The following is a 72089-nucleotide window of genomic DNA, read 5'->3' as shown; positions in this document are numbered from 1 at the left end:
GGGGGTACCTAGGTAGCTCATTCAGTTAAGTGTCCAACTCTTGATTTTGGCTCGGGTCATGATCTCATGGTCCATGAGATGGAACCCTGTGTCAGGCTCCACACCAACAGTGTGGAGCTTGCCTGGGATTCTCTCATTCCCTCTCTCTTTACCTCTCCTCCACACACATGCACACACTCTTTCTCTCTCTCTCAAAATAAATAAAATAAACCTTTTTTTTTTTAACAAAAAGAGTAGAATGTCCATAGAAGAACAGATCATTCATTGCTGGGTGTTTTGAATAAAACCTCCTCCTAAATGAGAATTCAAATATGTTAAGTCATGGATCTCCCCTCACCCACCATCCAAACCTTTAAGGTAGTATTTTTAATGTCATATTTATATCCATTTAGACTTTTTAAAAAAATTTTTATGTTTATTTATTTTTGAGAGAGAGGGAGAGACAGAGCGTGAGCAGGGGAGGGGCAGAGAGAGAGGGAGACACAGAATCCGAAGCAGGCTCCAGGCTCTGAGCTGTCAGTACAGAGCCCGACGTGGGACTGGAACTCACAAACCACGAGATCATGACCTGAGCCGAAGTTGGATGCTCAGCCAACTGAGCCACCCAGGCGCCCCTATATCCATTTAGAATTTTTAAAACTACTTCTTATATGTCAAATTCAAAGGCAATGGGTATAAAATGCCAGAAAACTGGGTGGAAAGGTGAAAGAGTCCTAATTTAACCACTCATTGGTGGTGACCTTGAACAAGTCACTTAACATTTATTAATCATCTGTAGAATGAGGGGTCATAACTCCAGGGTTCCTTTCAGCTTTAAAAATATTGTGAACCAACTCTTAGTGCTTTGCAGAATGAAGAATATAAGATACTTGACTTGGATATGCTTAGACTCTCTCTGCTAATCACATATTGGAAAATAATAGTACCAGGATAAAGAATTCCATTGGCACACAAACATTAATTTTGACCTCGAAATAGCAAGACAATGACTGATGAATATCCCTTGATACAGAGAAAGTATTCATTATAAGCCAGGTTTAAACCAAGGAGAATATGTTGTACTTGTGTGACAGGAGACTTGTATGATTGAGATAGAGAATCTTCATTGAAATTTTTTTTAATGTTTATTCATTTTTTGAGAGAGAGAGAGAATGCAAGCCATGGAGGGGCAGAGAGAGAGGGAGACACACAATCCAAAACAGGCTCCAGGTTCTGAGCTGTCAGCACAGAACCCAACGTGGTTCTGGAACTCACGAACTGCAAGATCGTGATCTGAGCCGAAGTTGGACGCTTAACTGACTGAGCCACCCAGGCACCCTGAGAATCTTCTTTTATTGCAATGAATGTACTCCTTGTTATGGGAGGAGTAACATTTTCAAAGCTGATCTTAAACCCAATATGGTCTGGGATGCATTAGACTTCACTGCAAGTTCTCAGAAATTATTTATGATAGTGATCAGTAAGTATTAAAAGAAGAAGGAAGGGAAGGAGCAAGAGCGGGGAAGGAAGAAAGGAAATAAAACAGTGGCTCACTGAGTATACTTTAAATAGAGTACATTGTGAGTATTTGTGCTTTAAAATGTGCTAAAATGAACTGAGTCACAAATATATGACTTTGGAGGTTTTCAAGTCAATTCTAACATGACAACAAATATTATGAGCCTGCTGATCTCTGCCCTGTTTGTTGGTGGTTTAAAAGTCATCCCATGATACATTATATCATGACAAATAATTTGACCTTTGTGTACACTTTGAAGAGAAGAAAATATTTTGGCCAAGTTGCTGAGGGTGAGGATTCTCTAAGGAACCACCTCCCCTAATTCATCCATCAACCATCAATAATATGAGCCAGAGATGTGGAGAATTTTCCACCAGCCCTTTTGATTTGGTCCAGTTCTAACTGGCCACTTGTGGTGACACTGGTGTTCAGAGGGGTGCCACAAGAGGAGCTAAGGGCAGTGCCCTAGCTCCCCTAAATGGACAGTTCTCTCTTCCTCTTCTGGAAGCTTGAAACTCAGTGTTGCTGTGGAGTTCAGACTTTGTCTAACTCTGCTATCCTCAGTGGGGCAGACTTGCCATACTGTCTCTTGCTCTGCTCTGTCCCCCTCAGGGCAGGTGACTGTCAGAAACAACCCCCTGAAATCACTCCCTCTCCAGTTATCACCAGAGGTCTCACGGTCTAGACTTGCTGCATTTCAGTGGTTTTCCTATTTTCCTGTTCTAAGAATCACAGCATGGTGGTGTATAGATAAGTCAGAAGATTCAGGTGCAGCTAGCACATATGGTATAAAAACACGGAGAGTGCAAAATAGCCTGAGACACAAAGCAGCAACAAAAGCTCAAATGTGAAAGAATGAGTGACTATGCCCAGTGCTTGTAGTCTATCATGGCCCTGGCTGTTTATATTGAAGGGAGAGTGAAAGGTTCTCTGAAAGAGCAAGGATTCATTACCTTGATTCCATTACATATAATAAATCTTTGTGAAAGTGACATGCCTCAAAAGAATGAGAGAGAGAGAGCAAACGAAAGCCAATTTCTTAGGCATAGGAACTGTGTACAGAATAGCAAGGAACCCCTCCGCCCCAGCTCTGGACAAGTGAGGGTCCTTTTGCTAACATTCCTCAAGGACACAGACTTGGGGAAGACTAGACCTGTCTTAGAGAGTACCAACCCCCTCTCTCCCTGGTTTTCAGATGATGTAACTGAGACTCTGAGAAATTGATTGACATTCTCAGGGTTACCCAGAGAAAAGTGGGAACAAGATAAGGCTTCAGACCATCAGATAATACTGTGTCCTTGTGAAACAAATAAGAACAAGTTTTTGGAATAGAAAAAACTGGTAATGATGGCTAGGCTAGGCCTTGTTACCCCTATCTAAATCAGGCATTGGATACAGGCTTCCCCCTGGGAGGGGACATACCTGGAGTGAGGCACCTACCAAATAAGATGATTTCTGGAAAAGAAATACTTCTGGTAGCTGAGGAAATGATTGCCTTTGCCCTGAAGAAGGAATGTGGGTAGCATCACAGTGTTCACTACGTCAAGATAGTGGTTACCCTCAGTGGGCAGAATAAGTTAACTCAGTATCTCAATGGTATCATGAAGGACTTGGTTTCTTTCCTTCCTTCTGCTCTGCTACCTCAGTGTGTTAACTTTTCTTCATAGGCTAGCTGCTTTTCATAGGCTAGCTAGCTCTCTATGAAGCTGCTAGCTTCATAGGCTAATGCTCTCAAGCACTATTCATGCTTCTGAAGAAGATGATAGGCCACTGTCTTGTGAACTTTTTAAAAGTGAGAGAAATAGTCTCAGGAGCCCCCATGGTCTTCATCTTATATTTCACTGACCAGGATTGTGTCACATGCCATTCTTAAACCAACCCAAGTGAAAGGGAATGGAACTACCCATCATTGGCTTAGATTAATCAAGATTCTTCCTCTGTGTGAGAGGAGTACATGGGTAGTAGTTTAATCTAGGTTCCACTGAATTTCTTTAGCAAGTTAGAATGGCTATTGGGTAGGCAACCATGGAGTCTATCAAGTAATAAAACTGACGATCTTAGACTCATGGCAGTTGGTTGCAAGATGGAAAAAGAGTAGAAAAGTAGGGGTAGTAGTGCATAGCCATATCTATACTGAGATCAGCCAGCAAGCCAGTCATGAATGGTATATACATCTCTGTGTGCTGGACTTTCCAAACTCCTTGACTGGTTAATGTTAGGGTGATCATACTGTTTCTTGACATTGTGTCTCACCAAAATAGGAGATGCTTGACATTAAAAACATGTTTACAGCAACAGATTATTTCGTCTTCAGCATAACATCTTTTTCTGTACTGCTTATTCAACACAATTTTGTATCAGATTTTGCCAGATCAATCTACATTTTAATGCAGAATAAACATCCAGTCTAGAAATCAAGTCTGTTCAGAGACCAGTGAAACATGTCCACAGTGTACTATTAAGGTGCCATGCTGTCAGATTTGAAAGCATCCTGCTGGCAAAAATAATCTATAAACCACGTTTCCCTATTTCAGTTTATTATATTGGTAAAACTCCATTGGCTATTATTTTCCTCTGTCTGCGTCCAAACACTGATTTACTGATGTGGAACTGGACTAATCAGTGACCTTTCAAGTACATCCTACATCCCACCCTGAAGTAGCAAAGCAATTCAAGGACACACTTATGGTTATTATGTACAGATCTCTTTTTTCTCCCTCAGCTTCTTTCAAAACACATGCTCTTTTATATCAAACATGCTGGTAAGTACACTCTAAATAGGTTTGAAAATAGGTTAAAACATATCACTCTAATGTCACGTAATGCATGTGCAATCGTACAGCCATGCCACTTTGATCATTCTGCACAAATGCCACAGAAATTGACTGTTAAGGATTAACTGAGCTCCCACTACATCTGAGGGACCTCTTCAGACCATAGAATTAAGAAGCTTTCCTTACCAACAGAGTGCAATTCTCAGGAAGAGTCAAAGTGCTTAAAAATAGTATAAACCTTTTGATCATACAGGGTTTTCTGAGAGATACAAATAATGTTTCAAGGGAAAACAGATCAGAAATACAAAAGAAATAAGAATACCAAATTATTAAGGAGGCCATTTTAAATCTCCATAAATTCTGATCTATCCTGTACTAAGTTTTTTAAGAATTGCTTAGCAGAAGTTTTTTTTTTTAATTTTATTCATTTATTTTGAGAGAGAGAGAGAAAGAGAGAGAGAATGACAGAGAGAGAGCATGAGCAGGGGGAGGGGCACAGAGAGAGCAGAAGAGAGAATCCCAAGCAGGCTCCATGCTGTCAGTGTGGAGTTTGATGTGAGGTTTGATTTTACGAACCATGAGCTCATGACCTGAGCCAAGAGTCAGACACTTAACTGCTTAACCAACTGAGCCACTCAGGTGCCCCTGTTTTGTTTTTGCGTGTGTGTGTGTGGGGGCACGTGTGTGAGGCTGTCAAGATTCCATTTTCAGATTGACCAAAAAGCTTCCAATTTTGGAAGCTTTTATGTCATTAGATTAGCATAATGAGCCACTTTAAGATTATGAGATATTTTTGAAGTAGTAGCTGTCCCTGGAAACCATGAACAAATGTACAAATCATCAGTGTAAAGGTGATGTAAAGGAAATGAAACAAATCTCAACTCAGCTTTCTTTGATCTGGCAAGAAAAGAAGAATCTTGGGGACCTTTTTGGCAATTTTAGGGAATGTCCACACATGTTAACAGTGAGGATGTTTTCATGTGGGTTATTCCTAACCTCTCCTTACCCAGCTGTCTTCAGAACCAGGGTCTCTGTGGTCAGCTATTTACCTTGTCTTGTGGACAAGGTTATGGAGAGGAAAATAGATGTCTCATCCACAACCATTTCTCCTTCCAGATCTATGGAATATTTACTAAATATTAATTATGTCCTGTCACTCCCCTATCTCCTCAAGTTAAGAGGAGACCTCAGAATCCTTCTTTGGGATGGGCTCGAAGGGACTGGGGATTGACTCAAAGACTTTGCTTTATGATTGTTATTTTTGTCATCTTTATCATTAGTCATACTGTATAATAATAAGTAAGCTGTTTTGGGTCTCCCTTTTATGTTCTCTTTCCCACCCACTGTTTGTTATAGAGTGGTTGTTGGAAACCCTTTATAAAATTCTCACACTATATTTTTGAATTTGCTGTTGATTTTACTTTAAATCATTAACCTTGCTCAGTTAAAAAAAAATCTCTAATTTAGTTTCCCCCATTGACATCTTTGTCCTGCTCTCAAATATCCATGGCTTCTTATTGAAATGTTTTTACTTTTCTGCAAGGAAATACGTCCAACTCACTGAGCACTGTTCTTCTGGACAAAGCTCCATTTCTCTCCCTTTGGTGTCCTTTTGTGTCCCTTTTTGGCCCTGAGGTTCTCCTTGTCCAAAGACCGAAACCTCTGGTTCAGAGGAAGACACACAGCCTAGGAATAGCATAAAAGACTCCACAGAAGAGTTTAATTTGGGTAAGAAGGACTGGATAGAGTTTTGCTGGGAATTCAGGCAGGTTGACATAAGAGGCATCATGAAAAAGGAAAAGCAATCTGTGGCCCACCTGCTATTTGCCTATAAAATATGCATTATGACCCTTCTATCTTACTGACAAGCTTAATTTGCTTTTGGGATATTATGTGCCCAGCTAAAGTGACATCTTCTACAACTGCCTCTGGGGGTCCTGGAACCTTGATGACATCACTGAGCTGCAACACAAGCTCTTGCTTGGCAACCTCTATACTACTTACTGTGTGAGATAAATAAACCTCTTAATTATTTAAGTCCCTGCAGCACTATTTCTTTTGCTCAGGGTTGAATGCCATCCTAATAGAGCAGGATTTCTGCTGACCTCAGCACTATTGACATTTTGAATTGAATCTTTGTCCTGCAGGGTGCGGGGTAGAGGGTTGTATTGTACACTGTAGGACATTTAGTAGCATCTCTAACCCCTATCCATTCAATGACTAGTCGTGACAACCAAAAATGTTTCCCAACATTGCCAGATGTCCCCAGGCAAGAGAGGGAGCAAAATCACTGTGATTCCTGGAGACAGAACCTCCAAAGGCCTGGATATATGAATCTATGTACCTCAGTGGTTTTGAGTGTATGGTGCTTTTATTCAAATGTATCAGTCTTTGCAGTGCAGCTTCTAGTTTCCTTTTTATAGCATTCCCCTCTTGAATGGTTTTAGCTCTTCTGTGGCATTTACAAGCTAAGCACTGTCTTTCCAATCACTGCATTTTCCCTTGTCAATTACTGTTGCCTCGCTCTTAAATTTCACATAACTGCTCAATTTAACTAAAACAGAAAGATTCTGCTTTTCCCTTCCCCTGAGATACTTTTCTGTTAATTATTTATATTTATTTTGTTAGTAGTCTGGAATTCAATTATTAAACCATGAGGAATTATTTCTATTTTATAAATAATATTTAATATTTATTTGTGAATGTCCAAAATATCAACTACATACATTAAAATTGCATAACATCATCTCCAAGAAGTTAGCTCCACACCTTGTTTAATTTCTTGACATAATTCCTATTCCTAATTCTCTCTTTCTATTGTTAATAACAACAGATACATTTATTTTATGGTGGAAGCAGGAAAGAGAGGATAAGATGAACCTGAGATTACCTGTGTTCTACCTGTGTGGTGGAGAATGCACGTACATGCCTTTGTGGCAGATGGCATCTTTGGGCACATGCTGCCCTGTACCAGGACACCAGCTTGGTGAACTACTCAGTCCCCTCAGCCTGTACCTGGCACATTAAATGTCCAGCACAGATATAATGGCTTAAGGGAACAGGACATGATTGGTAGCAGATGAGGTTCTTGAAGGCCATTCTTGCTTTTGTTAACACTGAGAAAGAGGTTTCAGAACAATGCTTCAACACGTTGCCCAACAAAACAAGTACCTCTGGTTAGGATTAGCTCCTATATGTTGGTTTCCAGAGTTCAGGAAGTTGGGCATCAACTGTATCCCAATTTTATATTTTTAAAATTATAGACACAGCCTCCAGATAAGGGAAGGAGTAGTCTATCACGTCTACATGTCATTACTAGGCTCCCAGTTTTACAAGACAAAACATCTGCAAGTTTAATTCTCCTCAAAATTATCCTTTTCCTCTCCATGGTCTTTGTAATTGAAAACAGAAATCCCTTCTCAGTGCTAAGAGTCCTCCTTGTTAAGTTATACCAAATGGATACACAGGTTTGTTTCTAGTGAAATTAAGGATTTTCTGTCTTTGGGCTCAATTCTGATACCAAAAACCCATGCTAATTATAGTAGTTGATAAAATAATATATACTTTTTTGGAGTGCCATCTGAAAGCATAAAGATAATGCCCTTGGGAAATTGTAGCAATCAAAGCGTAGTCTGTGAGCCTCTGGTTACATGTTTCTTATTAAATAGAAAAACAATAGAAATGTCAAAATAATAATAAATCCAAATAGTTCAAAGTCGCATATCTATAGACTAAGATGAAAAAGCATATTGACAGGATATACTGCTCTTGAAATATAGAAAGAAAAATCTGGCAGGGTTACAGAAGTGATGGTCTATGGTGTCCTTATTTCAGAAACAAGAGGTATGTAGAAAGAAGTCTGCAATAACTCTTTTACTGCAAGGTGGAGAGAGCACTGGGGACGTGGATCTTTTATGCCAAGTAATGGTTCTTTTACAAGGCAAGGTGAGACCTTTTGGGGCCTGGATTCTCTGAAGGAGGGTTAGAAAGTGCTGTTTAAGTTTTTGTTGTTTGTTTCATAAACAAAATTAGAACCGTGCGCTTGATCAACCCAAGTCTGAAACAAATTTAGTTCAGTTTGTGAAGAAGTTTGGGGAGCCAGTTAGAAGTCAGCAGGCATGAGAGCTGGTGTCCCAAGGCAAGGGTGGCCTGTGGCACAGAGTTTCAAGGGTCACCCACCCACAGGCATTGGCCAGCGAGGTTACTTTAGTCAGGTTACTCAACTTCTCCAAACATCAATTTCCTAATTGTTTTAATTTCCTTATTGTTTTAATAAACAATAAGATTGTGAAGGTAATGCACCTGAATTTTGAGAGCCATCCATTCATTCCCACCTATAGCAGTTCAGAACCTTCTTTTGGAATCCACTCTAAAGAGAGATTGACCAACACTCCCATGAGGTTTCCTCATTCACTCAGATGGTTTCTGAGATTCTGAGATTCACTCAAAATCTGGAAACAGATCTGTACAGGAGATTTTCAAGCAGCTGTGGAAGAGGTGGTTTGGGACATCAAGTTGCTTCTCACCTATCCTGTAGGGCCCTGGGATGAGGACAAGGAATGCAAATGTGGCAGGCTCATTGTGTGGTCCCAGCCCTGAAAGCCAGGTCAGGACAGGAAACAATAGTGTTTCTCTAAGACGCTCTAGAGCTAGAGCTATATTCCAGTGGGACACAGATGACATGGCTTCTCTGACAAGGGACATCCAGAGAGTAACCTGGGGCCACTCCAATGCCCAGCCCATTCACTCCTGAGCAATTAGTTTCTATGTGTGGGCAGAGGCTGGAATATAGGCTTGCTTGGTTTAGGATAAGCCCTGGAGAAGGACTCCTAACTCCTCTCTTTCAAGGGAGACAAGGATGCAACACATTCTCCTTCTTTACTCACCTTTCTCCTTCCAGCCCCAAGTCTTGTTTTTTTTTTTTTTTAATTTTTTTTTCAACGTTTTTATTTATTTTTGGGACAGAGAGAGACAGAGCATGAACGGGGGAGGGGCAGAGAGAGAGGGAGGCACAGAATCGGAAACAGGCTCCAGGCTCTGAGCCATCAGCCCAGAGCCTGACGCAGGGCTCGAACTCACGGACCGCGAGATCGTGACCTGGTTGAAGTCGGACGCTTAACCGACTGCGCCACCCAGGCGCCCCCCCAAGTCTTGTTTTAACTGTAACAGCTATATGACTCTTAAAAATACTAATATGAATATTCCTTAAAAAAAAAAAAAACAGTTCTGTATGCTAGGCATTGTGCTAGCGACTTTACAAACCTTTAGCTCCTTTCCTCCTAACAGCTACCCTGTCAGGTCGATGTCATTATTCTCATTTAAGATGTGGAAGCTGAGGCTCAGGCATGTTAGGTGGGAGCTTGTTCCTAAATGACAGGCAGGATTCCATCCCAAGTTCCCACCGCAGGTCTGTTTGGTTCCAAAGCTTGTCCTTTTTCTTTCTTAACTTGACAGTGCATCTAATTATACTTATTTATTGACCTGCTTATTATTTGTCTCTACCATGCAACACAATGATGTCCTTGTGGATACGGGTACATGCACGTACACATAAAAAAATTTAATATGCTAGATTTGACTCTGTGTTATTTAATTTTAACACTAACCTTCACTCATGCTTATTCAGATTGTCATCTTGTTTATATATTTTGAACTTAAAAATCAGGATATATTCATCAACAAAGGAGTTTCCTTCTTTCTTCTCATTTGTGAATGCATGTATCTGAGGAGGCAGCAACGGGGAAGAAAATCTGAAATTGAGGCTGTCTCAGAAAATCTGGGACAAATAAACAGTTGCTGTCAACTGCCAATATAAAAAGTACTAAAAGGACGGTTGTCAGTCATCATGGCTATTTGCTTAAGAACTGTGCAAAACACAATTCCTCTTTTCCTCTTTTTCATTTATCTATTTTTTTCCTAAAGAAAAGTGTGTATGTGTTTTCTTCCTTAGAAATAAAAGTCAGGAGAAAAGGGACAATTAACCATCAAGAAGAATGAGTCAGGGTTGATAAAGACACGGAGAAGCCAAGGACACGGGTGGTCGTTTCTCCCAGAACTCTCATGCAGAGGGCAAGACATCTGCAGACACATCAGGACCCTTGGGGGTGATGAATGGCAGGCACTGGGCTGGGAAAACTGTAGGCACAGAAATCAAATAGTTTCCTTATAAAGCAAAACAAAACAACAAGGAAATTAATGGCTTATTGAAAACAAAGGCACAATCTGGTGACTGCTTTTAGGAACGCCTCTCCCCTCAGCTCAGGGCAAACCAGAAAATCCAATAGGAAATTTTTATCATTTAATGGCAGGAAGGGGCCATTAGCATCCAATATGCCAAGAGGCACACCAAACAGAAATATTCCTCAGATTTGTAATTAACTCTTCAAAGTGCTAAGTCTTCTAAAAAAAAAAAAAAAAAAAAAAAAGCCCCTTACAGTTTAAGGGTGGGAGCAGTGCTTTTTTTTAATGCATAACTTATCAAGATCTACCAGGCACTGAGAAACTCTCCAGCCAATTAACATCCCTGGAAACTGCTTTAGTAAAGGAAGGCGAAATGGGCAGTTTAATTACATAGGCGTATGTGCCCTTATTTCTCTAATTTCTCAATTAACAGGTCTGCAAATAGCTTGAAGGAGAATAATTCAGTAGCCAAACATCCCAGCAGGAGACTCTAAACCTGTTAGTGACAGCTTTTTTTTTCTTTAAAAATAAATGTAAGTTGTGCCTATTGCTTTCCAAGTAGAAAATTATTCCCCTGTACAAATGGGCCTTTGATAGAAAACTACTGGGAATAGAGCAGTATTTAAAGTGATCTCCATGGGAGACTGTTTTTGGACTTACCTGCAATTCAGGGGGAAATATGTGGTCATGGGGGAACACTGATGTGCAGGGACCTATAGAATGACTGGATATGCATGCTTTACTAATGAAGAAGCAGACAAGATCAATCACTGATTTCACAACGCGATATGAGGATTAGAAATACTGAGGCACTAATTCTGGTCTTCTCAAGACATAAAGGCTGCTTCAGTTCTTTGTTTTTGTTTTTTTTTTTTTTTTAAGTTTATTTATTTTTTGAAAGAAAGAGAGAGACAGACAGAGAGAGAAGGAACAGGGGGAGGGGCAGTGAGAAAGGGGGACAGAGGATCCCAAGCAGGCTCTGTGCTGACAGCAGAGAGCCCTATGTGGGGCTCAAACTCATGAACCATGAGATCATGACCTGAACTGAAGTTGGACACTTAACCCACTGAGCCACCCAGGTCCCCCTGCTTCGGTTCTTTGGAGTGCAGAGATAGCCTTCAAGTGGGGACTCTGCTAAAGGAGATTTTCACATTGTTCTATTTTTCTCTGTAACCCTATGTTCAAGATTCTGTGCAATCTTGGAAAAAATAAACCTTATGATTTCATGCTTTTATTTCACTGGCAAATCGGAGATCATTTTTTTGGTGGCAATATGCCATTATCAATCGATTTATCTTTCTGTAATTTTACAATAGCAGTGTCACAGTTGCAAAATAGGTAATCCCATCAGTGAGTATTACAGTTGCCCTTAGGTTAGATCTAATAACCAGTAGGTTTAGTTCAGTAAGTACTTGCAAGATCCTATCACTGTGTGGAGAAGAGGGAACGCTAGTGCACCATTGATGGAATATAAATTGGTGGAGCTACTATGGAAAACAGTATGGCAATTCCTCAAAAAGTTAAAAATAGAACTACTGTATGATGTGGCAGTCCCACCTCTGGGTATGTATCTGAAGGAAATAAAGTCAGTATCTTGAAGAGATCTATGCATCCTCATGTTCACTGTAGCATTATTCATAATATCCAGACATGGAAGTAACCCAAGTGTCCATTGATGGGTGAGTGGATAAAGGCAATGTGAGATAGATATACATAGCCCCTCACAATGGAATGTTATTCAGCCATAAAAAAGGAGGAAATCCTGACATATGGGACAACATGAATGGACCTTGAGGGAATTATATGAAGTGAAGTAGACAGAGAAAGACAAATACTGTGTGTCTCACTTATGTGTATAATCTGGAAAAAGAAAAAGCCAAATTCATTGAAACAGAGAGTAAAATGGATTTGCCAGGGGCTGGGGGACAGGTGGAAATGGGAGAGATGTTGGTCAAAGTGTACAAACTTCCAGTTATGAGATGAATAAATTCTGGAGATCTAATATGTAGCTTGGTGACTATAGTTAACTACTGTATTATACACTTGAACATTGTTAAGACAGTAAATCTTAAATGTTCTTACCTTGTAAGTATATAAGGTGATGGATAGATTAACATTATTGTGTAATTGTTTTATAATATATACATATATCAAATAATCACCCTATACTTATACAATGTTATATGTTATATATCCATTATATCTCAGTTAAGCTGGAAAAAAGAGATCCTATCATGGGATTTATCCCACACTTTAACCTTCCTCCAAATCAATCATTCCCCCTAGCCTGGGTGAACCGTGGTTGAGGTACAGAGCTTCATGTGGGGTTAGTAATAGAGGTCTATCCCTTTCAGCCCCTATTCAGAACACACTCATAGAAATCTGATGGGGTTTACTGTTTCTTCCAGAAAAGGCCCTGAAAAGTAAAATTTCATTAGTCCAGGGCAACTGGGATATCTGTCTTTTCAGCTTTCCCTGTAGACCTGGGTCATGAGGCTGGTGAGTAGAAGCCAAGGGATATAGGCTGAGAGCTAGAAGGAAGCTCAGAGACTTTGGCTACACAACACTTAGTGGAGTGTGTCTGGCTTCTTCCAACTCAGGATTTCCTCCTGTGGCCTAGATTCTAGCTATTCAGATGCGTAAAGCAAGTGGTAAATCACTGTCTAATGCTAGGGGCCTCAGAAGCAAAATCATAGGCCAGCTTAAAAGGGCTGTGGGTTTTTAAGCTCACTTGTTAGTCACTAGTAGTAACTTGGAATATTTACTGCATCTCCAGGCCAAACCATGAAAGCTTATTGAAGCTGTAATATAACTGAAATACAATATGATAAAATAAAGTTTTTGATTTATCTTAAATCCTTGTGCTTGAGAAAAATCTAGTCTACCTAGAAAGGTAGAGAAGGACTTCATAGTTCCTAAAAATGGCCTCCAGAACTCTGTTCCTCCTTATATCCAAGGACACATCAAAACATCCAGTTTCCTTTTCCTTTAGATTTGTATCTTTACTCCCAGCAGATTTATATCATTCATTGTAAGAGCTGAGGGTTTCCCTCCCACTCATAAATGGAACAAAGAAAGGGAGAGGAGAAGGAGGAAGAAAGAAAGAGAATAAGAAAGGAGATGAAAGAGGGGGTATCTTGAGATGGAATTACCTACAGGTAGCAGTAGAAAAAAGAAAAGAAACTTGCACACTGTTGCTGTCTGTAGAGCAGGGCAGGGAGCCAAGTGGTCCCAGTATGGTGGGAGATGGAGATGGCTATGAAAATACCTTCCATCCCACATGCTCTTCTCCAATGTGACCTTGCCACTCTTCCATTGAGAGGAAGAAGTTGAGGCTTCTTCCCCAGGAATTCTGATGGGCTTATGATTCACTTGTCAATAATAGAACATAGGTAAAGTGATGCTACATGACTTTCAAGAGTCGATCATAAAAGGTGATGCAACTTCTGCCTTGCCTACTGGGATGCTCACTTTTGGAGCCCAACTGTGTTGAGGATGTCATGTTGTGAGGAAGCCCAGGCCACAAGGAGAAGCCACAGGTAGGCACCCCTGTCTATGGCCCCCATTCAAGCACTGGACATGTGAATGAAGAAGCCTCCAGATGAGCCCTGCCTTCCTCCATCACCGAGTCACCCCCAGATATTCAGGTCTTCAGCTGAGGCCCCAGACATCATGGAGCAGAATCAAACTGTCTCTGCCATCCCTTTCCTGAACTCTTGACCAAACAGAATTGTGACTGTCATTTTACACCATCAAGTTTGGGGTCATTTGCAGCAAAAATAATTGGAACAAATAGCATTTGCCATTCTTATTTCAAATAATTGCCTCTCCTGCTATTTCTAACACTGTTTTCAAACCTAGGCTTATAATACCCTTGCATAAGAGGAGCAACTGAAAGTGTGCTCAAGCAAAACCTTCTGGCCCTTGGGAGAGTTGACTCATTATCATCTAATGGCAAAGCCCTCTGGATACCTAAACTTCTCAACTCCTTGATGAAATAATGTCTTATCTATGCAAAGCAGGTATTTATGGGTACGATGAAAGACCTGCACAATTCACAAATGAGAAGGAACACAAGTCAAAGCTGGAGTTGGCAAAGATTTTGAACCACTCCAGCCCACCAGCCTTTCAACCCATTCTCAGTTCCAAGTGCATTGACAGTCTGCTTGAATCCACCAATAAGCCCTCACTCCTCCACCAAGAGAGCCTATTTTACCTTTGGACATTTCCGACTGATAAAATAGTAGTGTTCCCTTCCCTGAACCCAGGCTGTTTCCTTATGGTTTTCACACTTTGGACTTTTTAATTTACTTTATAAGCCCAAGTCTCATCTCTTTTTTTCTCAAAAATTTAGCAGAGAATGAATAGAGACTGTTAGAATCAAATTGTTTTGTGTAGTCAGCATTTAAATGTTGTATACACAGACCCCTTCACTCTCCCCAACAATTTTAACCATTATAAAATGTGCAATTCACTGGCATTTAGTACATTCACAATGTACAACCATCACCTCTATCAGGTTTCAACATGTGGACTTTTAAACTTACTCTGTCTCTACTGCCTTCTTCATTAAGCTTCTTATCTTTTAGAGTTCCTCTGGATAAGAAGCATAATGAAGAGCACATGTTGAGCTCCCACTTCAGGATCCTCATCCTTCCAGTTGAGAAGGAAACAGAATCGTTGGAAGGATCTGTATCAGGTGACTGGGTTTAGGTCTTCCACTCAGAGTCCTTTCTTTTCTCCATTTGAAGGGTCAAAGTGGGCATGATTACTTTCTTTATGAAGACTGTGTATGGGTGTTTTGCATTTGTACTAATTTTAGTATCTGAGTATTTGAAGCAGCAAAAAAGAGTAGTGAAGAAGGCAGGCATAGATTGGCCCATGGAATATCTACAGGTGTCTGAGGTTTGATACAAATTTCCAGTCACCAGCCGCCTGTTACTCCATACGCCTCCTAGGAAATCTATCTGGAGGCCAAAAGAGAGCTCTGGTGGTCCCAAGAAATGATTTGGAACCAGTGAAAATTAAATCTGCCTTTAACACACTCTGAAATATTAGAGGAAGAAAAGAACTTGAAGATAGTTTAGTCCAACCTACTCATTTTACAAATGAAGAAACTGAGACCCAGAGAGGCAAATTTAATTATTCATAATCCTACAACTAGTTAGTGACAGAGCAAGAACAGGAGGTCTTGTCAGTCCACAGGTCATGGGGCTTTGGAAGCAGACAGATCTAGAGTTAATCCTCGTTTTATCACTTATCAGTATAATAGTCCTACAAGCCAGTAACTAAATTCTGGCTGTTTAACCAAAATAAATGAAAAAGACCTGTACAAAAAATGTTTATGGCAACATTATTCAAAGTATCCCCCGAAGATAACTATCTAAATAGCTATTAACAGAACAGTGGATAGACAAAAATTGTGGTGTGTTCAAACAACAGAATACTACACAGAAGTAACTGGTGATACACACAGAAATATGAATGAATCTCAAAGACATGAATGTGAACAAAAGAAGCAAGCTACAAAAGAGTACATACTTACTGTGTCATTCTACTTATATGTTCAAGAATAGTCATTTTCTGGGGCTCCTGGGTGGCTCAGTCGGTTAAGCATCTGACTCTTGATTTCAGCTCATCTCATGATCTCACTATGAGTTTGAGCCCTGGTCATGCTCTTACAGGTCATGAGTTCAAGTCCCACTTCGGGCTCTGTGCTGACAGAGCAGAGCCTGCTTGGGATTCTCTCTCTCTCTCTCTCTCTCTCTCTCTCTCTCTCTCTCTCCTTTTCTTTCTTTCCCTCCCCCACTCATCTGCATGCACTCTCTTTCTCTCAAAATGAATAAATAAACTTAAAAAAAAAAGAATAGTTAACATGTGTTCTTGATTACTGTAGGAATACACAAACAGTGATTGCCTATAAGGGGGCGGGGATTGACTGGAAGTGGGGCACAGGGAATCTTCTGGGCTGAGGCAGTGGTTATATGTGTGTACACATTTATCAAAAATGAACTGACTTTGCACATAAGCTAATGCCTCCCATTCTATGTCAATTTTACTTCAATTTGAAAAGTATATTTACTTTTTAAAAACATACAAATGCAATAGAGGTTTTCTTTTAATTATGAGAAAATACTATGATCAGTTCTATGCCAATAAATATGAAAACTTAAGATAAAATGGTGAATTTTCTAAAAAATTCAAAATAACCAAAATGTTCTTAAGAAAAAAATGGACACCTGAATTAACCAAATACCATGGACAAAACCTAATCAGTCCAAATCTCCCCTTGCTCCTCCCCAAATAATCGAAGTAAATATAGAAATGAGTTTGACCAAACCACAAAAGTAACTGTACAAAGCAGTTGACCCTTGAACAACATGGGGGTTAGGGGAACCAGCCTCCCTTGCAATTGAAAATAACTTTCAGCCCCCCTCAAATTTAACAATGAATAGCCTACTCTTGCCAAAAAGCCTTACTGATAACAGTTGGTTGACACATATTTTGTTGTGTTATATGTATTCTATACTTTATTTTTACAATAAAGTAAGCTGGAGAAAATGTTATTAAGAAAATCATAAGGAAGAGAAAATATATTTGCAGTACTGTACTGTATTTATAAATGTAAAAAAAAAAAGTCATGTATAAGTGCCCCTGTACCTTTCAAACCTGTGTTGTTCGAGGGTCACCTGTAAATCAGGGAATTTAAGAAGAAGAAATCATTACCTAACCAATTTCATAAGGCTAATAAAACTATGACAAGGACATGACAAGGAAAGAAAATTACAGATCTAACATAACTTAAAAGAATATATGAAAAATTTATAGGTAAAATAGTAGTTAAGTTCAGAAAGGTATTCTAAAAATTATCAACATGCTGCACAGAGGGCAAAATGATGACCTTTTCAATAAATGAAGCTGGACTAATTTGATAGCATGTAAAAAAAAAACTTGATTTTTCACATTGTACTCAAAAGTCATTTTCAGATGAAGTCAGCATAGTGGTTACATTTCAGGAGTGTGATTTCTGGAAAAGGTCATGAGAAATACTCCTGGAATGCTAAATTGTTTTCTATCTTTATTCCTCTTCTGGTTATTTAGGGACATTTGCTTTGTAAATATGCATCAATGTATGGTGCATTGCTATTAAAATTATTAAAATCTGGGGATTGCACATATGCTTTGTTATACTTTGAACTTTCCTTTATGCTTGAAAATCGTTATAAAAATAGTTCTTGTGGGTCCATATGTGCTAGGCAATATAAGGAAAACTAGGGTGATGACTGACATAGATGGGTTGGGTAATGGGCACATCTGTCCTCTGCAGCCTCTGGAGAGAAAAATCACTTATTTGATTGATATTTTTAAACTCAACATCTGGTCATGTCATCCCTCATTTGTAGGCTTTCCATTGCTTACAGAAGAAAATTCAAAACTCCCCAGCAATATACATGAAGGCATTTGTTTTCTAGTAGTCTAAAGTCCCAGATGTGTCTGCCTCCTTCAGTGTCTGTCTCCTTCAGTGTCACACTCCCCCACCCTAATCCACGCCTCTCCACTGAATGGGCCAGTCATGTGGAAATGCTCCAAGGGGTTTTCTTTCCTCTGTATCTTTGTTGTCCTCTGTATCTAATAATCCCCTCACCTTCACCTCAGTGCATTAGGCCACTACAAGGCTTTTAAAGACTCATTCAGATGTCTCTCTTTCTCTGAGGTCTTTCTTTTTTTATAAATTTTTTTTTCAACGTTTATTTATTTTTGGGACAGAGAGAGACAGAGCATGAATGGGGCAGGGGCAGAGAGAGAGAGGGAGACACAGAATCGGAAACAGGCTCCAGGCTCCGAGCCATCAGCCCAGAGCCCGATGCGGGGCTCGAACTCACGGACCGCGAGATCGTGACCTGGCTAAAGTCGGACGCTTAACCGACTGCGCCACCCAGGCGCCCCTCTGTGAGGTCTTTCTTGATACACTCCAACAGAGCAGAGCTTTCATTTCTTTATATTACCCCTTTGCTTTATAGTTGCAATGGTTTATGTGTTTTTTTTTTAAATTAGTTTTATATGTAATCCATAAGCAACACATTTAATCCTTTTTCAAAAGGAAACCATTTCCAATAAGGTTAAAGTCTTCTTTGACCAACACTCCTAATCCACATTCTGTCCCCCTCCCATGTGCCCAGGGGGTTGAGTGTGTTCCTGGGGACTTGCCTCCAAGACTATATGTCTTAGAGATCTGTGTTGTTACATGTAGAAATAGAGCCTTCCTGTTAACTGCTGCAACAAATTCCATTGTATGTATACACCATATTTTCCTTAGGAATAATTCTATTGATGGACATTTGGGTTGTTTCCAACTTTTTCCAGCCCAACAACACTACAGTAAACATTTTGTGCCTATATTTTTCATTCATGTGAGTGGGAAAAAAAAACTCTCTGAATGATGCCATAAGAGAAGTAGGCATTAAGCGTATAATAATCAGATGATTTTGAGGAGGAGATATGGTGAGACTGCAGCTTTTAAGGGGTCACACCCATGCCACAGTATCTAACAAACTAATAATGACAGCACCTGACCTTGGCAAGGACAGCGTGTAAAGCAACCTGCTGTGGCCGGCGAGGCAGGTCTTAATGTTCCTGGTTGTGTGCTGGTACCTGGAACGTCACCTCCGTTCTTTGTGGCTCTAAGGCTGGTCATGAATTCCAAGAACAAATGGACATGAGCGGATGTTTTCTCAAATGTTCTGTGATTATTTTACCCTTCCCAGTTACTTTGTAAACATTTAAAAAATATATTACCCTGATGGAAGCAGCCTATTTCTGATGTAGGAGCTGCGTCCAGGTCTGGGAGATGGCACACAGGGAGAGGGTACAACGTGCTCAATGAGCACAGCCAGGTACACATTTGGCTTTTGTCAAATAAGGGAGTCAGGGTAATAGAAAGGCTCACGTGCCCCTGGTCTGAGAGTTTTGGGGTCCAACTGTTAAACCCTCTTTTATGAAGTTGGCATTATTGACATTTTGGCCAGATAATTCTTTGTTGTGGGGTGCTGTCCTGTGTATTGTAGGATGTTTAGCAGCAACCCTGGCCTCCTCAGTGGATTCCAATAACATTCCCCCAGTTATGACAACCAAAAATGTGTCCAGACACTACTTGATGTCTCCTGGAGACAAAATTGCCCCCAGTTGAGAACTACTACCTTAACTCTACATTCCTGATTCCTTCAAAACATTCCTTTAAAATCCTTTGAAAGGGGCTCAGTTGGTTGAACATCTGACTTCAGCTCAGGTCATGATCTCAAAGTTCATGAGTTCAAGCCCCACATCGAGATCTGTGCTGACAGCTCAGAGCCTAGAGCCTGCTTCAGATTCTGTCTCCCTCTCATTCTGTGCCTCCCCCACTTGCACTCTCTCTCTCTCTCTCTCAAAAATAAATAAACATTAAAAAAAATAATAATAAATAAAATCCTTTGAAAATCTAACATTCGTATTTTCATATTGACCAGCATCTGTTTAAAAGGTTTGTTTTACAACAAGCTTCTTAGCCATATGTTGGATGGTACAGGCTTTTCCATGTACCAACAACAGGCAATGTTTGGGAGAGAAGTACGTGCCTGGCTCTGTACTAAGTGCTTTGCACTTGTGTTATTTAATCCACAAAACAGCCCATTGAGTAGGTACTATTCTTATCTTCAGTTTTCATTTGAGATATTAAAGCATGGGGAAGTTAAGCGACTTGCCTCAGGCTACACAAAGCTTGTAAGTAGTGGAGTCTAGATGTAAATACCCAAGTTTTGACTCCAGGACCCATTCCAAACCATCACAGGGCACTGTCTTTTCTGCCGTTGGAGAGATTGTGAGATTTTGTAGCTATCTAGGATTGAGTGACATCTTAACTTCTATGTTAGAGGCAATTTAAACAGAGAGATAACCTTTCCATTCATTCAGAAAAATTCATCGAATGTCTACTTTGAACCAGGCACTTTGCTAGGTGCTGGGTTGTGAAGATTAGCAGAATGTGGCTTTTTGTTTCAGTGACCAATGGGAGAGACAGATAAAAACAAATAATACTAATGCCAGGTGATTACTGCCTCAATGAAGGTAGATCCAGAGTAGGAAAGCTGAGATACATACAGAGAGATGATTAACTTTATGACGATTTTAAGCACTAACTTTTAAGAATTTGTCCAGGTTCATATGGTGAATTTCAGGGCTAAAATGTAGGTTCCTGGCTTCCCAATCAAAGGCTCCAACTGTTAAACCAGATCTTCCTGCTTCTCATGACCAGTCCCTACAATTAACTCCATCCCAGCTTCACACCAGATTATTTCCTATGTTGAGGAGGCTGCTCCGGTATTATCCAACCATAGTATAATCAAGTTAGGAGCTATCACCATTGCAAAGTCCCCTCCAGGGAGGAGAAAAACAAAGGCTGCAGGAAATCTGTGGCCTTGAGACTGGAGGCAGCTGGGTGCCCTGGAGGAAGGGCCAGCAGGTAAGAGTAACAGCTGTGAGGGACGAAGCAGGTTGTGGGTCTGTGGCAAGACAAGGGGTGAGATTAGGGGCCAAACGCCTTGGCCTCCCTCCTTTCCTACTTATTGTCCTCCTGGCTCCTCCTATTTGGTGAACCCAATCAACAATCAGAAAGCGAGGGAGCCCAGGTGGCCCCCTATGTAGGTCCTCTTTCAGCTCACAGAGCAAGGCTGCTCAGGGAGAATGGTTGGGAGGTGCTGAGAAAGAGGGCGGCCACAGGAGCAGGTAGGGAGGCGTGGGCATTGGCATTGGCAGAAAAGTTGCCAGAGATGTCTCTAGGTTCAGCTGAAAGTGAAGTATGGTTCAAGGTGGGAGTCCAGTGGTCACTGGTGCTGAAGGGCCTGAGCACTGAAGAGAGCAAGAGACACAGTGAGCAAGAGGAAATCAGAAAAATGGGGTTTTTCTAAAGGCAAGCCAGGAGGTAATGCTCAGGAACGCTTTCCCTGGAAATCCTGCAGCTCTGAGCTGTGCCTTTTAGGTGACTGATAAATTGGCTCCATTTGTGATTCAAAGTCAAGGACTCTATCAAGTGGCCTGGGACAAAGCTGCCTGGCTGTGACTAGGCCTCAATCCTTGACATGGTGCCTCTTTATTTTTTTATTGGGATTGAAATGGTGTTTATTGGACTTGCTCTCTTTAGGTGTGTCTCTCTGTAGTATTTTTATTTCGTATATTAAGTGCTGTCCCTTGTTGGAAGTTGGTATTTGGAAACTTAGAAGCCAAGAATTGACGGCTATTTTTTCTGCTTCTGTGATCACATCCTAACCTGAGGGAGTGTGGATATCTGATGATTGAATGGATGAAGGTCAAGAAGTAGAAGAAAATACTGTAGTTCCATGTGAATTTTAGTGTCTTAAAAAAAAAAAAATCTCCATCAAAATGACATTGGGAATGTTGATAGGGATTGCTTTGGATAGGTTTGACATCTTAACAATATCAACTCTTTAGATCCATGACCACTGGATGTCTTTCCTTTTCTTTGTGTCTGTTCTCTTTCACCAATGTTTTGTACTATTCAGTGTGTCTTTCTCGCCTTAAGTTTAAAATAAAAAAGGAAAAAGAAAATACTGTGAACAAAAAACATATATAAGTTAATATATCAAGCTACGTTTTTATTCCAAGGCTGTATTATTAGAGAGGTCGCAAGGAACTATGCTGGGAAAGCATCTTGTCCTAAGGCATTGTCTGATTTTTATCCAGCCCCCTCCCACAATGCAGCCAAAGTACACTTCTTCCTCCCCCTGTCTGCATGCTGAGCTTTTGTTTACAGTATCTACTGTGCTTAAGGGTTTCCCTGCCCCATCTCTCCTGTCTGTCAAGTTGTTACCCATCCCTCGAAGCCCAGCTCAAGGGCCCCTGTATAGGACACCTTCCTCAATCACTGCAGTCAATATATTCTACCTCTATGGTCTCACTCTGTCCTTTAGCTTCATGTGATGGTTAGTTGTGTACATGTCTTTTCTCCCCCATAAGGTGTAAACTCCCTGAGACTGGGTCCCATCCTGTGACTTGTCTTATCTCTGATGAGGCTTTGACTCATGAAAGTACCCATTTGAGTCCTGAGGTAGCAAGCAACAGAAACAGATTCTGGTTAGCTTAAGTAAAAAGTGGAATAATACTGGGTATCAAAGAATTAGCAGAACACATGAGCTACCAAAGCTCCAGAAGGGCAGTGCCAGGGCTCTGCATAGCAGCAGAGGTCACAGGCCTCCTTCTCCAGAGCCCCACTGGGAGCATGACTCCATTCCTGTGGCCCCAGGTTGTGTGACTTTCAGCTCACAGCTTAACATTCCTGGGAAGAAAAACTTTATTTTTCACTTTTGTAGGCCCGGTGCCCTCCTGGATCATCTGTCATGCTGGCCACATGCACAGAGTCACTCAATATAGAGGACGTGGGGACCACCTTGGTGTATCCAGGGCTACAGCCAAGGGGAGATGGGTTGGAATTTCCAGACTTAAGCAGCTATTCCTGTAGGCACTGGCTGATTTATAATAGGTAATAGAAATGAATGATAAAACCAGGTACTTTCAGGGGTGCCTGGGTGGCTCAGTCAGTTAAATGTTTGCCTCTTGATTTCGGCTCAGGCCATGATCTTGCAGTTCGTGAGTTCAAGCCCCATGTGGGACTCTGAGCTGACAGTGAGAAAGACCCTTGACTGTGATCTAACCTAATTCTCATTGTAGAGAGATAGAGAGCCTCCCAGCTCTGTGCCCACCTGCTGCCCCAGACCTTAGGCTGTCCACTGATGTCAGTATTGCCTGTCTGGAATGGGACCTTATTTCTTTGTGCATCTCCTTCCACTCTGCCAGCTCTGGATATGGAGGTAGAAACAAGTGTGACTTCGTTGGAGTATATCAACTGGGATCAACTTGCTTGGCTCTTGTGAAGGGCGTGAAACTTCACCGGATCAAATTCTGTTTGGGAAAGTGGGTGCTGGCCCGCAGTAATTCTACCCAAGGGCTATGTCATCTCCAGCTCCTCCATCCCTCCCATCCCTGAAGCCTCCTGTTCTTCTTCCCTGGCTCCCCAGCTGCCTCCCCCACCTACAGCTGTGACCACCCAGCCCCTGGCCTCCACCCCAGGACCTCCCCTTCTCACTCCAATATAAAAGCTGCCATGAGAAGTTTGTGTTCCCTGACTCTAGCAGAACTCTCTTTAAGAAAACTTAACCTTTCTAACTCCAAAAACTTCATGTGCTTTGTAACAGTAATTATTTATCATTTCTTATGGACAGTTTTCTATACATTCATCCGGTCTGGGGATTGTGCTTTCTCCCCTTTTATGGCTTGATCAGAACTTTAAGACTTTCCTCCCAGCTCACTCTCCTTCTCTCATACAAATGGTGCCTGAAAGGAAATATATACGGTATTCTTTTTTTTTTTTTTTCAACGTTTTTTATTTATTTTTGGGACAGAGAGAGACAGAGCATGAACGGGGGAGGGGCAGAGAGAGAGGGAGACACAGAATCGGAAACAGGCTCCAGGCTCCGAGCCATCAGCCCAGAGCCTGACGCGGGGCTCGAACTCACAGACCGCGAGATCGTGACCTGGCTGAAGTCGGACGCTTAACCGACTGCGCCACCCAGGCGCCCCTATACGGTATTCTTAAATGATGTTGTCACCTCTCACTCCAAGGAAGAAAAATTGTGCTGAAAAAGCATTCACTGTTTATTCTGGGGAACAACTGGGGGCATTTGATAGCTGGCATTTTATTGGCCCCATTGGGAAGCTAATCATTTAATTTGATTTATTGAGTAGTTTTGTTGGTTATGCTTTGTTGTGTTTGGCCCATAAGCTGAGAAGAGAGAAATGACAGCAGTTTCTTGGGTCGAACCACCTCTTAAGGCAGGTTTCTTAACCTCAGCACTGTTCACACTTTGGGGTGGATCATTCTTTGTTATGGGGCATCCTGTGTGTTGTGTGATATTCAGCAGCATCCCTGGCCTTGTCTCCCTGGATGCCAGTAGCACCCCTCCTCACTGTGACAACTCAAAATGTCCCCAGACATTACCAAATATCCCCTGGGGGCTAACATCACTCCTAATTGAAAACCACTGCCTTGGGGACATCTAATATGGATCATTCTGATGCCACATCATTGAACAACCTTCTATTTCATCTCAACATTTCCCAGTAGGGCTAGCCCTTAATTGAGGGATTGCCAATTATTTGTTATGACATGGCTACTTTAGCTGCATCTAAATCCTAAAAATTAATACACGGGTGATCTAGCTTATAGATCTATCTATTGTTAGTGTCACTGAGGTGAGTTCCTCTTCCAGAGACTAATACACCATGAGGTAAAAAAGTTTTTAAAGTTTCAAAATCTGTAAAACTGATCATCAAAACCTGCACTAAGAAATTTCGGCTGACCAACCTGAAACAGCAGTACAGAATAACTTGCTCTTATACCCTGAGGAAGCAGAGGGGCTTAGGGAAAGAGACAGGAATGATTCCATATGTCTAAGTTAAAGAATACGGACATTCTGTCCTGACATAGCATGGATTTCTGTAAAATAATGAGCTCATATGAGATTGTTAAATAGGGGGAGGACGACACTGTGACATGGAAGCAGTGTTAATTATTATGTGATTTTTTTCCTTGCACATGGAGTCAGAGGGGATCACACTATCAGTAAGAAGGAAAGAGCCCTGTGTTTGGCTGTAGGACTAGAAAAGCCCTTTCAGCTCTACAATCTCATGTTATAATAGAAACAGCCAGGGTCACAGGAAAAGAAATTATGCATGTATATATAAGAGGATTACACACATGTATGGGCCTTTACAAATTAACCAGTTTACAAATAATATCATTAAAACTGTTTCTATTTAATTAAAATCAGTGATATCCCTCGAAAAAACTCCTTGTTTTTGAGCCTATAAAGAGATGAATATCCTCCCTTTCTTATATTAAATTTTGTTTCTTCAAGTTGTTTTTTTTCCCTCTGAACATCAACAGATCCCATGAATCATTGTTCTAAATGCTGGATAAGTCTTAAATAGGTCAACTGTTGAGAGCAGGCCTCTTAATTTACAAGCTGATGGAGCATGTTCTGGTGTGTCCCATGTGACCACGTAGAGTGAGTATGACCTTGCTTCATGAGGTACAGTTTGAAAGACACGTGGAGTGACCTTATTGGGCAATTAGAACAGGTACTCAAGGGACAAGGGAACTGCCAATGATAGTTTCCAGTTCTGGAGTACCGACTACATGCCAGACACAGTGCTTCTGTAAATTAGGGTTCATTATCCCCATTTTATAGGAAACAGAAGCTCAAAAGGAGTAAGTAAGTTTCCCAAAGAATCCACACAGCATTTTCCAAGCTCTTAAAACTATATGCTGCCATTGGATGGTGGAAGATGTGCACACATGCATATGGGTATATACAAATGATCTGAATAGGTATAGAAGGCTGAAAAAAAACCATTGAAGCAGGAAATGCCATGGCAGATGAACAGGCACAATGATGTCCCCACATGAGGGTCCTGGTAAGCGTAAGTACTGGTGACTACAGGCTTTTCTACTTTTTCTGTCATTTAGGATATACGTAAAATTCAAGATTGCTCTGGCTCTTAGCCATTCATGCTTGGATGACAAGGAAGAGATGAACCATGCTGCTGTCTAAGCAATTGGTACAGGAAGCAAGCATCAACGAGGAAATCAGAGCTTCTCTGGGAAAGGTAATTTCATGTCTCTTCTCACTGCATGTATATTATGATGTGGACAGCTCCTGGTATCATAAGCATCTCAGTTTTACTAAGCATCATGTTTTTCTAAAATTATGATCCAGGTGGTGGCAATCTGTGGCCAAGATGTTGCCTGGAGTTGAGCGCAGGCACAATAGAGAAGTTTCAGACAGGTCAGTGGGTGCACATGTATTTCAGATGAAGGCATTGTCATCTGTGTCAGTATTTAAATAAATTCCTCCTGGTGCCTGAAACACTGCCTGGAGAGTGAACTCTTGATTAGCTGACATTCTGCTAACCAGAATTCTCTACAAACTGTCACTTCTGCACATCTGTTCCCCAAATGTGATTGATGGTTATGATGAAGATGCTGTAGGATTTCAGGGGGGATTTATAAATCACCTAAGGAAGTCTAAATGAGGTTTACAAACATGTTAGGGCTTAATTTACTTTTCTATGGGTTAAAATTCTTGAAAAATTGGTATTCTAGGGACAAAACATACATGGCAATTCTCTCTAAGGTGCTCAGTGGCAGAATGGACCTCTCTAGTTGGTAGGTTTATTTTAATTTGCTCAAATGTTCAGAAACAAGTCCCAAAGCTCTACTATTATAATTACAACCATGAAGATTAAATCATAAAATTGTAATAGTGAAGGAAAAATCTGGTGATTCTGGTAGGAAAAACAGGGGATTCCCTGTTGTCCATCTTTACTAAGAAGGAGATAAAAACAAAATACAATTGAGGGCCTGGAAGTACAAAGCCTGAATCATTGTGACAAAATATGGAATTTAAGGGTCTGATATATGGGCCGGGCATCACACATCCATCTGAGTAATGTGCATTATTAAATTGATTTCTATATGGATTAGAAAAGAGAAACTTGACCTTGATTACAAAGATAGATTAGCAGCATGGATGATGCCTTCCTAGCAAATGGAAATACTGAATATTAAATCATACCAGGGTGGTTGAGAGAGACAGATAAAGTATCCTTGTATCATTGACAAAGAAGAGTAAAGAGCAACAGTCTTCAGATCCACAGAGAAGCCACATTTTTCTCTTGTGTCATTTGAATTGGGGACATAGACTGAGACTTCAGAGGCTCCAGCCAGGAGCCTCCAGTTCCATATGTACTGAGCTTAGAAGTTGCCACTTCATCCAAACAATAAGTGAAAAGCTGAACAGACTGAAATATCAAGAATGCTTCTTGGATCCATAAGAGGAGAAGGATACAGGGCAAACCCCTGCCCTGAGACTGAAGAGACAGCTGAATACAGGGCATCAGAACACAGAATCCCAGGGAGAAATCATCACAGAAGCTGGCCCGGGAAGGAAAACCTGATCTGTAACTGATTAATTGCTGGAGACTCAGTGTGGACAACTGGGAGAGTGAAAGACTCCTGACTCACTCATAGGGGTCCCTACAATATTCTGAGATTTACCTCCAGGAGCAAGCTGGTAAGCCAAATTCCTACAACAAATATAGGAGGAAAAAAGTCCCCTCAACAACTTCTGGCAGAGGAAGGGGAAAGACACTCTTGGTGAAATGTACCAGAGCACTCTTTCTTAACAAGCCTGCCCACAGGGAAATTTAGTTAACCAGAGTGTAACCTGCTGGGGTATAGTAAGAGACTAGGTGACCCCGGGGAAGGGAAACACCCAACTCCAGCCCTTGCCAGCCCTCCTGTTGCACCTAGGGGAGGAACAAAAACCTGAGAAACACTTAATGAAGTTCACAGTTCAGAGGCATAGGCTCACTAAAAGACCCCAAGCTAATCATAGAACAATGGAACACTTCCCTCCCCACACCTCACCACCACATTACCAAAGTCTTATTACAGAAGCTCCTTTTGCCTGGTACATCATGTCTGGCTCTCAAGAAAAAAATCACAAGGCATACCAAAAGCTAAAAACACAACTTGAAGAGACAGGACAAGCATCAGAACTGGACATGGTAGGAATGTTAGAATGATCAGACCAGGAATTTAAACATGATATGGTTAATATGCTAAGGGGTAAAGTAGACAACATGCAAGGGCAAATGGGCAATATAAGCAGAGAGACAGAAATCCTAAGAAAGAACCATGAAAAAATGCTGGAGATCAAAAACTGTAACAGGAATAAAGAATGCCTTTATTGTGCTTATTAATAAACTGGTCACAACGGAGGAAAGAATCTCTGAGCTAGGGGATATATCAGTGAAGACTCCAGCCAAAATATTTCTCTTGTGAAGGCCTTGGTTTGCTCTTCTTAAGAATAGTTAACAATATATTATCCTCTAACAGAAGAGTTTGGAGGAATAATTAATAATAAACTACGCAAAAGCTAAGCACTAATCATGAAAAAGGTTTATCATGGTAAGCATTTGCTTTAAGCATGTACTTCTGGCAAATCACCAGAAAAGTTCCACACTTTTATCTTGTTTAAATAATGAAGGTTATGTGTGCTCTGATATGAAATAGAGACAATTTTTTTTTGAAAGAAGATTCCTGGAAAAATTGTATTTAAAACGATTAGCTGGTTCTGAATAGGGATACTCCATCATGTTTCTCCCACTGAACGCAGCTGTAAAGCCTGGAAAGAACGCAATAAGGAGGACTCTGAAGAAGTAAGTACTTAGAGGAGAATTTACACCATTAAATTCCTATACAGTTGACTCTTGAACAACATAGGTTTGAACTGTGAAGTCCACTTATACCTGGATTTTTCCTCAATAAATACAATACAGTAATGTAAATGTATTTTCTCTTATGACATTCTTAATAATATTTTCTTTTCTCTAGCTGTATATAATACACATGATGTACAAAATATGGGTTAACCAACTGATGGTGTTATCAGTAAGGCTTCCAGTCAACAGTAGAGTATTAGTTGTTAAGCTTTTGGAGAGTCAAAAGTTATATGCAAATTTTCAACTGCACAGGGGTCAGCACCTCTTATCCCATGTTGTTCAAGGGTCAGCTGTATTAGAAAAGGAAAAAGATCTTAAATCAATAAACTTTCTTTTTAGGAAACTAGAAAACAAGAGCATAATTAAACCTAAGCAAGTAGAAGAAAGGAAATAATCAAGTGCAGAAATTAAGGAAATTGAAAACAGAAAAACAAAATCAGTGGAACAAAAGCTTGTTTTTTTGAAAGAGCAATGAAACTGATATGCCTCACCTGAAACTAATGTAACATCGTGTGTCAACTATACTTCAGTGAAAATTAAATTAAATTAAATTAAATTAAATTAAATTAAATTAAATTAAATTAAAATTTAAAAATCAGATAAGCCTGAAGCAAGACTGAACAACAACAACAAAAAGGAACAATTTCAACTTGATAAGGGTATTCTTCAAACACCTACAGCTAATAGCACACTCATTGGTGAAAGATTGAATACTTGCCCCTAAGATTAGAACAAGATAAGGATATCCATTTGCACCATCCAAATGTCCTTCAACTAATGAATGAATAAACAAACCATGGTAGCTTCAGACAATGAAATACCATGCAGCAATAAAAAGGAACAAACTATTGATACACACAACAACTTGGATGAATCTCAAAGACATTATACTTAGTAAAAGAAAGCTAGTCTTGGAAATTTACTACTGTAGTATCCCATTTATTTGATATTCTCAAAAAGACAAAAGTGCTGCAAGACAGATCAGAGGTTGCCAGTTAGGTTATAGGGGGATAGTTGGGTTATAGGTGGGGGAAGGTGTAACTACCAAAGTGTAGCATTTGTTGATTTATTGAGGTGATGGAACTATTCTGTATGGTCATGATGGTGATGGTGATTGATGGCGGTTACCTGAATCTATACATGTGTTAAAATTGGTAGAAATGTACACCCAAAAAAAGTAAAAAAAATAATCCCTGAGAAATCACTTAGGCCACTTTAATTTTTTTATCAAGTAGGATTAATATGTAAACTATCTCAACTAAAATATATTGCTGAAGAAGATTCCACAGTCTCTCTTGGTGACAGTCCTAGAACCAGCCAGCATACCTTTTCCCATCACCTTTTAATTTCCTTCCTGCCATCTGTCTTTCAGTGTGTTCACCTTTAAACCTGCTCCCAGAAAATGTTGTCATGTCAAACATTGGATGTGAGTCAGTGAGTTACCTTGAGCTGAGCTGTTTGAATTTTGTCTTTATTCTAAATATTAAATAAAATTTTATTTCTCCTGTAAGGGAATTTCAGGCACCTATGAGCAGGAAGGAGTTGTTTGGGGGTCATTCTTCAAACTGAAATCACTTATTTAGGAAGCTGTTTGCCCATGGATAATATTGGCCCTATTGATGGCTGTTTGAGAACCTTCTGTTGTTCTCAGCATTGGCTTCAAACTAAGACTCTTATACCTCATGTCACAAAATGGCAGCCACTTGGAGATCAAGGCTCAATGCTTCCTTATTCATGTTAAGCAGGAGAGAGAGCATTAACCCATCCTTTCATCATGGAATATGCTTATTCTTTTCAGGAGCCCCTCAACAGATGGTCACCTCTAAACAAATAACAGTTGCCTAGAGAAATAGTGGGCTGAATGGCTTGGAATAATCAACAGATGGGAAATGTCCCCACAGTGTCTTCATCAGTAGATAGATTTTGGAGCCTCCCAGAATCAACCTAATCCTGGCTCTCTCCTAGGTTTTTAAAAGATGATTATTTTCTGTTTAAAATATGTTTTTAGAAGTTATATACAAAGCATTTGGTAGCTAGGAGTCACTCAGTTAATGATAACGTAATAACACTCCTGAGACCAGCTCAGTAAGCTGCCAAGAACAGAATGCATCACAGTGATGAAAACAAATGTGAAGGGGAAGCAATGCTGTGCCATGCACAGTGGAACTTAAATGGGAAAAGTAAGGTACTTGTAATTCATTATTCCCTAAGGTGAGACTTAAGGCAAATATTTTTAGCCCAATTAGTCTCTGAAATTTTTTAGCAATCCCTACCATACAAAACATCTTGGATAAATTGCTGGGTTTTTTTGTCCTGTCATATGTATAGAATAAATACATAAGTAGAGGGATCTTGAAAGTATAGTGAGTCACAGAAATCTGCATAAATAAGGAGACTAGAATTTTATTTCTTGAACCTTAAGGTAATAATAACCTTCCAAAACAGTGGTTCCTAACCTTGGCTCTCCATTAGAATAATCTTGGGGAGCTTTTAAAAGCCCTGAGTGCCAGGCCACATCCCAGACCAATAATGTCAGAATCTCGGAATGGAGCCAGGTGGTTACAATGTACAGCCAAGATGGAAGGCTAGCGCTCTCCAGGTACATGCGTGGTGCTTTGTGCCTATCATTAAAGAGCTTCCATTGAAGTGATGGAGGTGATATATTCTCTCACCTACTGAAGACTTAAAACCATATCCTACTGGGAATCTCAGAGAAAATATAGCCACTTACAGTTTTTAGGTAATCTTGAGAGAACTGAATTAATATATTTCTGCTTTGGCTGAATAACTTAATATTTTCTGTCCAGTAGGAGTTCTATTACTTTCTCTATGACTCTTCACTGTTTGCCACCTGTGAATTTTACATCCCTACAGTTGAATAAAAGAGAAAGCCCTATGATTCAAATAAATATTTGTAAAACAAAGAAACAGTCACTCTGGCAAATTCAAGGATAAAGTGTGTGGAAAGTAATTAGTCATCAATATTTCATTTCAAATGGAGAGCCTCCCTTCCTCCCTCACTATTTTCCTAGAGGGAATGTGTATCTTAAATATGCCAAGAAAATTCAGGTCTGCCTGTGTTATTGTGAATTTAAAAAAGAGCATTAGCCTGCCATTGCTAACTTTCTCACTTTCACCTCTTCCCTGGAAGCTCATTTTGAGATTTATCAAATTCATGTCTTTTTAAGTAATCTCTGTTGTGCGTTTTAATCAATGGATCCTTAAACAGTTTTGCTAAATTATGAGACTAGTTTAATTGTATTGGAATTATCTCTTCTAATTCTACACATAAAGCAGAGGAGGACTAGACAGGTTAACTTTTTTCTACCAAGTTCTTACAACAGTCTGATGAATAAAGTTATTACAGCAAAAATTGCATTTCTATAGAGTTGTTGAAACCATTCCAAAATGTTTTATCTAAGGAAAAGAAGGATATTATCAGTTTACCTTGAGGAAATAATGTGTGATACAAGAAAAAACTTAAGAAGCAGAAAAGAATCATCAATGGACACTAAAGATGAAAATTTGATGAAAAACTGGGTATTTATATATTCTCAAAGTGCCTTCTCATAAATTATTTATTCATTTCAAGGAAAATGCAGCAATGTTACAAGGGGAAAACCTGGCAGACAACACCTAAACTAAGTAATCAAAGATAACAACACCAGTAAGAGAACAAATACAAATCATGTGCCTCCTGATTTGATGCTCTGGGAAGAACATGACATCGCTTGTGTGGCATTCCTACCCAAAATGCATAACTGGAATCCAGTCATGAGGAAACATCAGGCAAACTCAAATTAAGGGACATTGTACAAAATAACTGACCAGTACTTACCAAACTGTTAAGTTCACGAAAGATTAAAGGAGTCTAAAGATATATGGACTGGATTTTTCTTTTTGCTATAAAGGGCATTAGTGGGAAGAATAGTAAATTTGTTTACATATTGAAGATTAGCGAATAGTATAGTATCAATGATAATTTCTTGGCTTTGGTAATTTGTACTGTGGTTATATAAAAGAATGTCCTTATTTTTAGAAAAATACAAATTGGAGTATTTAAAAGTAAAAGGAAAGCATGCCTAATAACTTAGTTTCAAATGTTCATTAAAACATATATCTATATATAATATGCATACATACATATATATGTATACACACACACATATACAGAGAGACAAGGGTAAATAAATTTTAGTAACTATCAAATTTGGAGAATCTGGGTAAAGGGTATTGAGGCATTCTTTGTAAATTGTTTTCCAATTTTTATGACTGCAATTATTTCAAAACAAAAAGTTAAAAAACAGCAGGGGCAGAAATCTCTGTGCTTAAGGGTAGAAAGATAGGAAGGCAATGAGGGCAAACCATATAATCCTTAGCCATCTGGGGAGCATAGGAAGGTCATGTTAAATTGGGAAGGATTGGTAACAGGAAAGCTCAGCCAGTGCACAATGGAAGCTCATGTGTGTAAATATCTTTTGATTTAGGAATCAAGGCTCTAAGATTTTGTGCAACTCCCTGGGTGTTTTGGAAATTTGAACTAGAGTAGCTACAGCCATTTTATTCCATACCTCCAAATTTTAGTTAAAAGAAAACATTTGGATTTTTTTTCTAATACATTCTGTTTAGATTGTATCCATTAAAAAAGGATTTTGAAACTGTGAATTATATAAGTTTCTTGGACCTTTAGAAATAATGTCACTTGCTGTTGTTATTATTTGCAAACATCCATATAAATGAGTATAAGATTCAATCACTAAAAATGTTTTACCAGCCAGTCATGATCCATAGAAATATACTCATAATAAAATGAATGAAATTACTGCTCTCTTATAAATATCCAGAATATATTTTTATCCACTTCTAGAGGTTAGTAGTTATTTCTGTGCCTGAATTATTTTCTAGATGCTTAGGTAAGTTCATGCCATAGAACTGACCCTAAAATCTGTTGGGAGACATTATCTTAAGTGTGCATTTCTTTCAATTGCTTTAGTCAGAGCCTGTAGAGACCAGTTTCTGGATAAAATAGGTCTCTATCCAGTAGGAAAGTGACTCAGCTGTTGATAAATTGCCCATTGATTGCAGCACCTGCATGTTCCCTTGACTCTTTACATATCTGTGTTACCCTATCACATCTTTCTCATCTATTCACAGCTGGCAACATCATGCCAAACTTTGTATGTAAGAGTCAGATTCATGACTGAGAATATTTAGTTTAATAAATATTTATTGCCTTCTATGTGCTTGGCACTGTACAGGTTTATATGAAGTGTGTTTATATTAAAAATCATTTAAAATGAAAAATAAATATTTATACCTGGAATGTGAGTTTTATGTGCCAGCTTCAGTAGACAGAAGGAGAAAATATTTGCCAAGTCTGACATAGTGGTTTCCATACATTGAATGGAAGGCAGGAGCAGGGTTTACATTAAGCAGAGAAGGGAAATAGAGTGCATGGTCCAATGCTATCATCAATCCCAACTGGTGTTCGGTGGGGGCAGGGGTGAATAAAGAGAAGGGAGAAAAGTGCTTCCTATAGATAGTAAAGAGAGAGATTTTTTTTTTGACAGAAGACAAAACTTATTTGACTAAGGATATTCTCAAAGAGTTAAAGTAAAGGAAACAAGTAGCGTATCCAATCCCACCATCACCAACAGAAGAAAGCTGATAGGTTATAGAGAATACTTGGGCCCTTAGCTGAAACTTGAAACTTTAAATATTTGTGCTTGGAGAAAAGATTTGATGCTCACCATCCCCCACTCACACCCCTGGTATCTCAATTATTGCGGGTGTTTAAGCAGGGACTAGTGACAAATGGGTGCCCCAAACATCAGACCTTAAAGCCAAGTCATGAGATTGAACATGAGGAGAGTCACCTCCTCTCAGTTCTGTTGAAATCCCTGCAAGATAAATGAGAAATGCATTCAGAGAAAGAGGGGAATTAATAGGCTTTCTGTTCCTATAACATTAGGCGGACAGGCAGTGTACTTTCTGGGTAATGCTTCATGTCTTAAAAACAACAAACAAAAAACTGCCCAGGGCTATTGTGCCATCAGAAAATTATACTTAAACTATGTAATATGTGATTACTGAAAGCTCTCATGGCCACGAGCAGAGCTATGGTTTGTTTATAGCATCTTTAGTAGTAATATATTTTTTTAATGTTTGTCACAATTTACTCTCATATGGCAATGCATTTTTGATAAAGGTAAACATACTGTTTTGTCCACCAGAAGGCTTTATCAGTGGAGTTAGAATTGCTTAGCAGAACTCTAAAATTACTCATACATAGAACTATTGCATTAGCCTAGCCAGAATGCAAACCCACTCACCCGGAAAACGGAAATTACTTTGGGCAGAAAGTCCTTCTGCTGTGGTAAGGATGAACCTTTTTCTCATTTCAGTTTTCTTTTCCATTTAGCTTTAGTGCCCGTATCTTTGAAATGCTCTGTTAATTTATTTTTAAATCACCAAAATATAATGACTTTAAATACTTTATCCAGAGTTGTTTTGTCCCCAGTGCCATAAAATTTCCATATGTAGGTACATTTTGTGGTGAAAGGCTAAATGTGAACTTTAGTTATGGGGCAGTCTATGATGCTGCAAGGTGAACTTTCTCTCCTCATTGTTTAAGGAGTCAAGTGCTTCTCTCTTTGTAACAGTGGGTGAAGAAGTACCACTGGCTTGATCCAAGCCACCGCAAGAGTTCTTACTGGAAGATCTGGGACTCAGTATGGCAGAGAGGATATTTTAGGATGGAGGTTCTGATGACATAACCTCCTGGGAGAAACCCAGGCCCTTGTTAAGAAATGGAAACTCTCTCCCTAAAATGGCTATCCTTTTAGCCATTTATTATTGCCTATATTATTTGCCTATATTATTTTGCCTATTGATTGCCTATAAATTAAAAAAAACTGTTTAAATCAAATTCCATTTTTTAGTTTGGTTATTGTTTATTTTTCCTCAAAGTTAGTGTTTTGGTAAATGGAAAAGAAATATGTATTTGCTACCTACTAAAACAAATCAGAGATGGTTTGGATACATTCCCGCTCTTCTGAGTTAGTGTAATAAAATTCTTCCTTCATGATCAAACAAAAACACAAGCATGGGGCGATTTTGTTTCCCTCCAGATTTAGACTATGCTATATATATACATACATATATATATATGTATGTATATATATCACACAGCAGCATGTTTCTTTTGTATATCAGTATTTCATGTGCATTTTCTGACTATAGCTGGAGCTCAGTTTTTAAAACAAGAGCCGCCCAATATTCTCTACTTTACATTATGTACCCATTTCTCCTTAGTCTCTTCTTGGGTGGATATTCAGGTTGCACTATTCTGCCAGCAGGGTTGCAGTAAACATCCTTGTGCATAAATGCCTACATTCTCCTTCTTCTATTTCTTTCTGTTAGATTCCCCAAAATGGGATTGTTGAGTCAATAAGTATGAATACTTTAAATGTCAGTATAAATACCTTAGAATTTTTCCCCAAAATGTAAAAATTCAACTTAAACCAGCAAGCTGTGAGAGTGTTTGACTTCCCACATCTTTGAAATCATTGCCTTATATAATTCTTTTAAATTTTATCCAGATCTGGGGCAGGAAAGATACCAGGTGAGCTTGGGACATCTTTGTATGCCAAAACACAGGATGCTTTCAGAGACTGATGGTGTTCTGTCAAAGAGTCACATAATCTGGTTTGAAGGCTCTCCAACCAACAGAATTGGGACAATTTAAGCATCCAAAAGAATAACTGATTGAAATAACTGTAACTGATCGAAAAACACCATATTGAAACACCCCATATATGAAATATGTTTTATTCTTCAATTTCCTTCATCAAAAGACCACAAGGAACACCTGTACCTGAATAAGTTGAATTTATTTTTCTTCCTCTTGCAAGGGAGAATATATACCATGGGGAAGGAGTCTTGGGGGAGCACTAAAGGAGGCATTTCCATAAAAGGGTGTTAGAAGGAACTTATTCTCAGATTTGGCCTTTAGTTGGATAATTTGTGGGTGAGTCTAAGGAAGCAGAAATTTGTTCTAGATTGGGTGTTGTCAGAAAGTGGAGGTAATACTGTGACTGAGTACCTTAATAAGTGTTATGTATAGGAAAAGCAGAATGGAGCAAAGCAGCAGAAGTCACTTATATTAGCTAAGAGAAGAGAGTGGTATTCTGTGGATTGCAATATGACTTTGTCTGAAGAGGATGTTATGCAAGATTCTTTATGTCCAACAGGTGAACACCATGGCTTAGCTGTAATCATTAGATCAATCGGTCAGCTACAGCTGAGGACCAGTTGTGAGAGTCAGATTATTCTTGGATATTAGGAGTTGCTTATTTTCTAGGTAGGTAGGTAGGTAGGTAGGTAGGAAGGAAGGAAGAAAGGCAGGAAGGCAGGCAGGCAGGAAGGAAGATACACAAAAGAGAATGCCAATTTGCTTTTTTTTTTAATTAGAAAAGAGGAAGTTATATATGGCAGTAGTTCCTAGCCCTGCTTCTTCCTCAGAAAATTGGTTATGAAGCAGAAGGAATTAAAGAATTACTTATCCTGCTTTTCTGTATTAGAATAACCCAGTAGTTCTTTGATGATGAGGGATAGCTCTTCTTAGAGAATAATGCTAACTTTAGATGTTGAATAAATGATAAAAGTAGAAAATTGCTATCTTTCAACCCATAATGAAAAATTCATTCGAGCTAAGATTGTCAGTGGATGCTAATGCAATTAGGAGAAAGATGAATGGAGGACTGGATATTTACATGTCACTGGAATATCATTTCACAAATTACCTACTGGTCATAACTAGGGAAATAGAACATTACAACATAGGAACAAGTTATCGCTGTCCTGATCCAGTGAACACTGGATCGTAGAACAGAAACAGTGGACAACAGATTTTATCTGCCCACTGATGTAGTGCAACAGGCCAGTGTATAGCATCATCTGTGAAAACCTCTTGTCGGAAATGCTTAGCCTAAATCTAATTGAGCCTTTAGATCTGACTTCAGTTTATAGGAAATACAGGGAAAAACATAAGGAAAACCACAAGGAAGTAACCCAGGAGATTGGATGTTATATAATTCAACTGGCCCAGTGTCTCACAAATCACAACCATTGAAATAAAGTTGGGGGTGGGGATTCCATTCCAGATTCAAAGAGATTCCAGAGACAAAACAACCAAATGCAATTAGTGATCCTTGACTGAATTACACTTTGGACAAACCAGCTGTAAAGAATATTTTTGGGTCAAATGGGTAAATTCGAATATAGGCTGGATGATAGATAGCATGAAAGAATTCCTGTTAATTCTGTTTGTTGAAATGGTATTGCGGTTATTTAATAAAATGTGCTTTTGCTAGAAGGGACATAACTAAAGCATTTAGGAAGGAACAGTGTGATATCCTCCTGTATTCTCTTGGGAGCGTCGAGAGGCCCAAACATGTATGGAGGAGTGAGGAAGTAAAACATGTTGGGTAAAGTTGTAGTTAGTAGTATTTTTAACATATTGGTAGAGAAATAAAAGTTGAATCCTGACAGCTAAAAAGAAAAAGTATCCACTAGAAGAAAGGAAAAAAAAAGTAGAACTTCCAAATGAATCTGGGAAAGAAGAATAAAGAAAAATAACCCTTGGATGAAAAAGCAAGTTAAAACTAAAATTATATATTATCTAGAAAGAAGTGAAATGTAAATAACTCATAGAAAAGGCTATCAGCACAAATAAGTTTCTCATCAAAAGAAAATTTAGAGCTGCAATTTTTTTAAATAAAAAACTAAGAGGAAATTAAATTTTTCAACCATCAGAAGTTGTAAAAAGAACAACCAGATAAAATGCAAGAAGCTAAGATTGGTAAATAATAAGGATAAAAGCAGAAATAAGCAAAATGGAAAACAGGAAAAAACAGTAGAAAGGAAAAATAAAACCAAAAGTTGGTTCTTTGGGTAAAACAATAAAATCACCTTTGTCAAGTATGAGTAAGGATTTTTAAAAAGCTAAAATATACTATGTGAGAAATGGGAAAAAAGATTTAATCATGGATCCTGAAGAGATTGTAGATATTAAGAAAAATAGTATGTGTAAATGTAAGATAATAAATTTTAAAATCTGGGAGAAATTAATAATTTCTCAGTTTAAAACAATACACTAAAATTGATTGAAGAAGCAATATAAAATGTGGACAGACCAACAAAGATGGGAACAATAATTAAAGACCCTTTATTTAAAAGAAACAGACTAAGATGATTTTACAGCTGAGTTCTATCTAATCTTAAAAGGACAGATCATCTCAATATTTATTTAAACCATTCCAGACCACAGGGACTCTAGCATTATCTTAATATAAAAATCTTAAAAAGACAGAACATAAATAGGAAACCATAGAATTATTTTGCCTATGAACAGATATGTAGAATTTCAAAATAAAATATTAGCATATCAAAGAATAATAGTCATGATAAAATAGAATTTATTCTGGAATATAGGGATAGTACTAAATGAAATCAATCAATATAATTCATTACATTAGCAAATTAAAGAACCCAAACTGCATGATTAATAGATACTAAAAAGACCTTGATTAATTTCAGGACCAATCATAGCTTTTTAAAAACAATATAAAAAAGAATAAAATAAAACTACAGTCCTTAAAATTGATAAAGACCATTTACCAGAAACAGGCAGCACACATTAAATGAGGCAATCTCAAATTAAGAGTAGGAGAATACCTTTAGTAGCACTGCTATTATTAAATATTGTTTTTCAAGTTTTAACTAATTCAATAAAGCGAGAAGGAAATTATCAATAAACATACAGGAAAATCAAAAATTATATTTTCATCATCAATATGATTCACTAAGAAAACTATCAGAATGCCAAAACCTATTAAAATTAATAAAGTAAGTTAGAAACAAGGTAATAAATCAGACAATTTTTAAAAAATCCATAGCAGTCATCTGCCCTAGAAATGATAAATTAGAAATGAAAATGTGAAGATGAGGAAGAGATCCTGTGGCTTTCCTTTCCTCCGGCCGCCCTCCTTCCCTTTCTTCTTTCCTGTTTTACTAAGGTTTGTAAACTTGGAAATATCAGTGACTGTCCCCTCTCTCTTGTATCTTTTACAGAAGAGCATAGGTATTTTATGGTATAGACAGAAAGTCAAATTCTCTGGGTTTAAACCCAGGCTCTGTTTTTTACCAGCTCTGTGAATCTGGAGGATGATACTTTAAATACTCACCCAGATTTTCTTCTCTGCATGTAAGTGTGTGTGTGTGTGTGTGTGTGTGTGTGTGTGTGTGTGTGTGTGTGTTGTATTCATCTCACCCTTGCTGCCCTTCGGGGTTGGATATCCAGAGATGCTGAGATTTATTTGTTCAGCAGAGTTCATGGAGCACTTACCTGTGTGCAGCTGCTGATTTAGGTATCAGAAATACATCAATAAACAAGACAGATTAGGCCCCTGCTCTTTTCAAGCTGATATTCTAGTAGAGGAAAAATAGACAGTAAATGGATAGACAGATGATAGATAAAAAGAGGATAGATAGACATATGGTAGATTAGGTAGAAAGATGGCATATAGAGTAACTAGATACACAAGAAAAATATCAGATAGTGGTGTTATACAAGAATTAAAATATCGTGATGGTGTTCTAGTTATCTATTGCTATATAACGTACTCTCCCCAAACTTAGTAGCTGAATAAAACAACTGTTTTATCTTGCAATTTTGAGGTGAGGAGTTTGGGGAGGGCTCAGCTGGGAGAATCTTCTGCTCCTCATGGCGTTATCTGGATGGTATTCAGCTGATGGCTGGTGTTGTGTGGATGTCTGGTGCCTAGGTGGGGTGGCTTGAAGGCTGGGATTATTGCCTAGAGTGCCTATACACCGGCTGCCCAGCATGGCAGGGTTCGGGGGAGCCAGATTTCCTGCAAGGCAGCTCGGGGCTCCAAGCAGGAATGTTCCAAGAGGCCCAGGCAGACACTGCCAGGAGCCTGGCCTCAGGAGTGCCACAGTGTCACTTCTGCTGCAGTTGACTACTCAAGTATGTCATGAAGTCCAGCCCAGATTCAAGGGGGAGGAAATTAGACTCTTCCTTTCAAAGTAAACAGTGACTGAAAAAAAACAAAACAAAACAAAAACAAACTAACAAAAACCCCATAAAGTAAATAGTGACTTGGGTGAGCAGGAAGGCTGACTGAGGAGGTCACATAGAAGCTGAGAGCTGAATCATATGAAGGATGGGCCTTGAAGACACAAGGAGAAAAGGGAAGGGGTGTTGTGAGCTGCAGTTAGCAAAGCCATGGGGGCCAAATTAGGTAAGATTTTGTAAACTCGACTGAGAAATTTGGATTTTATTCTAAGTACTCCTTACTTCAGGAATTACTTACAAAGGTTTTAGCAGAGGCCAATGGAATCTAGATTCTCTACAGAATTGCCTGTTGGGGAAGAACAGGAGCAAGGGTAGGGAGGCTGAGAGACATTTTGCAATAGTCCAATGAGGAAGTGATGGTGTGTGGACCCAGGTGGTTGTGGGGAAGGTGGTGAGAACTGGACAGATCCAGGATATGGTTTGGAGGCAGAGTCTGCTATACTTCTTAATGGATTAGATGTTTGGATTGTAGGAAAATCAAAAAATCAATGATAATCCCTACACCAAAATACGTTTCAAGAAATCTAAAAGCAGAAACCTCTCAGAGGTTCGTCCTCGATTTTTTCCCTTCTTTACGTTCCATATACTCCATCCAGTCCACCACCAGGTCCTGTTCATTCTACCATCAAACATGTCCCAAATCCTACCGCTTCTCATCACCTTCACAGCCAGCCCAAGCTGCCAGCATCTCTCACCCAGATTATTGTAACAACTTCCTGGGTGGTCTCCCGCTTGTACCCTTAACTGCGTAGTCAGCTCTCATCAAGTGCTCAGAATGATATTTTTTAAAATGTAAATCAGGGGCACCTGGGTGGCTCAGTCAGTTAAGCTTTGAACCCTTGGTTTTAGCTCAGGTCATTATCTCATGGTTTTGTGAGTTTGAGCCCTGCATCAGGCTCTGCACTGGTAGCTCAGAACTTGCTTGAGATTCTCTTTCTCTCTCCCCATCTTTCTGATCCTTCCCCACTCTCACTGTCTCTGTCTCTCTCAAAATAAATAAACTAAAAAATAATAATAATAAAGTAAAAAAAATAAAAATGTAAATCATATCATGTCCTTCCCTTTCTCAAAATGTTTCAATCTCTACCTCATTTAGAAAATAGTATAAAGCCCTTGCCATGGTCTGCAAGCCTTCACCATGCAGCCCCTGCTGTCCCTCAGCCTCACTCCTAGTCTCCTCTCCTTACCCTGGTCCTGCTGTTCTGATCATGGGGAGAATGCAGCTGCCTCCGGTCCTTTGTGCTTCCTGCCTTCTCTGCCTGCAGGGCTTTTCTCATTCGCTGGCTTCATTCAAGTCTCTGTTCACCTGTCTCAAACTCAGGGACACCTATTCTGACCTAAGACCCCCACCCCTCACTGTCTAGCACCATAACCCTCTTTCATATGTCTTCATTGCACAAATTGCCCACCTGCAATTCCATTTCATTTGTTTGTTGTGTCTCTACTTATTTATTTGTTGTATGTTTATTTACTGTATATCAGCACATAAATTTCATGAGGGAAGCAGCCTTGTCTGTCATGTTCTTTACATATACCCAGAACTGTGCCTGGTACAAAGAAGACATTTAAGTAATATTTGTGGAAATGAACAAATGAATAAATGTTAGCTGTTATTATTATTATTTTTAATGTTTTTATTCATTTTTGAGAGGGTGGGACACAGAATCAGCAGCAGGCCCCATGCTCTGAGCTGTCAGCACAAAGCCTGACATGGGGCTCAAACCCACGAACCGTGAGATCATGACCTGAGCTAAAGTCAGCGCTTAACCAACTTAGCAACTCAGGCGCCCCAGCCGTTATTATTATTAATAATATGTAGTTGTGACTAGTATGAATTGGTTGCCATATCCTCTTGATTTTTTCCTTCAAAATGACTCTTTTCATACTCCTTTTCATACTCACTGTCACCGCCTGGATCCAGGCTCCTCTCCCTTCGCACCTGATGACCACTGCAGCCTTCTTCCTGGGCTCCATAACTCCAGGCATGCTCCTTTTCCTTCTCCAGGCCTCTGTCATAGCACTACCCGGTCAGTCTTTCTAAAACATTGCTTGATCATTTCACATCTCCTTTCCAACAGCGTGAAGTCTAATCACTATAGACTTAAAGTCATTTCCCTCATAGCTGATCTCTTGGTTTTCTTCTCCAGCTTAATTTCCCATTACTTCCTTGTGTGAACCCTTGCCCCCAGCCAAGTTGCTATACTTGCTCAAAACTGGTACTTTTCCATGCCTGTGAGTTGACCCACACCACTTGTCCCATCTCCAAACCTTCTTCACTATTCCAAGTTGAGCTCAAATCTCATATCCCTGTGGCTGCCTCAGAAGCAAGAACTCCCTCTACTCCTGAGTAGTCTGAAATTTATTTTCCTTACACCTCATTTGGACCTTGTATTGGCTCAGTCATAATTTATAGCAATGATACATTTTGTATACTCAGTCCTGTTTTCTCAAATATATAGTCAGGAGGTCCAATCACTCACTTTAGCTTAAGGCTCACAATTGGATTCCTGCCCTGTCCCTTATTATGTGCACTTGGACAGATTCTATAATCTTTCTGAGTTTGTTTCCTTTTCAGTAAAATGGGGATAATAACATTTATCTCGTAGTGCTGTCATTAGAATTGTATGTGTTCAAGTACGATGATTAATACACAGTGGACATCAATTAATTGTCATTATTCCTTTTTGTTTTGCCCACAGTGCCACTTCATAATGTGATTGATGGATTTGCAAATAGGTGGAGAAATATTTCAACAGTCATTATACTACCAGCTAGCCATATCATGCATATTTCATAAAGACTACTGCTTTGAAATAAATGTTTATTCTCAGTGCCTCTGTCTGTTTTGCTTTAGGCATTACTGTTTTCGCTTGATCAATGACACCAGAGTCCATCTGGGCAGCACTAAAATTTCCCTACTTTTTCCTACCCCCATGGGAGCACTGATCACAATGTCTTTCCTGCAGTGAAGGTGTTCATCATGCACAAGGATGGGAATGATGACAGAAATGATCACTTTTGCAACAAGATTTCTGGAAGGTGAGTGATTCACGAAATGTAGTTCTAGAAATAAGCTTATCTGAGCAGCAGAACCATTTACTGGGATTGACTCAGGCACACAAACTCTGAAGTCTTCTCCAGTCTTAGGTTCTGGGAACATCATTCCCACAATATTGACTAGGCTCTTTCCTGGCCTTTTTGGTGATGTTATAATCTGTGTTTTTTATTCTGTCCAATTTTCCCTCTTTGATCTCAGCAGTCAGAGCCGTTTTTAGGGGTCTAATTCAGTCCTTTCCATGCTGGGAAGTCTGTACTGAGAGGAAGATAAGGATACAGAAAACTCTGCATAGTTGTCACCGGGGCTCACAGCTAGGAGTCAGTCTCTGCACGGGGGCTATGTGGCTCATGCTTACAGGTCACTGGGCAGGAGATGTACTGCCAGTGTCTTGTCTTTTGACTGCGACATATATCATGAAGGACAGAGCACCATCACAGAACTGGCGGGGCAATATTGTTTTCTTTTGTTTTCCTCCTACACAACAGGGACAAGATGGAAAGTTTAAAATTTGCAGCCGAGGTGATGCAGTCAAGTGGATCAGTCGGGATCTCGGCAGCAGGCAGCATACTCACATGGGGAATTGAGGAGAGCTCAGTAGAGGAACTGCTTATATAGGTGCAGGCAGGGTTAAGTGAAGCAAGGGCTTGTACTCCGAGGTCAGCAACAGCAAGGGCTCTTACCCATTAGGCCAAAGGGTAAGAGAAAGGAGTTATTACCAGAATCCAGAGAAATTTACCTGTAGATCTAAGAGAAAGCTACCTAATAGATGCCATGTCTTCACTAAAGGTGTCTACAGCTGATGGTGACTGGGCAGGGAGCAAGTTGGAAGAAATAAAGACCCTTGCTTCTTCTTCTCCCTATTATCTCCTGATTATTTCCCGATTATCTCCCAATGACTGAAACATCTTCTGTCAGAATCAAGGGTTGGGGGCACCTGTTGATGCTATTTATAATGTTCAGGCACCCTGGGTGCAAGCAGGGTTTCTAGAAAATGGTAAAGCTGGGTCTGGAGGGGCAGAGGAGAAACGTTTAGCATATGGGGTTTGCTGGTTTAGATATTAGTGGGTCTGATAGATCAGAAGGGCAGAGGCCTGTCAAGAATCCATGTGAATGAGTTAATTCATCGTTTGAGGCTCAAAGAAAAGAGGATTGTGAACTGGAATGAGAAGAAACGGGGGGGGGGTGGGGGGGAGGATTGAACAGGATAGTGTCTGGCATGTGGTTTCCTGGAGCCTTGTTTGTGGACTCAGGTCTGAGAACTTTTTTAAGGTTCAGACCTTTCACAAGGGATATATCCCATTCTTCATCTAGTTCTTCCCCAATGTTACCTTCCCCCTTCATTAATCCCTAACCTCCTAATTGACTGTTTGAGTCAAGGAAGCCCCAACTTCTGGAGCTGGGTATAGAGTGAGGAGGAGAATATGCTCCCTCCTTCACTGAAGTAAGGTAGAGAATTTCAAGGAATGTGGCACTTCCCTATCCAAATGGGGATTTGGGATTTAGGAACTTTAGGAGATAATCTTTGGTCTCAAAGAAGGTACCCAGAGTGTTGAGGAGGTGGTGATGGACCGTCTTCCCCCCTCCCCACCCAGAGGTTTCTGAGGCATAAATTTGAACAAGAGTGAAAGAGGAAGAATATGAGAAGATTGTGGATGAACTCACAAAAGACACTTTCAGGAATTCCTTTAAAAACAGAGATATGGGGGAAAGTGAGAGACATGGCATTAGGTGGCAAGTACAAAGGAAATGTAGTTGTAAGTATTAACATGACCCCTTTGATATCCACATGCTAATGAGGTCTGGAGTAGTATGGTTAGATTAAAATACTTTTTGCATACTGGTTTACGTTTAGTTCTATTGTACTCTAGTTAGCGAGGTAATCTCTCTCAATTTTAAAGTGTGTTTTTCCTCCATCTATATTCAATATGTGTTCTACAAATTGTATCCCCAGGACAGGGGTCCTTAAACTTATTTTTGTGCAGTGAACTGCTTTGTGACATGAAATCCTTTCTTATAAAAATGTTTTTACATGTGTAACAAAAAACACAGGATTACAAAGAAAAGTTTAATATCAAAATACAGTTGTCAAATATTTGTGATATAATCAAATATATACTTCTTTATTAATGCATGAATGACCTTTACTAAAATCTAGTGGTGGGTCTAATAATCAGCACACTTTCAAAGTTTCATGAGTGTAGTGCTATTTTGAGGTTTCTGCCTCAACCTCAATGTGATGTGAAACTTATTATAATTTCTATTGATGTCCAAGTCAGAGGAACTGCTAACATGGCTGTGGCCATTGCCACTTTCCTAAATGAAGGAAAAACTAAACTTTAGTTAGAGTAGTGACAACAAAGACATTTTTTCATTCAAGTTCATAGACATCCTGAATTCCATCTACGAGCACCTTATCAAGAACTCTTGCTAGGATCTCCTTTGTTCTCTGTCTCTTCAGACTGTCAGACAAAAAAAAGGCAGCACGAGACTAAAATTTTCAGATGTATAGTTTCAGAGGAGTCTGGTCTATCCCACTTTTGACTTCTCCCCCCATGCCATGGAAAATTCCAGATAAACATAATGGGCCAGAGAGGAAAGGGTGGAGCCACCTATTTTGAGGAAGTGAGAACGTTCTAGGAGATTCCAAGAGTCTCAGCACTCAGCTCTAGGCTGTCCCCAAAGCCATGGCTGCAGAGGACTCTCCTCTCCCACCCACAGGGTCAGCCTGTTACCCTCTGAACCCATTGTGTTTGGAGACATAGTCTCTGATCAGTCCTGCACTAATGTGTCTTGCATGCCCACCTTCTCTTATGGACTACCCACTAGAAGAGAGGGCTTGAACTTCTTACAGGATAGTCATGGTCTAAAGGGACCCTCTGACTAAAGCCCACCCTCTGACTAAGTTGTGCTAAACAGAATTTATGTGACCAACCACTTTATATCTGTGATGTAGGTAAACTAGATACAAAGTAAAAAATGCCTAGTCTAATGAAGTTGAAAGAAGAAACCAGTGACAATCATTGTGGAAAATATCTGAAAATTAACCATAAGCCCCATGCCCCCAGATGAGTGCCAAGTTATTTAGAGGAGTTATAGTAATTGTGTTCATTTGAATACAGGGATACTTCTATCTTCAGTGATATTTCACAGATTTAAGTAGGGGCTATACTTACAGGTGCAGGCCTGGGAAAGTCTTCTTATGTCAAGAGTGGAGGCTCTGCCTCTAAGGCAGCCTTTTGGAACATGCTGGGCCAAGAGGCAATGAAAAGCTGGTAGATAATACCATTTCAGTGGCTTGACGTCTGGGTTATTCTTGTGATCCCAGAGAAGCCACAACTATCTGAAGAGGGGCTTGCAGTTCCAATAAGAAAGACTGGACTAGTCCATACCTTTAAAGCACAAGTCACATAGGGGCAATGAGAAACATAGTTCACGACACAAGTCCTACCTTCTTATTAAACACCCCTCAGTTTTCCTTGACCAAGTGCCGGGAGGTCCTATCAGATTACCAGGAGATAGAGGAGATTAGGATGATGGGCAGCATGGTGAGTTCTCCTGTCTTGGCCAGGCATCTGCAATTCCTGATGGTAATATGGGAGAGAGCTGGTTTAAAGCAGACATTTGCAATCCTATGCAAGGGGGAAGAATGGAAGGTTGAAGCCCAATTCCTCCATTTTATAGATGGGAGACTAGGACTCAGAGAGCTGAAGTGATGAGACATTTTAGGATAAATAACACAAGATGAAAATGCAGGCTTTCTGACATCTGGTCATTGTGCTCATTCTGTTATTTAGGAAAGATTCTAAGCAAAACACAAAGTCTGTTTACACCTTGGTCTTCATTGTGCCATTGCAACAGCAGAAGGGGAAGTGGTAGCTCTTGTCTCTCAGTGATCAATGACAAAAAAACAAAAAACAAACAAACAAAAAAATCTGGAATGAGTAAGACCAGATTCCAGAAAGCACAAGCCTACTAGGTACACAGTGTAAACTGGCTCACTTGAGACCCTCCCTTCCCTGCCTCCCTACCAGAGAAGCTAGAAAGCTAAAAGTTACCTTGCTAGAGTCCCTTGCAGCTAGTTGAGGCCATGTGAGACCTGGTGAGTAAGACATAAATTCAGGTTAGTTGGTTATGCTTCTTCTGTTTCTTCTTTCTTCCTGACCAGAATTTGAGCTTGATGCTGAAGGTATATCAATCATCCTCAGGATGATGGAGCAGGAAGAGAAAGACCTCTTCCCTTGGTGGCATTTTAAGGTGCTATATGAGCCCTGATTTGCTTAAACCAAGACTTCATTTCACATGGAGTAAATAAGTTTCTCCTTTGGGTAAGTCCTCATTCATCAGGTTTTATGGTACTTGTGCAAAACCTAATCCTAACATATCTCAATTTATGAATCAAGAATGTCCATAGCATATGGCAAATGTATGCTAAAATAAATTTCAGTAGGGTAGTTCACCTGCTAATTGAGTTCATTGAGAAAGCTGATATGGGTTACCAAGAGGCCCAGTTGAAGAGAGTAAGAAAACTATCTAGATCTGAAAAGCTGAGTTTGTATGGAGTGGTTTTGAAGGCTCAGAATGTGACCTGTGGTTGTGTCTGAGATAACTCTCCAACATTAACTGATCAAGGCACTATGATTAAGGGATGTCATTACTATATTTGGGGCCATCTATCCTAGTTTATCTCCTAAAAATAAAATAAAATGGCCATCAAAGGGTATGGGAAAGGAAGTACCAGGGTAAAAACATGCCTGCAAACCACACTGCTCTAGGAATGTTGTCACAGTGGGGCCTGAAGGTAGCCTGTGGCCTGTTGGAAGGAAAGAAGATAAAACACAGAAGATAAAACACCTTTAGCAAAGGTGCTAAAATATATTTATAAAGCGTAAGTCTTTATACTTCCCAATTATGCAAAACCTTCCATAATTCCATAAGGGGAATTCCATAAGGGGAAAAGTTGTATTTCAACATTTGAACTTTAAAGTTATTTGAAGATAAAACCAATTTTCCTTGAACTAACACTGAAACAATTAGACCCATTGGTATTTTGAAAAACACTTCTGGTGAGCTCATCAGAGTTTGGAAGCTCTGTGAAAACAGCTTCCATAACTTATATCAGCTTAATAGAAACAACAGAATTCTCTAGACTTATTTGGGGTCCATTCATTAACCTGCTTTGCCTTGTGGCTCAGTTTTCACTTGCCTTGGGTTCCAGTCCTATGGAGCAAACCACAAAGAGCCCAGTACTTTGGCTGCAAACATGGGTTTTCAATTTGGAAAGACAGTCTCTTTCATTCTGTCCCGAGGCCAGATGGAGAGGCCACAAATTTAAGCAAACATATTCCTCTGCCCCAGGTACCTCTGATCTACTCTTTACAGTAGCAATCCCTGTACATCTTCTGTAAAAGCACACCCCTCTTTGAGGAAACATACCCTCTCACACATTATTAATTGATACAGTTCTTGGGAAGACAATTTGATAAGAGCTGCCAACATTCCAAATGCATGCTTGCTTTGACCAAGAAATTCCATTTCCAGGACTTCAACAGTTAAATCTATACATATGAACAAAGACAGATGTCCAAAGTTACTTATTGCTATAGTTTTTATAATAGGAGGAAATGGGGGAGTGGGGGTGGAGAGTTCATTAACGAATGATAAAGTAAAAAAATTACTGTCTTTGAAAGGATGTCAATGTGTTTGTATGCAACCTGAGTTAGGGTGGAAATCTAACAACCATGGGGGAGCTGGTCCATAAATCAAAGCCATCCTGGCTCTTATTGACATAACTGAGCTGCAGAATTAACTTTCTGTAGAGGTGCCTTATCTTTGGCCTTCTTATTTTGTAAGATTATAAATCTTCTTCGTGTTTTTAGAAAACTGAAACTGAATTCTCTATTACTTTAAGTATGTATTACTAATACATTCTCTATTACTTTTGAACCATCCCAAGAGAGTATCCTTTGAGAAAGAAGGTTCGGAGAAATGCTCTGAGATGACATTCCTGTTGGTAAGTTGAGGGAGTCCTATGGCTCTATGTACCTTCACACTATGAGACCCCAGCTTCCATTCCAATAGTTTATATCTCTGAGAATGTTGCCCTAAATTTCCCACAGGACCATTCTCCATTATTTTAAATGGACCCATGGAAGGAGCTGGATGAGGGGAAACACTTCATGGAGGCCTGCATTTTCCATCTCTGAGACTCAGGAGACCCAATATGTAGTTGCAAGATTTCTAACTTAGCACTGTTTCTCCCATGGTCCTGCAGGTGGTCAGAGTTCTTATTTCAGGTCTTGAAACTGTTCCGGTTGCTTCATGCAGAAAAGAATTCATTAACGGATAAACTCTTTGGGATTAAGTGATAAAACAGTACACCCTATGTTGAGTTTCCAGAAATAACTCCCCCTCAAAACCTCACCACAGAAACAGCCCATCAAGAATGCTGCTACCTTTGCCTCAGTTAGGAAGCTCCAGAATCTAGAATATTCCATCAGAGCCATCTGCTCCAGACCACACTGCTTCCACCTCTGTTTGGGTTATAAGCAGGATATTCACAGCCTACTTCTCTCCCCACATAACTTAGTTCTTTCATAACTATTTAAAACTTTTTTTATGTTTAATAATATACTTGGAGAATATAGGATATCTCAGTGTTACAACTCAATTTTGAGGCAAGCTCTCAAGTAACTGGATTGGAGCTAAATAACATCTGCATCTTAGGAGCAAGGGAGGCTAGGAAATGGCCACATTTAAGCCTCTGGAGTCCGGGGAGGCTGGAAGTGCAATGGATCTCTAGGCACATCCAATCCACAATATCCACATCCTCTAAAATGGAAACAATCCATCCTCACACCACAAAGGGAATGTTCTTCAAACCCAACCCTATCCATACTGAAGATAAGACCTCTCAATAAGCCTAGAAGATAGTCACTGCTGTTGCCTGGGGAGCAGGTCTCTCTACATAGCATTTTAACTGTGTACATGATAGGAAGTCAATGTCTTCCTAGAAAATCTGCTTTCAATGTGGTGAAATGTGCTTGTCATTCCCATGATCACATTTAAGGTTCTTTTGTCAGTGAAGTAAGCATTCTGCTTTGTATGGGTTCTTGTGACTAGAAGCATGGGACTGGAGCTAATAATCATTATAAATTACAAAAACAAAAGTGTGACTGGTCAGAAAAACACAAGGCCAGTCTCAACTCAGCACTATGGTACTGTTTTGGAATTGTCAGTATGTGCCTGCACATGCAAAATGGAGGTGAGGATTACAGCTATTATCAGAATACTTTCAAATTAAAACAAAATGATATTCTCCTGCAATTATCTGGATGTTTCAGATAAATTCTGGGGTAATTTTGGTCAAAAAAAATCTTCATAATTGACACAGTTATCTCATACGTGTACTTCTAGACATTGCTAAAAATGTACTGCAATCAAAGTAGTGCTATAGGTGAACCCTGTTTCCAGCTTCACAGAGAAGCTGGGAAAGAACATACGAGATCAAGAAATTTCTCTGCTATCCAATGTAACAAAATGCACATAAAAATAAGTTAGAATAGCTAAAAAGAAAGAGAGAGAAAGAAAAGAAAGAAAAGAAAGAAAAGAAAGAAAGAAAAGAAAGAAAGAAAGAAAGAAAGAAAGAAAGAAAGTCAGAAAACAACCAAACTAAGGTTCACAGTCTCCTAATGTAAGTTTAAAAATACCATCTACAGAGAGAACATTCCAGAAATTGGTCGTAGTTTATACTTGACTCCTTCACAAGCAGTACAATGAACAGAAATATGAAGACATAAAGTTCTGAAAAAGTGGATGGTCCCAATTTGGAGGGAAGTAGGGAGACGGTGTGAGGGATGGGATTTGGAAAGGAAGCCAAGAAAAGTGTCAGGAGGGTCTTTAAACAGTCGTTTCTCTCTACCACTAGAGAACAATAGCTGTTCATACAATAGAGCTGGGACAAACTGCTAAGAACTGGCATTTTCTGTTTATTTGTTTTACTAGCTGGGAGAAACACAGAGTATAAACAGGGAAGGAACAAATGTGATGAACTCCTACTTTGCCTGTTTTCTCATGCCTTTCCACGTATATTCCAGAGAGAAGCAGGAGACAGACAGGTAGGGAGGGCAGGGAGGAAATTATTGCCTAAAGCAGCTTGTCTTTAAGAGAAGAGGAGGGTTTGGGTTCACTTGGAATCTGTTGAACAATCTGAACCAGGTATAATACTATTCAGGCTATTTCTTTCATCATAGCTAAGTTTTGGTCATTTATGGTTTTTGAGAAATTATTCCATTTAATCTAAGTTGTTGAATTTATATTTGAGAGTTGTTTATAACATTCCTTATTATCCTTTTATTTAAGTTGCTTATTATCCTTTTAATGTCTGTGAGGCTTGTAATGATTTCCCCTCCTTCAATCTTGATAACAGTAAATTGATTCTTTCCTCTTTTCTTCTTTCTTTCTCTCTCTCTCCTTCCTTCCTCCCTCCCTCCCTCCCTCCCTCCCTCCCTCCCTCCCTCCCTCCCTCCCTCCCTTCCTTCCTTCCTTCCTTCCTTCCTTCCTTCCTTCCTTCCTTCCTTCCTTCCTTCCTCTTTCTCTTACACTCTTTGCTCTCCCTTTAAAATATATCTGGAATCCAACCATTTCTCACCTCTTTCCTGCCACCACCTTAGTCCTAGTGACCATGATGTCTCTACTGGATTAATCTGCTAGCCTCCGGACAGGCCTCTGTACCTCCACTCATGCTGCTCATCAGGTTCTCAACAGAGTAGTGAGAGTGACTCTATTAAAAATATAGGTCAGATCATATCACTTCTCTGCTTCAAACCTGCAATGGCTCTCTAGTTCACTTATATAAGCACAAAAATATGTACACAGTCCTGGATGATCTCTCTTCTTCCACTCCTCTCTGACCTCACCTACTATCCTCTTCCTCTCCCACTTTGCTCCAGCCACAATGGCTTCCTTGCTCATCTTGGAAAATGCCAGGCACATACCCACCCTAGAGGCTTTACATCAGGTTTTCTTCTGCCTCTGATGCTCTGCTCAGTTTTGTTTTGTTTTGCTTGGCTTATTCCCTCATTTTCTTCAAGTCTTTGCTCAGTGTCACCTTTTCAATGAGACCTGATCTGACCACCTGTGGTATAGTAAATACATTTGGTCTTTGTTCCCAGTTCCTGGTCTAGAGTTCCTAAAACTCTTGTAATTTTTTGAGTGATAAGGGTGCTAGGAGTATCTTTTGTTCTAATATTTGGTGGTTAACCTGGTTCCTGACAAGAGCTTCTAAGAGCCTTGGTCTGTCTAAAGTGAGAAGAGTGTCTGTTTGCTGACAGGATGGCTGGTGGCTGGGCGGGGGGGTGGGGGGGGGGGGGGTGGGGGGGGGGGGGGGGGGGGGGGGGGGGGGGGGGGGTGGCACTCTAGATAGTTTCGGGATGAGGGCTGGTCACCAGAAAGTCAAGGCATGATTGGAACTTGAAACTTTCAGCCCCACTCCTCCATCCTGGAAGGAGAGGAGAGGGGCTTGAGATAAGTTAATAATCTTTTAAGGTCTAAATGGAAAGATTTCCAAGATATAGTATTAAGTAAGATTAAGGTGCTGAACAGTATGTATGTTTCTTCGGCTTACAAAAAAGGAAAAATAGAACATATATTCAGTTTTGCTTTTATTTTCATAAAAAAGTCAGAAAAGATGCATAAGAAATTAATAAAAATGGTTGCCCGGGTGAGAGGCAGGAAGTAGCATAAATGTTGACACGAAAGGGATATGAGGAAACTTTTGGTGGTTATGTATATGTTGCCTACCTTGAATGTGGTGATGACCTCACAGAGTATAAGAATATAACCAATGGAATATTTTAAACATTTGTAGATTAGCATATCTCACTTGTATCTCAGTAAAGCTGCTAAGGATGCATATACATATAACTAAATAAATAAACTTGATTTTGAAACACAGGAGAGAAATGGTTCAGCAACTAGAAGGAGATGCTGGGGTGAGCAACTGTTCTTTTGATTTTTAGGAGTTTTGGCTTTGCTTTATGTCTTTCATATAACAAACGCAAGCAAATTTATAAGCTGTAAGTGTATCTATACATGTAGAAGCATAGAAAACTATAGAAGCTAATGTAGCTAACACCCGAGAGAAGAGATGTAATATTCATAGCCCAAGGCCAGTGGGATAAGGATGTAAGAATATATCTCCAAATGCTGAACCCTGAGAATAAGCTTAGTTTTGGATACCAGTGACATTATTGTAAGCTAAATTAATCAAATGAACACAGTCTTCTCCCCTCAAGAATGGTGCATCTTCTTAGAAGGGATTTCTTCCAAATTCATTGACTCCTTCAAAGTTTTGACTGATGTGTTATCTGTGATACACTCTAAAAATAAGATTATCTATGGAAAAGTGGACTGAGCTTTTTCCTCTGATCAAGAAAGAGCTGTAAATGAGAAGGTGCTTTGTTCTAACTTTACCAGACATTAAGAACCCTGAAGCCACTCTGAGAGCCCTGATATTTGTGTCCGTGTCATACGTTTGTGCAATATGGAAAGAGAAGCATTCACCTAAGTGAAAGGGAGGTGGTGTTCAAAATTTGTAACACACACACCACACTCACACACACCACAGGGCAGGGAGAGCTCAGAGCTTGCCACACATTAATTGATATTTAACTCAGTGTGGTGGAAACAGAACAAAAACAAAGTGTCAATTTAACAGAATCACTCGTCATTTTAACATTAAAACAGCCTGTAACTTAACACTTTAATTTCCTAAACATTTTATTCAGAAAGAGTCTGATTTCTAGGAGCATTCATTTAGGGAACTTTTAGGACATAAAATCCTGATTCTGTAAGAATGGTTTCTGCGTCTTTCATATTCATATTCAACAGGTTTAATGTGATGTGCAAATTAATGGTGATCTCTCTCTCTCTTCTTTTCTTAACCTGTTTGATTTCAATCAGAACCTACATTCTTAATCAACGTTAACGTGCGTATTTGTAACTATCCAAGGGCTAACAAAGAAGAAATTCCTGTTCGTTTAATTAGCCAGTAGCTTTGGATCAGAATTTTTCGTTCCATGGCGCTTTAATGGGTCTCCAGATGGTCAAAACGCCTCTCGTTCCCAGCAAAGTGAGCAAGTGGGTTTACCGTGTCCCGTTTCTGAGGTCTTTTCGGACGCCACACTCTTTGGGTCCCGATGGAGCAGGGCTCCTAGCGGTTGGGCGAGTACTTGGAGCGGGCTGATCCCCTCGAAACACAAGCTGGGGAAAGGGGCCGAAGCCACGGAAGCCCATTCTCAGACCCTGGAAGCAGGAGGGGGCCTTTTGGGAGCCACTAAACTCAGGATTTGGAGCAGGCGCCCCGGACCTGCTTTCCGCGCAGGAAGATCTGCGCCCCAAGTTGTCTCCACTCGAAAGCGCACAGACATTGCGCCCCGCGGGTCCCGGAGATGCTCCATCAAATAGAGGATTCATGTACCCCCTACCCTGGCGGGTTGGGGTTCCAGTGGCAGGCGACAAAGACGATCTGAGCTGCTTCCATCTCTGGCAAGGTTAGACGGGGTCTGAGGGAAAGCCGGGTTTGGGCGCGGCCGGAGGGCAGGGGCTCGGACGTCGGCTTGGTCCCGCGCCCACGCTCGCACCTCTCCAGGCCCCCCTCCCCGGGCAGGGTCTGGGGTCGGAGAGTTGGGGTGTGGGTGGCTACAGGAGCCGCCGCTGGCGCGACTGCGGCGCCAGCCCCCTCCCCCCGTCCCCCGCCACTCGGGGGCGGGAAGTGGCGGGGTGGGAGTCACCCGAACGTGATTGCCTGAGGCCCCTCCTGCCGCGGCGAGGGAGCTCCATAAAAGCCCTGTTTCGACCCGCTCTCCACACCAGGTCCGCTGGCTCTCACCCCTTGGAGAGGTGCACCCGACTGCCAGGCCCTCGCCGCCCAGCCACACCCGCCCGCCCACCAGCCACCGTGAGTGCCACGACCCACTCGGCTTGGGGCGGGAGCTGGGGGACCGCGCCGGCTCACCCTCGGAGGAGCTCTGGGGCCACCGGAGGGTCGTGCCCGGCTCCCCAATCCCTGCGCGCCTCTCTCGGTCCTCTCCTGCCCCGACGCGCGGTGACCTCTCTTGGAGGCTAAATTCCACTTGCTCCTTCTGGTCCTTTCCGACTGCCCACCCGCCCTGCTCCCGCCCCCCTCCCCTCCCCCTCCCCGGCGGCGCGGTCCTTTTGGGTTATCTTTTGGAGGGTGTGAAGGGGAACGCGACCCCCAACCCCATTTCCTCGGAGGTCGACGCCGGGAAGGAGGTTTCCCGGAGTTTGGAAGCTCCCTGCCACTTTCCCGGATCCTTGGGATCCGATCTGAGACTGCCCTGCCCGGGGAGTTCTCTCCCCTCTCTCCCAAACTGTCACCCCGAAGGAATCTTCAGCCATAACCTCCGATGTCCTTCAGCAAAGACAGACCAAAAGTATTAGAGAAGAAACTTTTCTCCTCCGGCTGGGGTTTGGGGGTAGGAAAGTGACAATTATTCACCCCACGGGAAGGAACTTCTACTTGTGTTTGTAAACTATCTAAACTGGCTCAGGCGAGCTCTAGTCCCACGCCTCGCACCTCTCCTTGCGTGACTCTTCCGCGCAGCGACTTGGACCGAACTTGCGCGGACTTTTTGCGTGGAGCAGAAGGGTGGGGCAGGGCAGATGGTGCCTTTAGTAAGCGGCGCGGTGCTCACCACCCTCCACTTCCCTCTCGAGTGGTAGCGGGGTGTGGGTGGCGAGGGACATACAGGAGGGAGGTTCGAGGTATGTATCCTTTCAAACCCCACTATTCTCCGCTTTCCCTTCTGTGCCGGCAGATGCTGGGTAGCAAGCGACTGGGGCTATCCGGAATGACCCTCGCCCTGTCCCTGCTTGTGTGCCTGGGCGCGCTGGCCGAGGCGTACCCCTCCAAGCCAGACAACCCAGGAGAGGACGCGCCGGCAGAGGACATGGCCAGATACTATTCAGCGCTGCGACACTACATCAACCTCATCACCAGGCAGAGGTGGGTAGGCTCCTCGGGACCCACTCAAGGAGCGCCCTGCCTGCAGGAGCTGAGATCCTGGGGACCTCAGAGGACAGGGACCAGTTTTTTTTCTTGCATGTAACCCAGGGCAGCACAGTTTCAGGCACATACTCAGTTCCCTGCATAATTACATAGGGCACTGAACACTTTCCCTCTGCAACTGTAGTTACAACATCGTGACCCCCCCCCCCCCCCCCCCCCCCCCCCGTCCCCAGATTTAGGTTCCCTAAGCTGTGTGGCTGGCCATCTTCTCCCACTCACTCCCTGCTGTTTTTGGTTCTTAGAGCAGTTGGGGGACTGTTTGGAAACCTGGATGGGAAAGGACCCCCTAAAACAGGTCAGAAATGCTCTAGGGAAGTGCTGTAGGGAGAAGGGTGAGCTGAATGTGTAGGAACTAAAACCACCACACCAACCAGGAAACAGCTGGGTTGCCAAAGATATTGCCAGATTTTCCAAGCTGCCCAGAGCAAATTGCATGACAGTATTTAGGAAAAGACAAATAGAGCTATTTTCTTGTCTTCTGTACAGTGGGTTTTGTTTTTTTTTCAGTCTCAGCTCTTAACTTAAAAATCCTGGTGCCAATAAATAGAGATTTAGCATGAAAACAGTTGATCTAAAATGCAGAGACTTTCCCCATTTTATAGCAGGTGAGTTTTGAGAAAGAAGTGCCTACTTAGTGCTTTGTTAAGAAGAAAACTAGTCACTCTAGGATAAACCCTGGCATTACATGGAATTTGGAAAATTGTAAACTTTATTCTGAACCCTCGGAAAGCTAAAATTAAATGCCATGCTTTCACTCTCAGCATCAAATATTAGGGGAAAAAAATCACATCCAAACTATAATACAGGATTTAAAATTTGTTACCTGAATTGGTTCATCTTAATTCTAAATCATTCAATATCTTATTTCAATTCCAAGATCAAATGAACTTGATAGGCTAAAAAGGGTGAACCCTTTAAAAACACTAATGTTAACATATTTAAATTATGGTTTGTAAAGTGTTATTTTGTTTTTGTTTTTACCATACTTTTTACTGTTTACAAGTCAGAGAGTCCTTGAGAAGGATTCAAAATGGGGCAAACTTGTATTTTTTTTAAAGAATTTTTTTCCTGTTTCATCAAACAGGGATATGACATCCTAAAAAGCTTTTGAAAGTCCCAGTTTACATAGAATCAGAAATACATAAAATGTTGGAATTAAATAGTACTGGTTTGTGAACCTTGAGGTCTGTTCATTTTAATTAGCAAAAAGCACTAATGTTTTATATTCTAGTAGACTTCTCAGAAAGTTAATTGCTTCAAATTCTTGCTTATGCTTTCATATAGACTAGAGAAAAGAATTGTTCAAATAAAAAAGATAGTAATTGTCGTTTATCTAGGAAAACCTTTGTTGGTTATTTAGTTTGTCACTTATAACATAGAACTTATTTCTTCAAAGATGATTGCTGTAAAGAAAGCTTTTAACATCGTATAAAGCTTTAGCATTTCAAAATGTTTCCCTAGGCATTATTTCATCCAGTCTTTACCTCAAAGCCTTGCAGTGAGTATAATTATCTACATTTTATAGGTCATGAATCTAAGAACATTTATGAAAGCTTTTCTTTTTAGGGGTGGTGAAATTCAAGCATTCCTACTGATTTTCCTTCAATATTGTCACTACCATCAGCATCGAGTGTGATCTCTAACCTCTTTGGTGAAACAAAAATAAAGGGAAAGGGGCTTGAGTTTTTTGGGAAGAGATTCAGGTTAGGTGGGAATGAGTTGATCCTGAACCAGAGTTTCTTGTCTCATCTTCATATAAATTCCCTCTTAGAAACCATCAGAAGCTTATCATCTGCACCCATCATCTCCATTCCCACCCCACAAACCCGATCATCTGCACAATTTTGTATTTTTGAAAATTACAGCGTCATTTGTGAACAGGTGTTTTCATTTGGCACAAATGGTAGTCTGATATCATTCTCTTTCCTCCCGTTTTCTACTCGGTCCATGTTTTTAAGCTATACGCTCCTGGTTCATTGCCTGAAAGCTGTGTCATTTATTCTAGAGCATGGATCGTCCACATTTGGCTTTTCCAGTCCCCTACATCAGTGGTTCCCAGCTGGGGCTGACTTTATGTTCTAACCATCCTACCATGCCTAGGACAGCCCCCTACAACAAAGAATTTTCTAGCCCAAAATGTTAATAGTACCAAAGTTGAGAAACCCAGCCCTAGATTAGTCTTTCTCCATCCAGGTCAGACACTGGAATCACTTAGGGAGCTTTTTAAATATGCTAGTACTGGGCTGCAGCCTTGACTAGTTAAATCAGAACCTCAGGGGTGCGTGGGACCTGAGCATTACAGTGGTTTTACAAGCTTCCCAGGTGATATCAATGTAAAGCCAGATTTGAGAATTTTTTTTTTCCCCAGAGACTCTATCTTTGACAGGTGAAACATTGTAGAGCAGCAGGAGAATCCCGAATTAAGCAGAGAAGGAAGAATAGTGAACAATGCTGTCCTGGGTGCCACTTTATGACTGTGAATCCTGCTCTTTTAGATTTAGCTTCTTTACTAGTAAATTGTAGAAAACATTCGTCAGTTCCTCTATTCACTGGAGCATGAGGAAGATAAATGAGTTAAGGTTGCTCAAGAGTTTTAAGGTTAATAAAATCAACGGATGAACAGAATAAGTAGGTATATAAGCAACAATCTACAGTTTGACATCACAACTCTAGAAAATCTTGAGGAAATCTTATAAATGATGGGGGGGGGCAATTTGTTTGTTTTTGCTTCCTTTAAGCCCCAGCAAAAGGAACAATAATAGGCAATCTTTCCAAAAGATTTGGATTTAATTGCACTTGATAGGCAGGGTATACTTTGTTTTGCTGTTTTGCTTATTAGCTAATCAATCCATCCAGGCTAGTTTTTCATTCGTGAACAACGTGGTTTCTGGTATACAAGGTCTTTTCTGAGAAAGGGAAAAAGATACAGCTTGGTAGGCCCTTCAGCAGTGACAGAGAGAGAGAGATAGAGAGACCAGTGTCCTCACTCACCTGGAACAAATAGCATATACTTGCATTCACATATAGTCCTATCCACATCCTGCTCTAGGAGAAAAAAGACCAGTAAGATTCCACAGTCTTTCAATGGACCAGTGAAATTCCTTTATATTTACAGGGCAGTTTAAATTAGAGCATGAAAGAAGGTTTTTAGCTTTTGGTACCCCAAATAAGTATGGAAAATATAGGACCCATGTTTATTGCTTTCTGTAAGAATGGGTGAATTTCAACAGCAATACCTTGCATTTGTGTTTCACTAAGTTGCTTTCAAAACGTTGTGACTCACATTAGATTTCTACAAAGACTCCAATTTAAAAACGAGTTGTGATTTTTTTACGAATGAGAAAACTGAGATTCAAAGACACAGGTAGGTCAAGAACTTCTGTCTGATGATTTTTTTTCCTAAGGCTGTTTCTGAACAATCATCTGGTTTCTTTGTTAAGATTTAAACTGCTGTATATCATCAGAACTATAGCCAATTAACTAATTATGGAAACATTTAAAATCATACTGCAATGTATTTTTATTTCCTGTCACTTAGTTATAAAAGTTTCTATATATGTATTGTTTGTGGTAGTATAAAAAGGCAAGAATTTAACTAAAAATTTCTATTGGTTCAAATAACCTGCTAACTTGTTATTTAAGCAAAATTATACATATTTATAATTTTTTTAAATTTACTTACTTTTGAAAGACAGAGAGAGAGCACTAGTGGGGGAAGGGCAGAAAGAGAGAGAGGGAGACACCGAATCTGAAGCAGGCTCTAGGCTCTGAGTTGTCAGCACAGAGCGGCTTGAACCCACGAACTGTGAGATCATGACCTGAGCCAAAGCTGACCCTTAACTGACTGAGCCACCCAGGTGCCCCCAAATTATATGTATTTATTATTTGAAATAATATTTCTGATGGTGTCTATTTCATATAACTAGATTATATTGTTAGCAGATGATCAGCCAAGTGGGAGACTATCTTCCTTTTTTTCCTAAATATTTTTCCTTTTTATGAATATTTCAAACTTGTTTTAAAAGACTTTTCCCCCCCTTTTTTTTAAGGTATGGAAAACGATCTAGCCCTGAGACACTGATTTCAGACCTCTTGATGAGAGAAAGCACAGAAAACGTTCCCAGAACTAGGTATGAAAAGCCTGTGTGGGGACATTGTTGCAGAGCTCAAGATGCACAGGGGAGGGAAATCCCAGAGGGCTGCCTGGGAGGGGGAAGACATTGGAATGAGTCTTCCAGAGCAGGTAGCATTTTGGCAGAAATGGAGATGGGGAAAAGGGCAGTGAGGACCTTTCTTTTCATGGACTAATTTGCAAATCTCTAAACTTCTGTGGGGTATTATTTTCGACCACAGATTATTTGGTGCTCCTTTGAAAATTTTAAATATAAGTGACTTTCACCTCAGAAATGACTCTATATAGAATTTCTAACTGTGTTAGAATTGAGAGAACATAGAGTGAGTCCCTATCTCTACATTGAAATGACCAGCAGTACATCTTTGGCTGGGGTAATCTTTAGTTTTCATACAGTATGTGCAGTGTCTAGAAATCCTGCAGATATCACTCATGAGTCTATTCTAATCTTCCTCATTTTACATGAAGCCGGAGATCAGTCTTGGCTGGGTGGGGGCTAGTGTTTACTTTTTGACATATTTCAAGCTCAATATCACAGAGAAATTTCAAGGAATGAATGTTAAGGGCATAATATTCTTAGGGACTTGTCTGTAACCTTGGGGTTTTCTGGGAATGTGGAGCCATCTGGGGAAGAGGAGCCCGCCAAGAGCTGGTGTCAAATATTGGACAATGAAGGCTGTTGGGAAGCAGCCTGGCCCTCCTCTGTTTTCATAACTTTCTGGCTCTTCTGTCTGATGCCTCCTGCCTCGATCACGTGGCACATGGTTTCATCCATTTCTGTGGGAGCTTGTCTGCCTTAAACCCAAAGCTAGACAATGTCAAGAACCAGGTTCCCCAGAAGAGGTCACTAGAACACTTGCTCAGTGAGCGTGACTGGCGTGTCCCTCTTTATTGCCGTTCTCCCCAGAGAACAAGTGGGGTGACCTGCTGAGCCACTTACTTTCCCTCCCACCATCCTTCTGTCCTCTCGTGAAATGGCCAGTCTGGGCAAAGGTGCAGGTCTAAAGTTGTCGGGTTTGTTTTCTCTGAAGGAAGTAACAATTTGGACTGGAATAAAACTCCAGTGTTCTTGTCTGGAGGTATCAACCCAGATTTAAACAGCAAATGCAAGGGAAGCAGGTGGAAAATTCATAAGGGTTGTTTTTAATACTAAACAATAGATGCCTTCAAGGTTTCATTGACCTGCGTGTGATATTTGCCATGGTAAAAAGTTTAGGGTAAACCTTATCTGCTTTGGGTAAGGAAAGGAACCATCCAAACTTAATAACCTTGCTGCTACTCTTTGTTTTGTGGCTTAAAGTCTAACGGTTGGTGCATGAAATACAGTTAATTGCACCCTGATGGAGACAGCCTCAATCCTGTGCCATTAGGAGGAGGCAAAAGTTGAGAGCTTCGAAGTTGCCTGTGAACGCTATTTTATTAAAAAGTATTCTTTATAAAAATAGTATCTTACTACATAAAAAGCCTTGCAGGAAAACAAAAGCATATTCAGAATTGAGTAACAATAACTTTCTTGTTACCATTTTGTGTAATTCCTGTAGTTTTGATCTTCAGAAATATTGCAGAGTTCTTTGGCTCCTTTGATAAATACAGGGTCTCTTAAATACTCTGAGATTTGCTTGAGACTCCCGTGAACATGAGTGAAAACTACTCAGCTGGGTCTCTGCATATGATGCCACTGTCTCCTGCTCTGATATTCTACCTGACCTCCTATTTAGAATGTCAACAGGAGCCTTTTCAGCAGTTTCTGATCATCTTTCAGTTCAGAACTGAATGTCTCACTTTCTGTAAGCCTCCCAGGAGGCTGGGAAGCTTCTCTTACGTGCTTTGCTTCTTATGTTTGACAGGCTGGAAGACCCTTCTATGTGGTGATGGGAAATGAAACTTGCTCTCCAGTCTTTTCCTATTTTTCAACCCATATTTCATCCTGTAAAACTAGAGTCTGCCGGTCCTCCCAATGCATGCAGCCACTGTGCTCAACTCTGCAGAGTTTCCCTTTGTTGTCCTTGTATATACGTGTGTTTAAATAAAGTACCAAGCATTCAAACGTGTATGTTCCTCAATGAAAAAAATCTGTTGTTGCAGTAGTCAGAATTATTTTAAGTTATTCGTTACATCGCAATCTCACTCAGTAGGAGGTTCAAGGTTTGCTTCACCAGTGTTAAAGCAGTGACTATGGAAGTTATAAAGATATGATGATTAATGATGATCAAGACTCAGCTGTGTGTGTGTGTGTGCGTGTGTGAGTGAGTGAGAGAGAGAGAAAGAGAGAGGGAACAAAATTATTTGGAAACATTGAGCAGAGGAATGCTAACTTAGAATAATTTGCTGAACTTTCCCCCACATACACATGAAATCATTATTAACCTGATAGCCTTAGCTATCAGCAGAAAGGATTGCTGTCTAATAGAACTTTCTGCAAAATGTCCTCTCCTCTAATATAGTAACCACCAGCCACATGTGGTTTTTGAGCACATGCATGTAGCAAGTACAAATGAGGGACTGAGTTCTAAATTTTATTGGGTTTTAATTTCAATAGCCACATGTTTTTAGCAGCTATCATATCAGCTCAGATCTATGTGTGTATTTAGGCCAATACACTAAGAATTTGAGTCATAAACAGAAATACACTGAGTAGGAATGACTACTTTTTCACAGAACATGGGGTATGTTAATTAATTTAGCTAAAGGTTATTAAACTTTCCCCATCCTTCATGTACCTATGCATGGGTTTAGTTTAAAATTTATGGTACCGAGTTCTTACATGTAATTTCCAAATCAAAGACAATGAGAAAATGGGTCTCATCCTATATTTTACTTTGGACCACACGATAAAAATATTTTTATGTGTTGTTTTATTGCTTACAAAACCCCCATATACATTATGTCTTAGGGAATCTTAGAGTATAAAAAATATTCTCTGTATATAAAGAATTCTGTTTCTTCAGCCATTGAAGACAGTGATACTACAGAACATAATTCCTTTAATGAAATTATTCTGTGATTTTCCTACATTTGTCCTTATTTTTGTTTCCTTGTACTTCGAACTAAATATCCTTATCTATAGTTTCGCTGTCTGCAGTTTCCATTACGTGCGGACAACTGTGGCTGGAAGATGTTCTTCCTTCTGACAAATCATCAGAAGGTCACTAGTAGCCTAACTTTACGTCACAACGCCTACGTCATTCCCCTCACTTCATCTCATCACTTAGGCGTTTGATCATCTCAAATTTCAGAAGAAGAATAAGGTGAGTACAGCATAGTAAAATATTTTGAGAGAGAGAGGCCACATTCACATAACTTTTATTACTGTATATTGTTATAATTGTTCTATTTCATTATTAGTCATTGTTATTAATCTCTTCCTGTGCCTAGTTTATAAGTTAAACTTTATCATAGGTACCTCTGCATAGGAAAAAACATAGTTTATGTAGGGTTTGGTACTCTACACGGGTTCAAGCATCCACTGGGAGTCCTGGAACGTATCTCCTCTTCCCTATGCCAGGAGAAGTGGGGGGGATCTACCACACCAATATGTAAAGTGTTTTTTTTTATCTTAAAATGTTGAATAAGTCATAATTTCTTATCACACGTCAAAAGTTCTTTACCAACCTAATATATTCTTATCACACGTCAAAAGTTCTTTACTGAAGTTATTATTATGCAAAATAAGTTGACTGAAAGATTCATTTGGCAGCACAGATAATCTGAATATTCGTCACCAATTATAGAACTCTTGGTTACATGGAGCAGAGCAAATAGGAATGACATCTATGGACCCTGGAAAGATAGCCTGGGAATTTGATTTTAAAACAAAAGTTTAAATCTCTTATCCTACCAAATCTAAATTTCCAAAAGGCTGAATATTAAATAGCCTACATTTTTACCTATCAATCAGGCCTTGATAACTCACCTCTTCACCTCATGTTCCTAGAGAGAGGACTGAACCTTCATACCGTGTGAGCCCCGTGGTCCTGACTCAGTGGCTTCAGGTTCTCTGACCTTCAGATTTACTAAACTTCTGAGTTCTCACTAATGAAATGGGGATCATAGGTCTTGCTCAACTTTCGGCATAAGTTTATACTGGGATCAAAATTCAAGTTAAGATAATGTTACAAGTAAGTGGTAGTAGGGAAATGTATAAAGTTGAAGTTTTTGATAATTCTTGTGTTGGATTACAACTCCCTTGCTGTAGATTGAATGTTTGTATCCTTTCAGATTTATATGTTGAAATCCTAATCCCCAAGGTGACGGTATTTGGAGGTGGGGTGTTTGGGGGGTTGATTAGGTCATCAGAGTGGAACTTTCATGAATGGGATTAGTGTCCTTATAAAAGGGACCCCAAAGAGCTCCCTTATCCCTTCCATCACATGAGGACACAATGAAAAGATAGTTGTCTATGAACCAGGAAGCAGGCCCTCACCAGACCAAATCTGCTGGTGCCTTGATCTCAGACTTCCCAGCTTCCAGAACTGTGAGAAATAAAATTCTGTTCTTTTTAAACCATCCACCTATGGTAATTTGCTATAGCAGCCCAAATAGACTACGGTATCCCTAATAAACAAGAATTCACTTTCAGAAATACAGTAATGGTAAACACTTATAAATTGCAAAAATACATTCCAAGAGATTCCCTAGTAATATTTTTCAAACATTGTCAGCCTGCTGACCCTCCTTGGAATAGGGATAAATGTACCAGATCACCCATCTGTCATTGCAAATAATAATAATCCTTACTAGAGTTACAGTAAGAACAAGTGACCCTTCATTAAAATGAGATGCCTGTAAGCAACAATATCATTATCAACTAAATCTGCAAGCATTTATTAAGGTCTTTGCTGATCCAAACTCTAGTCTACATTCTTAAGAGGTATAAATTCTGCATAAAGTTTTTGCAGATGCCATTGCACTTTTTTGTTCCTCACAATGCCCATGACACATTCAGACAGAAGAGGAAACTGAGGCCTAGGGAAAATAAGTGACTTTCCCCACCTCATCCAAGGTAGGAAGACAAACAGCAGTTCCTTTATTTGCAACATTGCCACACCTGATAATGTTTCATGGAAGAAGTTAGTCGACACCAGGTCTTACACAACGTAGTTAAGAACATAACTCTGGTACACTTAAATTGAGAATAACAAAAATACTAAATTGTGCAAAATAATTTAGAAAAGGAAATGAGTGTGGGCAGAATTAGCTAGGCAAGGCTTAATAGAGAATATGGATGTTGAGGTGGGTGAACACAGAGGTGGGTCAGCCAGAGCTTGTGTAGGGAATGGTCAGGGATCTACCTGATAGGAACAGAGGCAGAGTGGCCAGGAGTTGGGTCAGTGAAGTAGGTACAGGAATGGCCAAACTCACTCACCATTCATTTATCCACTCAACAGTTTTTGAGTATCTAATATGTATTGTACATTGTACTAAGCACTGGGGACATAAAGATCAATAATAGTTTCTCAGGGAGTTTACCATCTAATGAGGGAGACAGGTATTTACAGTGTATTGTCGGAAGTGCAAAGATGGGAGTTTTAGAGGTTTGGGATATAGTTAGGTGCTAGAATCTTCCCACTCATCATGCTTCCCTTTGCATTTTCCAGACAAAGGAGCTGTAGATAGAATAAACTGCCAAAATGGGACCAGAGTATCAGATGAGCAAGTATCCAATGACACCCAATGCAGGGCTGCCCTAAGCTGAATCAGGACACTTGACTAAGGCCTGAACTTTTAAAGTACCCCTGTCCCTCATACCAAATCTCATGCATCCTGGTGGAGCGTGACAGGAACAGTGAGGTCTGTGGGGCAGACCTTCACATCCACAGTGCCCTGTGGTCTAATGAATCAACCAGAATAACAGCAGCCCCCTCCCCAACCACCACTACTAAGCAAAAGGAGGTAGGAATGAGAACAGAGGAAGGGACTCTTCACAGCTATTATTCCCCATTTCAGGGGCAGAGATATCTCCTCTCTCTCTAACAAGAAGTGGGCACAAGGTGTTACAGGAGCCACGAAGGGGCTCCCACCCAAGGCTGTGGAGAGTGGAGGAGGCAGGTCAAACTTCCTGGAGCTACTGATGTTGAGCTGAGGTTTGAAGCAGGAGTACCAACTGCCAGAGGAAGAATGTGAGATAGGAGCAGAGGACATGCAGGTATGAGAAAACAGTATATATTTTGAGTGCTTTTTAATTATTTTTGATATCTATACTTTGAATTTGCCCACATGGTAGACCTGGATCACTGGTTACTGTTCTGAAGGGAAGATCGTATTTGGGATGAAAACAAGTCTCATGCCCAGCTCTCTTCTCCCCAGTGTTCCTCCATTTCTCCCCACCTGAAATCCCACCTGCTTTTCCATAGATTGGTTCCAGGGGCAGAGTGCTATCTCCCATAATCTTCATTCCACCAATCAGGACTAGACTTCTCAGCCTGAGATGCCTTCACTATGATCTTATGGACAAACTTACAGGTTCAGAGAATAAACATTGTAGGGTTGGTCCTACTCCCTAATTCAGAAACAAAAGGGCTCACTATTTCTTTTGCAATATTTTAGCTTTCTTAGTATCTTCTAGCCCTTTTCCGCATTTAGATATGGGTCAAGACAGAAGAGCAGATATAAAGAGAAGGAAAAATCAGCCCTGATTTGGGAGTTGCACATCATGGCACAGTGCTTTCTGCTAAGTAAAGATGCCTGATGCATGGTCCAGAGCTAGGTCCACACACAGACTCTATGGTCCTGCTGATGACAGACAAATTCATTGTCTCCCTCTTTCTTTCCAATATACATGCATTATGCTTATATGGTTACTTATTACTATGTGGGCAACAGAAAATATTTTTTTTACTCCATGCAGAATATGGGAGTCAGTTACAATGCTCAGAATTAAACAAATACATTTTCTGTTTGCCATAAAGTAAAACCGCCTTTTTAACGAGATAGTTTTGTGGAATATTCTTTTACTGTGGTTCATGGGTAGAAGGATTATGATATTGTCACAACTAAATGATTGCCTTTTCTTCCACCTATTAGAAAAATTAGCACAGTGTGAAATCACACAGAATCTTTTTTTTTAAATCAGAGTGGAATAACATAATTAATCGTATGTGTCATCTCGGTTCATTTTTTTAGTGTGCTAAGTATCAATTTCAGCTTGTTCTAATGCTGCAGAATTGAAACACTTTGCAATTCTTGGAATGGGGTGATGACGTGTTACGGTACTTGTCTTATTGCTGGACACATGGTAGGTGCTCAGTGAAAGCCCGCTGTGTCTGCAGTTGATTGTGACACCTGGGAGTGATCCCAGAGGAAGCACAACAAATGCAATGTTTGGTGGGCAACCTCAAAGGATTCCTTGTGATTCTTTCAGGAGGTACAGGTACCATTTATAGTAGGGCCTTGACAAAAGAACAGGAGCTTACTTAAACATAGCTTTTCATTGCTCTTAGGGTTATTGGTTGAACTGACCCTTCTTTCCCGCATCTCAGAAGTTTGATTCACCTTAGATTCTCTCTTTTATCAGGTTCATAAGTAACTTCCCCCCCGCCAACCTTGAATATTGTGGTACCAAAACTCTCTGAAATACCTTTTGGGTCACTAATAACTTTTCTCTGGCTTTGAGTTAATGATAATTTTGGAGTTTTTGCAAATTGTAACCACTTACATTGCTAACGTATTGACATATTACTATGTCATATTAGCGTAGTATGTATATTACTAATTTATTAACTTTAATGTAGGGTACATCTTACAACTATTTTTGTCCTTAGGCAATTTTGATATTTAAACTTGTAATTTTTTATAAATTTGATATTTAATCTAGTAATTTTTTAAAAATTAGTTTTTTTTCTATAAGGCACAGATTCCTTTGATTCCCAATCTAAACCTAATTTCAGGATTTTTTGTTTTCCAGAAGTTAGTTCAATTTGAAACTTGATTTTTACAGTGTATTTACTTGAAATTTGACTTTACTCATTGATTTGGCTGCTATAGTATTGTGCTATGAGGCAATTTAAAGTTGAAATGAGGGGCGCCTGGGTGGCTCAGTCGGTTAAGCGTCCGACTTTGGGTTAGGTCATGATCTCATGGTTCATGGGTTCGAGCCCTGCATCGGGCTCTGTGCTGACAGCTCAGAGCTCAGAGCCTGGAGCCTGTTTCAGATTCTGTGTCTCCCTCTCTCTATGCCCCTCCCCCACTCGTGCTGTGTCTCCCTCTGTCTCAAAAATAAATAAACATTAAAAAAAAAGTTGAAATGAGAACTTTTGAGTAGATAATAAAAATCACATTTTACCCTTTTTTCTCTTAAGTAGCACCTTACTGTTTGGGTGCTATCTACTGGAGGGAACAGCATCATTCAAATGACTTTTCAATGAAAGTTTGCCTGGAATAATTTGAATTTTATTTATTCTGATTCCTACATCTTTTCTGTCACTGCCAAGTCTTTTCAAATCAAAGCAAGCTACTAAATTAACTGGTCTGTAAATTTTAATGCAAGAATAAGCAAAGTTGGCAGAACATATTTAACATAGTCATTCCTTCTAACAGACTGAATTATTGACCAAGTCATAATAGAGCCAGCTGATCTCTGATGAGTTTCTGGAGTCCCAAGGATGTTATCAATTCCTGAAACATTTATTGAACAGTCTCTGTGTGACAGGTACTCTGCTCTGTTCTAAGAGTGATATAAAGATGAGTGAGATAGTTTCTCTGCTCTTAAAGATCTAACAATTTATGAAGGAGATAGACACATGCTTAAGTGACTATAATAAGAGGCAGATCATGATTGAAGTTTAAATAGAAGCAGAAAGTAATTGCTATGGGAGAGCAGGGGAGGCTGAACTCATTTTCACTAGTATGTGTAGGGAGTGGGAGTGTCATTTGAAGTGGACTTGGTGAATGGCAGTTATTCAATAGGCTGCTCTTTGGCAGGTCTCAAGGTCATTATTAACTACGTCATATTCCTAGAAGAAAGGCTGTGCAGGTGCCTAAGCAAGCTGCAACTCGAATTCTGAGGTGGCTGTCTGGGGAAATAGTGAATAGCCATCCATCTAAGAGTGAGCATCGACTGTCATCTCAGAGTGACGTTGATCATCTGGGTTGATACAAATGGGAGGGTGCATGAGAGTATAAAGACGAGGGAGGGGATAAGATGGCATCTGATCCTCTCTTAACGCTCCTACCTCCACCCTGAAAATGAGGGACTTGTTTTGGGTAGCAATGTGAGAAGAGTAGGTACACAGAGCTAAAAGCACCATGTTTTTGGAAGAAGTGATGTTCTTGGCATAGAACAGGCTGCATTGGGGTATAAGTGACAAAGCATAACAGAGACAACAGTGTTGTCTCCCACACATGGACTCCACAGTAGTCTCAGCACCTGGGGTCTCCCAGGTGACTGTCAGAGATCAAGTGCTATGCCCAGTAACAGGAAAAACTGGCAGTTGGCAGAGCAGGGTCCTCATGAACAGTTTCAGCAACTGTGACTGATATAGGCAGATCAGTTTGGGGGTGCTGGCCTGGTAGGGTGACCCAAAATTCCAGTTTCCCCAGGACTTTCCCAGGTTTGGCCCCAAAAGTCCTACATTCTTGGAAGCCCTCCAATTCCAGGTCAGCCAGGACAGTTGGTCACCCTACTTGGGAAACAAATTCCCATTTGTGATCTTGTCTTAACAGAAAATATTACTGAACTACTTACGAGTGAGCATCTAAACCAACCATCTGCATTTACACACCTGAATGTAACCGTTCAACCACGTGCCATTTCCCTAATTGAACTTATGGTACACTATTCTCTTTAGATAATTGTAAAAGGTAATTTTATAATATTCCCACGATAGAAAAACATCAGCTGTGAAGACATTAAGAAAGTCTTGTAATTTCTAGACCAGCCACCTTCATATTCTAACATTATAAATACATTGGTTCCATGAATGCATACATATTTAATTTCATGGATAATTAACTCTTCATAAGAAAAATGATTTCAACTGGAAATCCTAAATAGCAATTTGCCTTCTGAAGTTTTAAGTTTTTCAGGTTTTCCTTTTTGTGATAAGAAGTGGGGTAGAAGGGAGCTAGCATTCAATGAGAAGCTAGTATAAACTGGCCTTTTATTTACTTCAATTATTCCAATCCTCCTATAAACCATGAGAGGCAAGTATGGCTGGCCGCATTTTACAGATGAGGACACTGAGGCACAGAAGGGTGACATGAAATAAAGCAACAAAGCTGGTAAGTGGTGGAGCTGGAACTCCAACTTGGGCCAGTTTGACTACATGCGTGGATTTTTCTTTCCTCTATTTTAATTTTAATTTTTTAAAATTTATATCCAAATTAGCGTATAGTGAAGCAATGATTTCAGGAGTAGATTCCTTAATGCCCCTTACCCATTTAGCCCATCCCTCCTCCCACAACCCCTCCAGCAACCCTCAGTTTGTTCTCCATATTTATGAGTCTCTTCTGTTTTGTCCCCCTCCCTGTTTTTATATTAGTTTTATTTCTCTTCCCTTATGTTCATCTGTATTGTATCTTAAAGTCCTCATGTGAGTGAAGTCATATGATATTTGTCTTTCTCTGACTGACTAATTTCACTTAGCATAATACCCTCCAGTTCCATCCACATAGTTGCAAATGGCAAGATTTCATTCTTTTTGATTGCCAAGTAATACTCTATTGTGTGTGTATATATGTATGTATATATACATATATATATATGTATATATGTATACATACATATACACACACACACACACACACACCACATCTTCTTTATCCATTCATCCATCGATGGACACTTGGGCTCTTTCCATACTTTGGCTATTGTCGA

The 72089-nt window shown here is 40.2% G+C and overlaps 1 protein-coding gene and 1 long non-coding RNA gene across 2 annotated transcripts; both read left to right on the top strand.

Annotated features, from left to right (window-relative positions):
* Positions 1–26024: 26024 nt before the first annotated feature.
* Positions 26025–51654, top strand: LOC128314768 (uncharacterized). The gene is made up of 3 exons (XR_008296800.1): positions 26025–26163; positions 43854–44038; positions 48223–51654. It is a non-coding gene; the product is annotated as an uncharacterized LOC128314768 (long non-coding RNA).
* A 3410-nt stretch (positions 51655–55064) lies between these two features.
* Positions 55065–63343, top strand: NPY (neuropeptide Y). The gene is made up of 5 exons (XM_027075131.2): positions 55065–55606; positions 55929–56013; positions 56894–57081; positions 61194–61274; positions 63124–63343. Exons 3-5 carry the CDS (start codon positions 56894–56896, stop codon positions 63146–63148), a joined length of 294 nt encoding a protein of 97 aa, XP_026930932.1. The 5' UTR covers positions 55065–55606; positions 55929–56013; the 3' UTR covers positions 63149–63343.
* The last annotated feature ends 8746 nt before the right edge of the window (positions 63344–72089 follow it).

The sequence above is a fragment of the Acinonyx jubatus genome, chromosome A2, assembly GCF_027475565.1.
Source record: "Acinonyx jubatus isolate Ajub_Pintada_27869175 chromosome A2, VMU_Ajub_asm_v1.0, whole genome shotgun sequence".
In the NCBI taxonomy this organism is placed as follows: domain Eukaryota; kingdom Metazoa; phylum Chordata; class Mammalia; order Carnivora; family Felidae; genus Acinonyx; species Acinonyx jubatus.
Note: the sequence above shows the minus strand (reverse complement) of the source record. Positions and strands in the feature narration are given on the sequence as shown.

Excerpts from the sequence above, each read along its gene's own strand:
- NPY (XM_027075131.2), top strand. The coding sequence starts at position 56,894 with ATGCTGGGTAGCAAGCGACTGGGGCTATCCGGAATGACCCTCGCCCTG. Across the intron at positions 57,082-61,193 it reads AACCTCATCACCAGGCAGAG|GTATGGAAAACGATCTAGCC; the intron begins GTGGGTAGGCTC and ends CTTTTTTTTAAG. Across the intron at positions 61,275-63,123 it reads GAAAACGTTCCCAGAACTAG|GCTGGAAGACCCTTCTATGT; the intron begins GTATGAAAAGCC and ends TATGTTTGACAG.